Here is a 60,948-nt window from a genome sequence, read left to right on the forward strand (position 1 = left end):
ACTAATTGAAGCTTCAAATGTTGAATACAAATTGCCAAACTTTGAGAATAATTCTTGAATTTCACTAATACAATGATTTGATTTTGATGAAAACTAAGCTAAATTAATCCTAAGGAATGTTTCAAACTAAGAGAGGTTTCTGAAAACTAGGCTACTGTCCTCCTTCCCCTCTTTTTTAAACGATCTCAAAAAGGACCTTAAATAGTCCGTACAAAATTGGCTGAGATCGGGAAAAGGTCCGACCGAACTCTGGGTAGGTTCGGTCGGACTTAGGGTAGGTTCGGTCGAACCCTGTGTAGGTTCGGTCGAACCTCCCTGATCCTTGTTTGGTCGAACTTTTGAGGTTTGACCTCTCCTGCAAAATTGCTGAAAACTGGTTTGACACTGCCTTCACTGCACCCTGGAGGTTCGGTCAAACTTTTCAAAAGTTTGACCACACCAAGGTTCGACCGGACCTTTCAGAGGTTCGGCCAAACCTCCTCTTGCACTTCCTTTTCTTGCTTCCTCTCCTTCCCTTTTGCTCCTCTTGCCTTTGTCCATGGCTTCCATACTTGGCCAAGGGGCCTCCCACCGTGCATAGGACCGTCACGGAACCTGCAGAAGATACCAAAGTTCACGAGAGCATGGGGATGATAAAATAATGCATAAAGATTATCAAAATAAGCATTACTTTTCATCAACACAAAAAGAAGCCATAAGAGGTTAATGAGGTGGGAAAACCTAAGGAAAATAAGAGGAAAAATACCTAAATACTACCCCTAAGAGTGACATAAATGTCACTCATCATGGCCTTGGTTAGTTCTTGGTGAACGTAGGTGCTAAGTAAGAGGAGGGTAGCCGCCTGTTTAGGCACAGGGTCGGCCGGGCCCTGATCATTTTTAGCTAAGTATAAGGGGGTGGCTGTGTGCTTTGGAACTAGTCGGCCCTCTTCTATGGAGAGTAGCCGACTATATGTCCAAACGACATGCCCCTATGGTGATAGAGTAAAATATTCAATGGAGAGTAGCCGACTGTAAAGGTACAGGCGGCATGCCCCTCTGAAGATAGAGTAAAATACTCAATGGAGAGTAGCCGACTGTAAAGGTACAGACGGCATGCCCCTCTGAAGATAGAGTAAAATACTCAATGGATAGTAGCCGACTGTAAAGGTACAGACGGCATGTCCCTCTGATGATAAAGTGAAATACTCAATGGAGAGTAGGCGACTGTAAATGTATAGGCGGCCTGCCCCTCTTAAGTAAGAATAAAAATTAAACATGGAGAGTAGCCGACTGTTTGTCAGTAGGCATGCCCCTCTTAAGTAAAAATGAAAACTGAGTATGGAGAGTAGTCGACTGTTTGTTAGTAGGTGTGCCCCTCTTAGTACAAAATTGAATATTAAGTATGCAAACTTTTATTAAGTAGCTCTTGACTATTTATATCATTCAAAAGAAATATTTCTTAAGATTATCTACATTCCAAGTTCGAGGCAACGGTTGGCCGTCTGGTGTTTCCAGACGGTAGGTACCGTCCCTGACCTCTTCACAGATTCGGTAGGGTCCTTCCCAGTTGGGAGTTAGTTTTCCAGACTCATTAGCCCTTCCAACTGCTTCCATTTTTCTAAGTACAAAGTCCCCCACTTTGAGTGGACGCCTATGTACTTTTGTTGTATGATCTAGTCATTCTCAGGCGGTAAATCTCATGGCGCAAGACAGCATTGCCCCTCCTTTCAGGAAGTGAGTCTAATGTCAGGCGCATGGCTTCCCAGTTTGCCTCTTCGTCATATAGCATTACTCAAAGAGTCGGCTCGTAGTGTTCTATTGGAAGAACAGCTTCCGCACCATAAGTTAGGAGGAATGGAGTTTCTCCAGTCGCCCCCTTTTCAGTCGTCCTAATGGCCTAGAGAACATGTGGTAATTCATCCGCCCATAGGCCGCCTGCTCGTTCAATCTTTTTCTTGAGACTGTCTGAGATGATTTTATTAAAGGTTTCTACCTGGCCGTTTGCTTGTGGACGGCCGACAGATGCAAAGTAGTGTGCAATTCCTTGGTCACCCAACCAGCTTTTGAGAAAAGGCGTCTCAAATTGGGGACCATTATCAAAAACTATAGACATGGGAACCCCGAACCGAGTGATGACATTTTTCCAAATGAATGAAATTACATCCTTTGTCTTGATTCTCTTTACAGCCTCCGCCTCTACCCATTTAGTGAAGTAGTCGACGGCAACAAGTATGTACCTCCTTCCGCCTTTAGCAGGCGTATATGGACCCAGAATATCCATGCCCCACTTAGAAAACGGTAGTGGGCTATGAATGGTAGTGAGGTCAGTAGCCGGACGGTGAATTAGTTTGCCAAACCTTTGGCACTTGTCACATTTTTTCACCATCTCCATCGCATCTGCTTCTAAAGTAGGCCAAAAGTAGCCCTGCCGCCTTGCCCGTTGAGCAAGCGCCCTACCGCCTATATGGGAAGCACAGTAACCAGAGTGAAGATCATCTAGTATCTCTCGCCCCTTTTCTGGAGTAACACACTTTAAGAAGGGTTGAAGGTATCCCCTTTTGTGAAGTTCTCCCTTTATTATTTCAAAACTGGTTGCTCGTTTTTTCAGTGCTGCCGCCTGTTGATGATCATCCGGCAGGGTACCATTTGTCATATATGCCCTGATTGGATCCATCCAGGTTGAGCTTCTGTCTAAGATTCCAATAGGGTCTTCCTCAATGCTTCTCCTCTCCATTACTTCCCAAAAAACAGTTCGAGGAGTATCACAGGAGGCGGATGATGCTAATTTTGAAAGTGCATCCGCCTGGTTGTTTTCTGATCTCGGCACTTGGGTCAGATGGAAATCCTCAAGGGAGCCGACTGCTTGTCGGACCGCCTGTAAATACTTGATCATGGCCAGATGGGTTGCTTCGTATTCGCCATTGTACTGACTCACTATCAACTGTGAATCGGAACAGGCGTCTATTTTTCTTGCCCCTGCCGCCTTGCACATGCGGATTCCGGCTAGTAAAGTTTCATATTCTGCCTCATTGTTTGAGGCCTGAAAACTGAAGCGTAGAGCATACTCGTACCTGTCGCCTTCTGGCGACTGACATATGACGCCTGCTCCACAACCATTTGAAGTAGAGCTTCCATCCACATATACCTTCCAGACTTGGTCTGGAACTTGAGAGTCAGGAGGACGAGTCATCTCAACAATAAAGTCAGCAAAGGCTTGCCCCTTCACTGCTTTTCTAGGCTCGAAGGTAACTTCGAGGCTCTGTATTTCTATGGCCCATTTGATCATTCGGCCTGACGACTCCATGATGGTCAGTGGCCGCTTGATAGGTTGGTCTGTATACACGACGACTGCATGTGCCAAAAAGTAGGGCTTCAATTTATTAACAGCCATGAAGAGTGCAAGACCAAATTTCTCCACTAAGGGATACCTCAACTCGGCATTTTTCAGTACGTGACTGACAAAGTAGACCGGGAGCTGACAGCCGTCTCTTTCAGCAAGGAGAACAGCGCTTAACGCATGATCAGAGACGGCCAGGTACATGTAGAGTACTTCTTTGGGCAAAGGGCTGACCAGCCTCGGCAAGGAATGCAAGTGAACTTTCAATTTCTGGAAGGCCGCCTCAGCATCCGGCCCCCATTCAAACCTTGCCTTTTTCTTAATTGCCTAGAAAGTATAGGCATTTGTCGCCTGATCGGCTTAGAAATCTTCCCAAGGCCGCCAGACAACCTGTTAACTTCTGAACCTCTCGGATGGTACGAGGCGACTGCATGTCGATGACCGCCTGCACCTTCTCAGGGTTCGCCTGTATTCCTCTCTGATTGATAAGGAATCCGAGAAATTTCCCAGACTCAACTCCAAAGAAACATTTCCTGGGATTGAGCATGACATGGTGTCGCCTGAGTGTGGCGAAATTTTCTCGGAGGTCCGACAGATGATCTTTCTGAAGTTTAGACTTGACAATCATATCATCAATATATGCCTCGACATTTCTCCCAATCTGATCAAAGAACACAATGTTTATCATTCGCTGGAAAGTGGCCGGGGCATTCTTAAGACCAAACGGCATGACCGTGTAACAGTATAACCCCTGATCAGTGACGAAGGCCGTCTTCTCCTGATCTTTCTTCCATAAAGGAATTTGATGGAAACCAGAGTAGGCGTCCATAAAGCTCATCAAAGCATGGCCGGCTGTTGAGTCGACCAAGTTATCAATTTTAGGCAGAGGGTAACTGTCTTTGGGGCACGCCTTGTTTAAGTCTGTGTAGTCTACACACATTTGCCAGGTGTCATTCGGCTTTTTAACAAGCACCACATTTGCAACCCAGTCTGGGAAGTAACATTTCCGAATGAACCCTGCATCAAGTAATTTTTTAACTTCGGCGGCTGCCGCCAGACTTCTTTCTTCGCCATGGTTCCGCTTCTTCTGCCGTACCGGCTTCTTTTTCGGATCCACGACCAGTTTATGTACCGCCAGATCAGGACTAATGCCTGGCATTTCACGGACTTCGAATGCAAAGATGTCCTTGTATTCTTTCAATAGTTTGTGAAAGTCGTCACCCAGGTCCCTTAGAGCAGTCGTCCCAACTTTACCTTGATTGTTCTGTCAGGACGCGAGTCATATAAGATCAGGTCTGTATGCTCACCAGCTGGCTGAGGGCGGAATTCATCCGACCGCTCCTCTGCCAATGATTGCTATTTTCTGTCTTTTCTTGCGGCCCCTGTCTGGGATGCCTTTCTCTTCTTGCCGCCTGCTTCTTGAACATGCGCACTCTCCTTGACATTGTCAAGGTCTATTTTTCCACCGCTCGACATAGTGGCCATAACAGTGGGCTTGACATCCGAGAGATAGCACTCTCGGGCCATCCTCTGATCTCCCCTTAGGGACCCGACTGTTCCATTATCCCTCTCAAACTTGAGCAACATAAGAGATGGGATTATAACAGCCTTGGAATTATTCAGGGTTGGTCGTCCCAGAATCATGTTGTAGGCCGAGAGTTCTTCTACTACCAGGAACCGGACTACCATGTGTCGTCCTTCCCCTTTTTCACCCAGGAGGATGGGTAAATCCACTCGTCCAACTGGGTGGACGACTCCTCCTCCAAACCCTACTAAAGGGTGGGATGCCGGATGTATGCAATCAGTCTGATATTTTAGTTTCGACAGACATTTGCTACTGATGAGATCTGAGGAGCTTCCGGTATCTATGAGGATTCGGCCAACTCTCTGGTTGGCCACTTTACATTCAATAACGATAGGGTCGTCATGCGGCCCTCTTACCCTCCAAGATCTTCTTCAGTGATGACAATCTCAGGAAATGAATATTTGGAGGGTCGTTCTTGGTGAACGGAATTTATATCTAACCGTCTGATATTGTCTTTGTTGCCCCTAATAGTGGGGCCGCCTCCTGAGAAGCCGCCTGCAATGGTGTAGACGACTGCACCATCTGTATCGGAACTGTCGGCCTGTTGATTCTTTTTGGCCGACTGCTTTTTCGAGGAAGTGTTCCCCGTAGATTTCTTGACATAAGTGTCAAGATCACCTTGCTCAGCCAGGCGGTCCAGATACCGCATGAGACTGATGCATTCATTGGTGTGATGACCAACATCTTCATGATAATCACAGAATTTTTCTTGGTTCCGGTTGTTTGCAGAACCCTTCATGGGGATCGGCTTCTCAATTGAGATCCGTCCCTTGATTTCCTTTAGGATAAATTGGCTATCCTTGTTAAACGCATACTTTGGGGAGTATGGTTTGAATTCTTTTTTCTTCTTCTGGGCCGGCTGTTTAGAGGAATCAGCCGCCCAAACCTCTTTTCTCTTCTCATCTTTGTTTGACGACTGTTTCTGTCGTCCTTCTCTTTTGTCGGACCTTTTCCCGTCTGACTGTTTTACCGTACTACAAAGATCAGTCGCCTGTATATAGGCTTCCGCTTCAATCAAGGCCTCTTGAAGAGTCGCCACCCTCTTTCGGACCAAATCAAATTTGAAGGTCGACCCGTCTTTGAGACCTCTGAAAAAGTTAGTATAGGCTACTTCATCCGGTAACCCTTGAATCTGTATTCTCATCAGTTAAACCGCCTGATGTAAGAATGAAGCCCCTCCTTCTCGCCCTGGTGAATCGTTCCTAAATCAAGGGTTGTCTTCTTCGCAGGGATGTTCATGGCGAAGTTGGAGGTGAATAAGTAAGCAAGCGTCCTGAAGTTATTTACACAACCAGTCGGCAGGTTGCCGAACCATTGTTGTGAGATTCCTTTGAGAGTCGCTGGGAAACACTTGCACCAAGTGGGATCATCCAACCCTTGAAGGTACATCAGGTTGGTGAATGCCATCAGATGGTCTTCTGGGTTAGTAGTGCCGTCATAGGCGCCTACTAATACATTTTTCACTTTGGCCGGCTGAGCGGCTTCAGTAATTTCCTTGGAGAAGGCCGGTTGTTCGCCAAGTCTAAGCAACCGTAGCTGCCAGTCCATAGGTTGGACATTTTTTGCTGCATGCCCACCAAACGGAGGTGGCTGCAAAAAATACTGTTGTTGCGGTACAAACGGTAAGTTTGGTACCGCCTGGTCGCTATGAAAGCCGGACTGACGGGAGGTGCCTCCTGACTGACTCTCATGATACGACTGAGTATGCCTCATTGAGGTATTTCGCAGACTGTTTTGGAAGTTTGAAGTAGAGGCCGACTCTGACAATTGGTCACTCTTCTTCTGCTCTAGCAGTAGCCGAGCGTCTGTGTATGTTTTCCTCGACCCGTCCGCCTGAATATGACGAACAGGTTTCCTATTTCCCGGAGTAGGAAAACGGTATTTTGTGAAATCAAGGGCAGGTGGCTCCCACTTCCTAGATTTAGGATGAGGGTCGCCTCTCGCCCTTGAACTGGTTTCCTCTTCAGTGAAGTGGAGGGTTTCTTAGCCGACTGCTCCTTGTCCAGAGCAGGCGGCTTCTTGTTGATCAACTCTTGAATTTCTCCCTTGAAGTCCCTCATGAAGGTCATGAGTTCGTTCCTTGTGATGGGAGCAGACTCATCAGTCGGCTGCTGCCGAACAGGCGGTGCGCCTGCTGGCTCGCTTCCAGTTTGAAGATGTTCCCGTTCCCTCCTTTCGGTATGACGGGTACGTCGGGCCCTTAGGGTCCCGTCTGAAGCTGTGTGAGCTTCAACTTCAAATTCATTCTCAGTATCGTGGTCCGACTGAACTAGAGGATCGTCCAGGGGACGTCTCTCTTCAGGAGCCGGTACAAACGTGGGTGACATCTCAGAAGTACTCTCCCCACAGACGGCGCCAAAATGTTTTAGGGTTTTCTGATGTCCTGCGGGAGAGTTACAATTCCGAGACTGGAACCGGACGCATGTACCTGCAAAACAAACGGATGCTCCGGATGATTGGAGATTCGCCTCCGACGGTCAAGTTAGTACTTGATTAAGGAGTAATTAATGCGGAAATTAAAGTGATTGGGTCCCTCTAGGTGAGAGTGTTTAATGTGTGTAATCTGCGTTTTTTCCCTTAATGAGGATTAAGGGAGGTATTTATAACCTCGGGAAACGTGCCAATCTAGGTTTAGGTTAACCTTGGGCTGATTGGGCTTCCCTCGGAAGTTGGGCCTAGGTGACCGGCTTCTCCATTAGGCATGGAGTATGCCACGTGTCATGACATAATAAGTCCAGGGTAGACGAATAGGCGTGTGCTACGTGGCAAGCCCTGAGAGGTCCAACTGGGGGACACTTGGCAGGACCTGATTGGCCCACGTGGCGCATTCCGATTGGTGGGAGCAAAATCCCCTAATCACTTAGTAACCAGAAAATGCTACATGAGAGGAATAAGAACATTGTTAATCAATAGCTTATCTGGATGGGGAAGAATGTCCTTAAAAATAATCTCCTGCTTGTTCTTGCGAAAACAGTGCCATCGAGGGTAACTAGGTACGCAAATGGCTCGATAATAATTCTAATATCAATATACAATTGTCTACCCTCCCCATCGAGTCCGAAACAAAGAAGCCCATAGGGTATTGTCATAGGAAAACAATTGAATAAATGGGCAAGGGTATGGGCATTTAGGATACATGGACACTTCATCCAACTACCATGCCAGACACCAACACTCGTTGGACACACAACGATACGTCTGAGACCGTGTCCTACTATGAGACGGTTTGTTGTGCTTTAATTTTTAATACGTCCCCTTATCTTTTCAAAAAAAAAAAATTAATGAGAAAATTAAAGTAAGATAGATTAGGTAATAGTTAAATAATAAGGGTGCCTTTATATATCGCTCATTGTTATATGTGAACTATAAGAGTATTTTGATATTGTTAGGATGATATAGTGTGGTCTAATGAGAAGACCGAATGACAATATAGAACTAAAGAGGGAAAAGTAATCAATTAGGCAAGTACTTTATGTTGATTAATTTGATAATTTTGTGATATTTGCATTTATGATTTTAAGTATATGTTATGTATATGAATTTTTAAATCTCGTACCCATGTCCCCTATTTAGAGATTGACGTTTTTCCGTATCTGTATCGGACCCGTATCCGTGTCAGTACTGTTCTTGCGCAACTTGTTAAATTGGCATAAACATCGCAAACAAATCGCAAATAATCCACAACTTCGTAAAGGTTATAGGTTACTTTGTTTCTGATACCATCATAATGCACAACTGATATGTGTGAGTGGCCATCCTATACATTCTCCCACAAAAACTCAAAAATAGCCGAAAAAGAAGAACTGTCCGAAGGAGCGAAAGACAATTAGTATAGCTTATTCCCCTAGCTTTTAAAGATATTATAACCAAACATGTACAAGGCAAGTTTTTTTCTACCGAAGTAAAGGAGTGGGTGTTCATCATAATACATGTAGACATACCTAAACAACAATTTAAAAATTAATTAATAAAGCTATAAATATATAATTGAAATTAATTAATTAATTAAAAAGCTAAAACTTTATAAAGAATATAGACCATAAATTATAAGAAGGAATAAGTCGTACTTGATTGTATTAATAATAGCAATAACATCAACTTAAGTAATTTGTTAATTATTAATAAATAATTTTATGTAATTTGTTAATACATTAATAACTTTAATATTATTTGTTTTATCTAATTTCTCATATCTTATTATATAATTTTATTTCAAATACTAGGATGAGCATGACCATTGTTCAATAATAGTATAATATCTTGCAAAGATTGTCCGGCTAGAATGGTACCATCGGGAGAGACTAAATACACAACTAGCTCAATGATAAGGCTAATACCAACGTAAAGAGGTATACCTTGTCTGTCAAATCCGAAGCAAAGAAGCATCGGTACCGTCATAGGAAGACGGATAATTAGAAAAGAGGTGATGACCTTTGAATATGACCATTATTCCGTGATAGTAACAAAAGAAAAACACTCATTTGACGTTTCAATTACAAAATAATACTGACAGGCTAAAGTCGTATCACCTAATCAAAAGTAATTCCTAAAACCACTAACTAAAATAAATAGGGAAGTAGGGTCGAATCTACAGGGAAACAAGTCTTTCTATTCCTAATTAATTAATATAATCTAAATTATCAAGTAACCAAGTAAGAATTGTGAGATTATACTACAGGCTATAATTAAACTAAGAGAATAATCAATAATAAAAAACTTAGGGTATATGTTTACCAATAAATAATATTCCAGGGTAAAACACAACAATCAAGTATCAATGCATCAATTTATCAGATTATAAAGGGCTTTCGCTACATATTACAATCACAGAATTTACCGGTATTAAATCGCATCTCTCAAATCTTGAGTTAACCATTTATAAATTAACCTGCCTATTGAAACTAAGCCTAAACATCAATTCTCATCTCTCGAATCTCGAATCAATATTGCATAACTCATACAATTAAACCAGGTCTAATCTAATTGCATAGCATTAAATCAATCAATAGGAAATCAACCAAAGCATTAACAATAAATAATAATAATAAATTACCCCTTCATATTATTTATGGATCCCCATAACCCTAAAAAATAAACTACTCACACATATTAAAATCTACACTAAGCAAAGCAATTAAATTAAGCATGATTAAAAGCAATAATGATAATAGAAGAATAATAGTACTAAAAATAAAATAATAAATCTTGATATGATATGAAAAGTAGAAAAGAAACTAAACTAAAAGAAAAGAAAATTAAAACTAAGCTACCCCCCCAACCTACATAACTACTACTATCTTATATAAGAAAAGTCAAAGGATAGTTTTTGAGAAATCAAATTAAAACATCTACTCCCACTCAAACTCCTCCTAAAAACAAATCTCCAGCTAAATAAAAATAAGTCCATTGACTTTGCTTTAATCCGCTCAATTGAAGCCCAGCGACTAATATCTTGGGATTGGGCTTCAAATAGTAGCTCGTAACAATTTGGATTTCTTCATTACCCGAGTTTTTAATCACCAAATTAAATTCTCCTAACTTGATCTTGGGTTTTAAACATTTGGTCAAAAAATACGATCAAACTCCAATATCTTCGTAGTGGCTCAATAAGCTCGAGAATCATCATAAATCTGCAAATTCCTGCAAAATAATATTAACTCTACAAAAACACTAGAAAACGTATATTAATAATAAAAATAGCTCCGTAGAGCTCAAATAAGCACAAATATGACCATGAGACGAGGAATAAATATATATAAAATAGACTTATCAAATACTCAATAACAGCATGAGCATAGATAACAGTTTCCGACTATGCAACAAAGAAATGAGGAGTGGGAAGTATTCTCCATTGACCAATTTTTGAGTCAAACAAAAGCAATTTCAGGTTGTTCCATGAAACTTCCATTAATAAAACGTGAGTGAAGAACAAATAAATTACCTCCGATTTCTTCAATAATTGGAGATGCTTTACCGGATTCCATTATCGGAATATTAGCACCCGCTGATTCAATTTTGATATCCTTGAGATCACCGTTAGCAATTTCTTGAACTATCTTATATATCTCCTTGGAGGTATGCATTGAACAGTAGGGTGAAGAAGGATCTTGCAATTCTCTGCCAATCAGAAGAATATACGAACCAGAAGACAAAGAATTGAAGTAGAACACGAAACCAAAACCCTAGAACCAGAAGCAGCCGTGTTGAAATCAAAGCGGGTTGAAGACATATCAAAAGGAAGGTAGTCGGAAGTGGCACGAATGTTAGTATTCCACACCACCTCCGCTACAAGTGGATTATACGATAATTCAGAACACTTGACACCATACTTCTCTTCTGTCTTGTTCAGATCTATACAAAATAGATTGTAATTTGAACCCAAAAATAAAAATCTCTCTTCTTCAATTCCTCCCTCCATCACCCTCTTTCTCTTGTCACTTTCCTTCTCTATCTCCATAATTAATAAATAAAGTAAATTTACCATAATTAATTGAACGGAGGAAGTATAATTAATGATCAATTTGATAATTAGTTTTTTTTTTAATAACAAAATTCTACCTAGATTTGTTTTTGCATTATTTGTAACTCAAGTTGAGATGAAATTGCTTCCGGATGGTAAATTCTCAATTTAGGTTGATGATATGTATTATGGTGAACAACTGTAGACTAGACTAGTATTGCGCCTGTATTAAGGCTGTTGAACTCTTATTATGTTGCTATTTGAACTCTTATTATGTATTAAGGCTGCTGAACTCTTATTATGTTGTTATCTGTTGTAATCTAATGACTCTTTGTTATAAAATCTAATGACTCTTTGTTAGGGGAAAGGCTGTTAGTCATAATCTATTATGAGTAACTTGGGGAATAAGCTAGAGATTTGTTAGGAGGGATTTTCTATAAATAGGTCTCATTAGGAGGAAAGAAGATATGTTTAATATTGTGAGGTTTGTTATTGGGAGAGATTGAGACTCTCGAAAGCTCATACTTGGAGAGAATCCACCTCTCGAAAGTGTATGTTAGAGATACGAGATATCGGAAAATATATCACACATATATTTTCCGATATCTTTTATATGAGATATCGAAAAATATATGTGTGATATATTTTCCGTACATTAAGAGAATAGTATATCTAGGTTTATTTTATGTTAAGAAATTATTTAAGGAATATATCTTTAGGATTTATGGTTATGTTAGTATATCTTTTAGGAAGAATGTTTATATCTTTTAGGAAGAATGTTTATATCTTATAAGCTTAGGTTTTGTATAATACTCTACCTAATGATCAATAATGAACAAACCATTCTATTACCTCCTTCCCCAAATTTGTCATGGTATCAGAGCCAAATTAATTTTATTTTTCAAAGAAACATCCATGGTCGGTGGTGAGACACCATCTCCGTCCATTTCACTGGTATCAAGAGCAAGTTAGATCTTGGGAGTGTTCACAAAAATTTTCCCCCTACCAGTGGATAAGAAAATTAAACCCACCGGTGGGATTTATAGAACTTTAGTAAAAATTACAATTTTTTTTTCATAATTACTTCCGCTGTGCAAGTTTATTCCTGTGTTGGTGAAGAATTTGAGTTTGATGACTTGATATAATTATATAAATTATATCAGGAGTAGTTTATTGGTAGTGGTTTATGGTATCTTGAGGGGAAATAAAAAAAGAGAAAGAAAACAAAGGAATTGATTAAAAAAAATCGACTCTCTTGTGTCGTGAGACAAGATAATATATTTTGGCTCTCCTTGTGTCATGAGACAGAGTTTTATATATGGGTTCTCCTTGTGCCGTGAGACAGGGTTTTGTTCTCCTTGTACCTTGAGACGACAGGACATTATACCTTGAGACGACAAGCCAAGCATATGACAAGTTCGAGAAAAAGAGTAGACATCCTCGTAATTTTATTTTTGCAGGTTCGAAAAGAATGACGTTCTGATATGTTCATTTTATATAGTGTTTTACCCCCGTCCCTTGGTCATAGTTAGGAATATTTTTGGCTCTTTTGAGCCACTTTTATTACTAATATGTGTTTTCTAGTGTTTTCGTAGTTTTTGGTATTGCTTTATAGGAAATTGCAAATTCGAAGCATTTTCCTGGACTTATTTGAGCCACTACGAGCATTGGAGTGGGATCGCATTCTTATGACCATATTTCGTAGCCCAAGACCGCGTTGGAGCAATCAAACCGATGATTAAGGGCTCGGTGAAGAAGAAGAGTTTGTGGCAATGGACCGAGTCTTAAGGACCCAAAAAGGAAATGCGAATTGGGCTAAGAAACAACCTAATTGAAGAAGTCCATTGCGCCCGAGAGCTCGCCCGACCGGGTAGGTGTCTCGCCCTGAGGTGCGCCCGGCCGGGCGAGGCATACAGAAGAAAAGCATTGCTTCGCCCAGTCTCGCGCCCTACCGGGTGTGAGTGAAGAAGACATTAGCAAAAAGGCGGGCCCGGCCGGGCGAGATGCCGCCCAATCGGGCGCGTGTTTCTGAGGATGTTTAGAGACTTTTAATCTTTGTTTTAGCTTAGGTTTCCTAGCTTAAGTATAAATACGTGTTAAGCGGGTTAAGTACTCTCTCGACGTTTTATTCATTAGTTAATTCTCAGTTTTTAGCTTTAAGCTTTTAGTTAATACTCTTATTTTCTCTCTCTACACTTTGAGTTTTATGCAATTCATTATTTCCGTATATTTTGGTAACGATTTCTTCCCCTTTTATTTTCAGTAATTTAATTGCTTTGATTAATTATGCTTTGCTTAATTGCTTTGGTTAGTTTAGTTTTAATTATGTACGAGTAGTTTAATTCTAGGGTTTTGGGGATCCATAAATAATATGAAGGGGTAATTTATTATTGTTGATTGTTAATGCTTTGGTTGATTTCCTATTGATTAATTTAATGCTATGTAATTAAATTAGAGCTGGTTTAATTGTATGAGTTATGCAATATTGATTCACGATTCGAGATATGAGAATTGATGTTTAGTCTTAGTTTCAATAGGCAGATTGATTTATAAATGGTTAAGTCAAGATTCGAGAGATGCAATTTAATACCGGTAGATTAATTCTGTGATTATAATACGTAGTGAAAGCCTTTTATGATTTGATCAATTGATGCATTGATAATTGATTGTTGTATTTTACCCTGGAATATTATTTATTGGTGAACCTATACCCTAGCCTTTTTATTATTGATTATTCCCTTCGTTTAATTATAGCCTGTAGCATAATTTTCACAATTCTTACTTGTTTCGTTATAATTTAGATTATAATAATTAATTAGGAATAGGAAGACTTGTTTCCCTGTGGATTCGACCCTAATTTCCTATCTACTTTAATTAGATGAATTAGGTAATTCTTTTGATTAGGTGATATGACTTTAGCCTTTCACGTTCCCGCTTGGTTGATGATTGATGGGTTCGAAAAGCTAAACATTCTCATCATTCAAGAAAAAAAATTTTGAAGGCGACATCAACAGAGTAGTTCAACTCGATCGACTTCAACAAAGTGAAGAATTTCCAATTGCAACGTTCTCGTTACTGTCGTTACGATTGCAGGAGGGTGTTAGAGATACGAGATATTGGAAAATATATGTGTGATATATTTTTCGTAGATATCATTAAGAGAATAAGGGTCATTTAGTTCAGACGGGGTAAACAGAATGGAATCAAGAAAGGGATTGACGGGGAAAGGAAATGATACCCTTTGATGTAGTATGTTGTTTGGGTTACGTAAGTAATAAGTTACAGATCTTCCACCAACTTCTCAAAATTAGCTCTCCCTCATATTAATGGAGCACCACCCACTCCATCCTGAAGTCCTTCCCTGTTGTCACCGCCACCTTCACGCCGCTGCCTCTCTAAGGCCCCACAACCGACATTTTCTCTCTCATCTTATTCTAGTACCTCCACCATAAATTGTACTCGTAAAATTTAAGGTTTTAAAGGTCAAATTCACCCTTAAAAACTCTAGATCTGGAGTTTTTATGGGTGTATCTGACCATCTAAAGCCATATTTGATGATATAAAAAGGTAATTTTTTCACTTATAATTTTTTTAATTTCAAAATTAGTAGTAATTGGGAGGTTGTATGTGGTTTTTTCTGGTGGTGGTGGGGCTTCGGGGTGGTTGTGGTGGTATCATGATAGTTTCAAAGTGGTTTCGTGGAGCGTTGGAGTTTTAGGGGCGTTTGAAGGTGGGGTCGTCGGTGATGGTGACGGCTACGGTGGGGTCGTCGGTGGTGGTGACGCCTACGGTGGGGTCGTCGGTGGGGGTAGTGGGAGGTTGTTGGTAGACCAAGTCAGGTGGTGGTGTATGTTTTAATGGTGGTCAAAGTTGGTTATGGTTGTTAAGTGTAGAGGATTTTGGGGTAATGGATGATTCCCTTGGGGGGGGGGGGAATCACGATGGAAGAAAATTGGGTAATCAAAGGGGAAAGAGAATGATTAAATTAGACAAACAAACAACATTAAAGGGAATCATGGCAGTTGATTCCCATTCCGTTTCTTGAAACCCCTCAACCAAATGCCCCCTAATATATCTAGGTTTATTTTAATATATTATTTAGAGAATATGTGTTTAGGAATTATGGTTATGTTAGTATATCTTTTAGAAAAATTGTTTTTTCTATCTTATAAGCTTAGGTTTTGTATAATACTCTACCTAATGATCAATAATAAACAAGATTGCAAATTTGGGGAAGGTGAGAATAGAATGAGTGGGCTTGACCTCATTATTACTTTTTACATATTTCACATAAGTTTTTACAATCTAAATTAAAGTTTTTTTTAGGAAAAATTGCAAGGAAGAGCCTTTTAAAGAGACGACCTTGTGACAAAGGTCCTTATAAAAAAAAGGTGGCATCAAAGGTCCTTATAAGTCAGTTGGGTGGTGAGGAGGGGCCTTTGACCAAATTCCGACCAACTTCCGGCGTTGACTTCTATTTTCAGGCCAAAAAAAAAACACGTGCTTGGCACATGACTTTTTTTTTTTTTCTTTCCCTTTTTCCTTCTTCTTCCTCGATTTCCCCTTTTCCTCAACCATTTCCCCCTTATTGAACCACCTTTGTAGCCCACTGCCCAGCCATGGCAACACCAGTTGTAGCGGCAACCAACCCATCAAACACACTACTGGATACTGTATGTGGACTAACTTAATTATAACATTTATTTTGGTGTGTTATTGCAGATCACCCGGGATCCGTATGTACCGGAGTTGGTAGATGTCGTGCCTGCACATCTACTGGATCATCAGGCAGAGTGGCGTGCCAGGGTCCCCTGATTTGTTTCGAGGTCATGGAGAGTCACCTACCCGACCGCATCATGCGACAGTTCCAGCTATGCCAGCCTATTCCCCAGCACTGTGACACTAGTGTACGCCTTCACGACATTGACCGGTGGGGAAAGAGGGAGATAAACTGGTCACTGGAGCATTGGCAATTCCTTCAGCTATAGGAGCAACGGCTGGATTATGTCGTTCGAGGTGATCCGATGCAGGGCGATATGGATCCTCACGATCCATACATGGTGTGGTACAGGCGTATTACACGCCGTTTCATCAACCCCAGCTACACACTACCGTCCACACATTACCATCCAGCATATGACGTCATTAGCGGATATGTGAGTTTCTTTTATTCTACTTATCGTCCTCATTTTTTTTATTTTTTATATATCATGTAACTGATTGATCAATGATTACTGCAGGCGGCGGATATGGTGGGGATGTTTGATGCACTGTCATTCACCCTTGCAGACGGACCCACCAGAGCCCAGGTCGAGCGGATGCGAGATATGTCCTTGACTTCCTTACAGAGACATGGTCACAGTTATCTCGTCCACCTGCGGGATAGTCAAGATGGACACTCCTTCCATTCACAATTCGACCCCGGCCAGAGTAGCGGTGGAGGTGATCATACGACACCCATAGACGCAGAGGAATATGTCATCCACAGTACTGCGCCCACCGGGACCCAGGAGGACACATCGTCCAGCTAACTCACTCCCCCACCGCCCCGAGACCCATTCACCACCATTTCTCATTACAGTCGGCGTCGTAGACGGACAGACGACACTCAGGCTAAGGAACCTTTAGCCCGAATTGATGAGCCGGGATAGTATTGTATGATTTATTTGTTGTAGACAAACATTTTCTAGAATGATGTATATAACGATTACATTATTAATATAATACATGTTTGTTGAATGAATCTGTGTGTAGTTTGAAGTTTAGTTTCCTTATTTATCCAAATCGGACTTATGTCAGTCAAAATAGATTCTTCTAGACCGATATATAATCAAACAGCAGACATTTGGGATCCATAATCAGAAACGGGGTAGAAGCGATGGCCTTTGGTGGTTAATGTGGTGGTTCATGGTGGTTTTAGTGCTGTTGGTTGTGGTGGGTGGTGGTCGACGGTGGTGGAGAGGTTGGGGCTGGTGGTGGAGGTGGTTGAAGTGTTGTTGGGGGTAGTTGGACTGTTTTGAAGTGCATAATGGTAGTTAAAAGTGGCGGAAGGTGGTGGTCGACGGTGGGGGTTGGTGGTGGGGTGGTGGTTGACTTAGGTGGCTTAATCAAGGAAGGGGTGGTGTGCTGGGGCAGAAATTAGAGAACAAAGGCTGCTGGCTGCTGGTGCTGCAGACCAGCAGAGAAACACTGTCTCAGACAACGTTTTATGTTGAACATAAGACGCTGTCTCAGACAGCGTTTTATGTGTTTATTAATTTTTTTTTCTCTTTTTATTTTTAAAAAACAGAAATTACAAATTTTTTTTTAAAAAGTCAACAACTAAAAACGCTTTTTAGGTTAACTTTTTTTTAAAAAAAAAATTCAGGGCATAAAACGCTGTCCGCCCTGGAAGCTTAGTTTGGTAAATATTTTTACCACGCGACCATTTTGGTATTTATTTTGTCAATTGGGCTTAGATTGGAGAAAAGTCCGTAAATTTTCTTACTGTGTAAAAATAAAAAAAAAACGTCACGAATCATCTCCTTCCTACAATCCTACTACTCCCAAATCCCAATTCACCTCCAATACCCATCTTTTAACCCAATTCAATTTGAAAAACAAACAAGAAGATTGAAACAAAGGGATTCCGATCAAATTCAAACTGTTCCCAGAAATCGAATTGGGGCATATCAACTGAATCCCACCTGGATTTTCCAGTAATGTCCCAAATGGAGGTCCTTGATTTAGGGGCTTTTGTGGGAGATTTATCCATGGAGGACGATTGCGCCAGGTAACATTTCTCTTATAAATTCATCAAATTGTGCTATTATGCTATAAAAATTTGTAACCTTGATCGAGTTTAGGAAATGGGAATTGTGATTGAAACATGAATTTAGATATCTTTTGTGATTATCAAGCTAGTTTTTGGATCTCGGGTATGGTTAGATTTTGATTCTACTTTGTTGATCATACACCCAATAAGTTAACTTGTATAGTGTCTGTATAAACCCGAATGCACAAATTAGATCATACACCCCGAGAGCATGATGTGTTTCCGTAAGGAAGAACATATAGTACATAAGACCGGAAGCATAATGCACATCATGCTCTCGTGTGTACAAGATAAACAACTGCATCAAATGAATGGATAATGTTTTTTTTTGCTTTGTACTATAGTTGAACGGTTCCTCACGACAATTCATGTTAGTCGACATGAAATCATTTTGGGACTAAAGCTTTGTTGTACTGTAGTTGACATGATCCTTTTTTGTTGGCTTCCTGGCTATGAATGGTGACTGCATTTTGTAACACACTGTATGTAATTGTTGTGTGTTTTGCTAGTAGTGCGTGACACAAAATTTATTCTTATTTTCCAGTGATGATGTGTCACTTGAAGGGCTACAACAAGAGCTGGAAGAATGTATACATGATGATGTAAGGGCACTCTGTGTTTGGGAATTTTAATTCCGAGTTGACAGTTTAGCAAGTTTACCATGTTTGCTTTTCTGAGAAACAAGATCGATGTTAAGTATGGAACCTAGTTTTAGTTTTTTGATTACTGTTTATGATTGTCTCTGCTTTCCAATTGTAGTTTCTGGCATGACTTGATTATCAATGTTATCACGCATAAATCGATTTAATAGGCAATGGATTGAGCTAGGATTTCATAGCACTTAGTGAGTAAGTTTTTCTACACTACACCGAAGCCAGTTACCAGTCAATATGTCGTTTATGTGCTATATTGCTTGAATGCTGGTGTATATGTTCAAGGTGGACTCTTCAGTTTTGGTAGTTGTCGGAGCTTACTTTTGGAAGAATGTGAATGATGATGTATCTGTGTAGTTGCAAAGCATTTTTCAACCTTGCTAGGAGTATTATGTGTAGAGGGAAATGTAAGGTTCTCAATTGTGTCTTGTATTTTGTGTTTTGGTAGTTGTCCTGGCTTAGTTTTGGGAGTGTGGATGATGATGTATCTGTGTAGCTACTGGCTAGGCATTTCTTAAAATTGCTAGAAGTTATTGAAGATTTACTCTAATATCTGTTGATGGGTGGGGTTTTTTTCAAGGAGGTTGAATGTCTTACACTAATGAGCTGGAAACTTAAGTTATCTGTAGATTTTGATGCTGTTTTAGACACCTGTAACATTGATGAAATATAGGGAACTATTGAGGGCTCATGTTATCATCTAAAATCATTGTTGTAGAATTCCTTAACTTGATACTTTATGGAATATGTGGTGAGCTTGGAGCTGAATTGCCTACAATATTTTCTATGGGTGTAATCGTGATGTGAATCATGTGATTGGTGGTTTTGTGTGTGTTGATCCATCAAATAGGAAAAAGAAAATCATGTTATAGATAATAGGAGTTATTCTATCCCCTTCTAATCAAGCTGCTTTGGGACTATCAGTTGCAAGTTGCAATTCTGGACTCTCTCCCTGTGGTTAGAATGTGAAGAATATTATTATATCGCTGAACAGTTTTGTATCTGGCATATGGTTTTGATGCCATAAAATTTTCAAAGCACTCTTTCCTTAAATTTTCTTTTTAACCTAAAATTTTTGGCCTAAAAACCGTCTTGATCATATCCTACATTTGGAAGAATGAATAACCAGCTTGCATTTTGTTGATAATTATATCCTGGCATTTTCAAAGCAAACAGGTCTTATGAGTCAACGTGCTGATCTCTTCTCTTTTCAGCTCTTGATTTGTGTGGCTATATTTATTCTTAGCCTGGTTTAGTTTAATCCTTGTCTGTAAAAATCAGTGTAAATTTATTATTCCATGCAGGTTGTGGCTAACATCCTGTCAAAAGGTATTAAACTACGCGACTATACAAAGACTGTTGAGAAGAACTTACGTGAAGGTGAATTAGATTCTATACAGGTTTGTATCATTTTGATTGTATACTCAGGCAACCTTTTTGTTTCAATCATTCCTCTTTTTCATTGTAAGTGGTAAATAATTTACAATTTATTTGTTATTATTTTGTATGGGTTGGGTGTTATCATCCTAAAGGCTCTGTAACGATATTTATCATGCTGGAGTAAGGCTAAAGTTAACAAGAAAGATGGGTTTGCATGTTTCAAAGTCCCATTGAAGATGCCTGACTTTCTCTGCTTTTCAAAAGTTACCAGCAGATTCGATCGCTGAGTTGTTGGATGTATCATCTTTTGTTTTGATTCTCCATAGAGAATGTAGCGTTGGGATTGCTGAAGTGTAGAGTTTGGCTCCTGGTTTAATCTGGTGGTTCCTGATGGTTTTGCTCCATGACTAAAAAAAATGCTCCTGATAATGGGTGTTACACCTTGGAAAGAGACTGCATAGTGGAACTCACCTTCTTGTGTTTGCAGTTTTTGTGCTTCGAAGTGTATATTTTGGCCTTTAAGTTTACTGAATCTGAAATTTCTTAGAGTGGCTTGCCTAAAAATGGATGATGCGGGTCCATGGAATTATGGCTTATCCTTGTGACAAACATCTTCCTTTATTCTACCCCTGTCAGTCATATTTGAGAAATTATACATTGATTAAATGGTTAAATAGCTTTCTTGCTGTGCTTGTTAATTTAGGCCTTGTTTGGTAAAGAGCTTGAAAGCTCTTGTTGAAAAAGCTAAAAAAAAAGCTTTTTAAAATTAGCTTATTGGATATTTAGCTTTTTAGTTATTACATACACTTAAATAGTTAAACAGCTAATATTAACAACTATTTACCAAACACTTTTACATAACCAGTTATTTTCAAACAGGGCCTTAATTTAATTTTCTATCACAAGCTCTTTTCCTCAAATACTCTTGAAGTCTGTTTAATTGTTGAAGGTTACAAAGTTTTTTTGCTTCTTAACCATGCAGGATTATATTAAAGAAAGTGATAATCTTGTGTCACTTCATGATCAAATTCGTGACTGTGACACCATCTTGTCACAGATGGAGTCCCTTCTAAGCGGATTTCAGGTATGAAAGAACTTCTTTTATGAAGCTATTGTTTACAAACCATAAGTGAATTTTTGGAGAGGTCAGTAGAATATGTTTTAATTTGGTATCTTGTGTAAGTGACAGCTCGTGGTGATTTGTAATGTTTGCGGTTTGCCCTTACTTTTGTAACCTTCAATTTTTTTAAAAAAATTAACAAAATGTTGTTGATATGAGTAGGCTGAGATTGGTTCCATAAGTTCAGACATAAAAGTTCTCCAAGAGAAGTCAATGGACATGGGCTTGAAGCTGAAGAACCGCAAGGTATAACGGTTTAATTATTTACGAGTTCATCTTTCAAAAGTTAAACTGTAACTGTAAATTATCCTGAAATTGGTATATGCATTTATTACTCTTTACCCCAAGTACTTGCTCATGTCAAATCACAATTGTTTTGTGCATTGATTTTATCTTTTTTCTTCCATTCTTGTTTCTATCTTGTAATGTAGCTTGTGGGATCTTTAATTAACTTATTGTTTTGTTTCTCTGTCTATGTTATTCAACTCAACAGCAGGCTGCTAATATTATATGTTTGTTTTCCCTTTAATAGATGGCAGAATCAAAATTGGCCAAATTTGTTGAAGATATAATCGTTCCACCAAGGATGGTTGACATTATCGTCGATGGTGAGGTACATATTGCTAATACTTGTGGATTCATATCTGTTAATGAGTGAGGAATGAGGATAATATTTTTTTATATCATTGACTTTAGAGAAAGAGCAGTGATAATCTTTGCATATTTTGATATTTTAAAAGAGTTTTGAAACAACGAAATCAAAGGCTCATTCCCTAAAGGATAGGGGTTTGGCTGCCTTCTGAGTCTATCTCCTGTGGTCATCCTCTAAGATCCTCTTTTTCCTTTCACTTCTATCTTGCATTACATATTTTTGCAAAATTTTGAATTCTCTTTTGATGTAGAAAAAATCGATCACAAGGATATAATTTAAAGAATCTTTTGGTAGACCAGAGTCATTTAACAGATTATTATTTAATTTTTTTTAATTTCAACTTTTTCTTTAATGGTAGGGAAGAGCATACAAATCACATAAAATTTTAAGTGATCTTGATATATTTCTACTTTGGACTCTGGAGTATGTTTTTGACTAAGAAATTGCATGCCTTCTGAAGTTTATATGGATTAGTCTCTAGCCTAATTTTGTATATGACATATGTCTAAAGTAACATCAGGCCTAATTGTTTTTTATTTCTATTTTGTGCATGTCCTAAGACTCTAAACAGATCCACCATCAATCAGCCAGTTTATTACGTATTACAAAAAACTATTTTTCCTTTGTGATACTGACAAATTAGGCGTTGTGTGTGTAAATGGGGTTTCAAAAAGTCTTTTACCTACAGCTTCTCCCTTGCTTTATGGATAGCTATGTACGTGCAACTTCTGGTGCTTTGGGTGCTTCATGGTTGCAGTAGAGCTTATATTTTATTTTTGTCCAGGTCAATGAGGAGTACATGAGAACATTAGAGATACTCAGTAAAAAGTTGAAGTTTGTGACTACAGAATCAACGGTGAAGACATCAATGGCTTTAAAAGATGTTCAACCTGAGTTGGAAAGACTTCGGCAGAAGGCAGTTTCCAAGGTTTCTTTTTAATTGACCACTAGCATTAACGCAATATGCATTCCTCCTATTTCACTTAAGTTTATGAAGCTAAAATTTTCTGTTGCATCTTGTTATTCCACGATCTTATGTCATGCTTTGATATCTTGAATGGCACATCAATCTGCTAAAATGTTCTTACTGTCAAATTTGTATGTGGTAACCTTTTGTGGCACAAGGACTTGCAAAATCTTCTATTGGATTTATTTTGCTCACAGTGAAACTGTTAGCATTAACTGCACTTCTTCACATTTTAGCTATATAGTATAAATGTTTTATTTTTTGAAGCTCATCACTGCATTTGTGAGTGACTGAATGTGTTTGTGACTTTGTAGGTTTTTGATTTCATTGTTCAGAAGCTTTATGCGTTGAGAAAACCAAAAACAAACATACAGATCCTTCAACAAAGTGTCCTTTTGAAATATAAGTAAGTCTGTAAGTGGTGCCTGCCAAAATTACATATATACCTGATAAATTCAGAGATCATAAATTTCTACACCTTTTAGTGGAATAATTTTCATTGTTATAACTTATAAGTTTAATCTGTTTAATTTCTCCATGATGCACTACATTGCATTTTGTATGCTTAAGATCTGTGGCACAAATGGGATTTACATTCTCTTAATGTTCTTGACTACTTTACTGTCTTGAATGACAATTCTAAAATCTTTAAATGTATATTGTGAATATTTTCATCATTTCTAGGGCCTTGAGAAGTACTTTTAATCCTACAGGTTACTTGAAATAATCTTGTTGGGATGTGTGTAAAGTCCATGCAGAATAATTGATATTTGACTGTTAATATGCAGGTATGTTATTTCATTTCTTAAAGAACATGGCAAAGAATTGTATACAGAAGCCCGTGCAGCTTACCTTGACACAATGAACAAGGTGAATACTGACAAATAATACGTATCAACTATCAATTTGAGCCCTCAAAAGTTGGAAATATGTGACTATAAACAAGCCATTAATCTCAGGGTCTTTTTCCCAAAAATGAAATAATGTTCACGTTCTAGAATCGTAATTGTATCCTTCATAGATAGAATTGTTATGCGGTCTACATTTAAGATATAACCTTAACCTTAATCATAGTTAGAGTCTGATGATTTTGTCAAGCTCTGTTTGGAGAACAGATATGGCATTTTTTAGGTGCTGGGTGAGTGGAGGAGGGGAGGGGGGAGGGGGGGGAGGGGAAGGAGTGAAGGAATGGAAAAGAATGAAGCTTTTGCTTGAGCCTCTCAGAAGAATATGATCGGGTAGATCATTCTTTTTTTGTTTTCCTCTCTAATGAGCTAAGTGTTGATGCAGAACAATTCTCCTGTATTTATTGTTTATCTTTTATGTAAATTTGGCAGTAATTAAATTTGGCCAATGTTACAGGTTTTGAGTGCACATTTCCGTGCTTATATACAAGCCTTGGAGAAACTGCAACTTGATATAGCAACATCAAATGATTTGATTGGTGTTGAAGCCAGAGGCACCAGTCTTTTCTCAACCAGAAGAGAGCCTTTGAAGAACCGTTCTTCTGTTTTTTCTCTGGGGGATAGAATAAACATTTTAAAGGTATTTTTTTCTTTCCCATAAAGACTGTTCATGGTTAATCCTTGTCAGCTGGTTGGTGTTTGAACTTTCTGCTGCTGTCTCGTGCATGTTTTTTTTTTTTTTTTTTATTTTTTTTTTAATTTTTTTTTTATTTTTTTTTTACTGTACTGCATCTAACTTTGCAACCTGGATAATCCTGATCACTTGTTGTAAGTTTAGATCCCCACTACTTATTTTGTCATACTTGTAGCAGTTTATGGAAGAAGTACAAATTCTTAGATATTTTAAAGTAATTGTTATCACTTAAGTTAATCACTGTATTTCATTTCACTATAATTATCATCCTAATCTCTACTAAAATTTGCAAAAAGCGCATTTTAAAGGGTTTCTGGCGTTATAAAGATGATTGTATGCCTGATAAGTTTCTTTATTCATCCCAATAAAATGTGATGCACATATCTTGCAAAGAGTTTCTTATGTGTTTGGTAAATCTTTTTGGAAAAAAACAACTGTCGAATTTATACATAGAATTATTTTACAATAAATAAGCAGGGAAACAGTTAAATAGGCGGCAGTTGCATTTGCTACTCTGGTGTCAGAGTTATACAGTGTATTATTCTTCCCTGCATGTTACCTACAATGGAACTTTCTACTCGTATTTTGTTCTTATTATTGTTCTTTGCCTTTAATTTTTAAATTCGACGAATTAATGGAACACATAATAGTATGACTAAAAGTTCACAGCTTAATCTTTTCAGGAGAGGGCTAGCCCGTAGATTAGCTCCTTGTTCATTGTGGTTTAGCAAGGAATTTCTTGTTATTGCATTTGTCCACTCCTCTGGCTGTCCTTGTGTCTGGATTTTAATGTATAAAGCTCATTTTCTTTTGGCTTTTTGTGATGATTCATCATTTAATGCTATTTTTATATCCCTGCTGGAATGTGATGTTTGCTTGCTGTTGACCTTCATATTTGTAAACTGCATGTCGCCTTCAGGAAATTGATCAACCTGCATTGATTCCTCATATAGCAGAAGCGAGCTCTCAGAAATATCCTTATGAAGTTCTTTTCCGGAGCCTGCATAAGTTGCTGATGGACACTGCCAGTTCTGAGTATGCACTAGAATGCCATTTTGCATCGTTAAAATTCAATGACTATTAGGTTCTACTTTGAATTGTTTGTATGCAACCTGATCAAATCTGCTACCTTCCAGGTATCTTTTCTGTGATGAATTTTTTGGAGAAGAGTCCTTATTTACTGAAATATTTGCAGGTAATCATTCAGGCTATTCGTTTTATCTAAAGAATTCAAGTCAGTAATGTGGTATCTTGTAATGACTAATGAAAGGGAAAGGGGGGGGGGGGGAGGGGAGGATGAGGATGATATGCAAGTCACCTTGTGTGAGAAACCTCAACTTATAACACATTATAGTGATTGTCTTATTCTAGGAGAGTGAAATGCTGTATCAGCTAGTTTGCTGTGCCTTCTCAAGTGGCTGGGGTGTTGAAGACATTTAGAATCTATTTAGCTAGAGTCAATGCATGGTGTTTTTTCTAATTTTCTATCAGAGTACTGTTTTAGTGCAAGACCATGGTCCATGATGCCTCTTAACTTGGCATCTTGCACCCTGTGCTTGAAGTCTTGTGTATCACGATTAGAATGGGATTAGTTGGTAGAGATATGACATTCTATATCATTAGCATAATGAAAAGTTTCATGAGATGACATAATCTCATCCATATATGTTATTGGCCTTGAGGCTGAATTGTTTATTTTATCAAGCAATTAATTAATCAAGTTGTTATATCTCGAATGGGGTAGAAGTTGTCTCTTGGGGAGAATTTTGGAGTTCTGCTATGGGAAAATGTTGTATGATTATTTGATTGAAATATAGATTAAAAACAAGGAAATTGAAATAGGAATAAGCTACCCTGTTCAATCTCTCATCCTTTTCACAGTTTCACTAATGTGATACCCTATACTAGGTATTAGACCTAGTGGCTCTTCAGGGGCTGACAAGTATGTATTAGTAATACGAACCAAAGATGTTGATATGAGTTGCAAAAACTTAAGGTTGAATTACCAATAAAACATTCCTTATTATCATAAGGAAGTGATAGTTCTCAGGGAACTAAAATGTTTTCAATCATCAATTAGCAATGTGTGTTCATTATATGGAGAGCCAGTGCTTTTTTTGTAGGGGGGAACAAAACCTTAAAGAAACCCTGAAGTAGTTTATCCTAACCTTATATTGTTATCTTAATGCTTAAATTAAATGATAACCAAATCCAATACAAACTACTGAAGGGTATTATATTGTACACATAAGGCACTAGCACGTGCAAGACCAAATCATTGATATGGCTTTGTTGGTCATTGGAAGGCCTGGTGGGAGCTGCAAGGCTCACGGTCAAGCTCTGCCTGCAGCAGTTTTTGGCTCTCTAAATGGTTGAATATCAAAATGGCATTTCTATCCTTACCATATCATGTAATTCCATTGGAGATGAAAGTTAAAATGACATAAAGGCAAAGAGTTATTCAACATCTAGAACTTCTGGAACTTCCTTAATGATGCTTTAAAGCTTGATTCCCATGCTCCGATTCAATGAAAATGGTCCAAAAATCAAAGCCACTTTCCCCCTGTACCATGCCAAATATGGACTTTTGATTGTTCTTCATCTTAAGATAATTGATCTAACTAATCAATAACCCAAGTTTTATGCCAGCACTGTGATGATTTTATTGCTCCTTTTTGCTAGGTCCATTTGCAGTAATTGATGAGCACTTCAACACAATTTTGTCAAATTCTTTTGACGCTATTGGGCTAATGCTCATGATTCGCCTTACCCATCAGCACCAGGTACTTTTCTGTTATATTTATTTACCATTTTCTTGCTAACCTATGACTTATGTCATATCAATTGACTCTCTGTCTTTATTTCAGCTTATCATGTCAAGAAGAAGGATTCCTTGCTTGGACTCATACTTGGATAAGGTGCGTTTCTTTTAAGTAACTTCTATTGCCATGAATTGTGTAAAAAGACTCCTCCTTTAACTAGATGATTGATTTCCTTTTAATTGCTTTACATCAATACTTATGTGCAACTTGAACCTTCAAATCTTCCTGGTTTTATATACAACTGCAACATAATGGTTTCTTGGTACCTTTTATGTGACCAGGTGAACATTGCACTATGGCCCCGTTTTAAGATGGTCTTTGACATGCACATCAACAGTCTACGTAATGCAAATGTGAAAACGTTGTGGGAAGATGATGTTCGTCCTCACTATGTTATGAGGCGTTATGCTGAGTTTACTGCCTCCCTCATTCATCTCAATGTTGACTACGGAGATGGCCAGGTCTGCTAATTCATATCCTCATGCTCCAAGAATTATCACTCCTGTAACCTGAGCATATAATTACTTGACTACATTGGTTTCTGTTTCTTTTCAGCTGGAGATGAACTTGGAAAGACTTAGAATGGCAGTTGATGATTTGATTATGAAGCTGTCTACGCAGTTTCTTAAATCAAAACTGCAAAGTGTGTTTCTTATAAATAACTATGATATGACGATTGCAGTCTTAAAGGTAAAAGTGGTTATGTTGGTTAATGGACAACCTGCTTCAACTGAGAGCCTCATTTCATATTATTTTTTTTTTTTTTTTTCAAATTCAGGAAGCTGGTCCTGATGGTGGTAAGATTCAGATGCATTTTGAGGAGGTCCTGAAGAGCCAAACAACTATATATGTGGTAAGTGACCAGCATAAAATTTTCTATGAGGTCTTCTTCTGAAGTTAAGCATTGCCATGTTGGCTCTTCAATTTCTGTATTTGATTTTGTTAGTGACTTTGACTCTGTGGTTTTATGTGGCTGTATAAACATCGATTGGTACCTTGTTTATTCAGGAAGAACTACTGCTGGAGCACTTCAGTGATTTGATTAAGTTTGTGAAGACCAGGGCATGTGAGTACTCTGACATGCAGATGCGTATTTTCTTCCTCCAGTATATCAAACACCTTACAAGTTGTGAATGTTATTGCTTAAGCATTCCGATATCCTAAGAAAAAAAAATCAAATCACTTTAACTCCCTCTGTCCATATAATTATATCCCTGTATACTAATTTGGGGTGCCCCAAAACTATTCACCTGCCATCTACTTTAATTTAACAATTTACCCCAATATGAGATGAATTTTACTCTCAATCCACTTTCAAATTTAATCTTACATTTAACAGTTTTTGGCCTAGACCCCTACTAGTTTTCTTAATAGCTTTAAAACACCTAACAAGAGTTATATGGGATGGAAGGAGTACCTGAAAATATTTTCGATCTACCACGTACTAACTCTGAGTCTTGATATGATATGAGTGCAATGGTAGGTAAAATGTAGTCTCTTCTCAAAGCAACTTATTTTAAAAAATGAAAATTATAGATTTATACTGGTGATTTTGTGTAATATATCCTTTGCTTTTATTTCCATTTCTTCATGGATACTAATACATAATTTTGAATGCTGATTTGGTACTCATCGATTAGCCGAGGATCAAAGTTCAACTTCTGAGAAGGTCATATCAGTGAGTGAAGTTGAGCCACTTGTGAAGGACTTTGCTAGCAGATGGAAAGATGCAATTGAGCTGATGCACAAAGATGTGATAACATCCTTCAGCAATTTCTTGTGCGGCATGGAGATCTTGAGAACTTCACTAACCCAGTTGCTGCTTTACTACACACGGCTGTCAGAGTGTGTAAAGAAGGTGCAGGGAGGGTCTGCACTGAACAAGGATCTCGTCTCTATTCAATTAATTATTCATGAGATTAGGAAATTCTCAAGGACTTTCTAGGTTTGCTGTAATCTTTTTTACCCTGACATAAGACATAGCAAGTTTCGAGAAATGTTGATACTTTGAGTTGATTGTTATAAGAACAAAGTCGAGTTTTTTCCTCAAACCTCATCTTTAGCGAGGGCTGTAGAAGAAGTGATCCTTATAATTCAGCTGCTGTTATGAAACCCTCCAACGTCTGGATTGTTATGGAGGAAAGTGGACAAAATACATATTTCGGAACTGTTTTGTGTATTATGGTCTATCCCCAATTTTGGGTCTTTGATTTGTTCAACATTGGATGTAAAAAGTTGGATAATTGACTTGAAATTAATACAACTTATACAATATCTTGTTAATTTTTTGGAAAGTTGACATTAAAACAACTTATGAGATTGAGCAACAAAGTTTACAAAGTCGTGAGCAACATAATTTTTTGAGCTGTATGAACCAGCATAAATGCAGTTAGATTAAAGCAGAGAACAACAAAAAATACAGCCACATTAGTACAGGCATAAACGCTTAGTACTAGTTTAGAGTTATGGTGTTGCAGCAGAACATCCAAGTTAGACTAAAACAGAGAGCAACATAGAGTGGCGCGCCAGAATCTTTAATATGGGGGGATAATTTGAAATCGCAAAGAAAAATTATTCCTATATGGCTAAAGAGGATTTGTAAAATGTTCCATCGCATATTAAGAAAATTATTCAACAAAATTTGTTTGTAAGTTGTAACCCCCAATTTCAGGTTATATAATTCACTAATTGAAAAATATGAGTCAAAATTTTCTCTCAAAAATATAAATTATATGTAGTACATAGTAATTGAAAATTTTCAATAAGTACGCATTTTTTCATATTCAAATTGCAAAGAGGTAATTAGTTTGTCTCCTTAATTGAGGGAAATGATTTTGGCACACCATTATGAAAACGTAATTTTCTACTACTTCTATTTTATATTATTTACAACGATTTGACATAAAGTGTGAGTAAAACATGTCTAATCGTTGCAAAAAAAAAAAAAAAAATGAAACGAAGGTAGTATATTTTCTCACATAAAGATAAGCCAAAATTAATTTTTAATGTGTCGGAATCATTTTCAATTTCAACCCTTATTTGTATTGTCGTTGTGCTATATATATTTTTTGTTTAAGTTTAATTAATAACAACGAATTCCGATGTCGTCCAGCGGTTAGGATATCTGGCTTTCACCCAGGAGACCCGGGTTCGATTCCCGGCATCGGAATCTTTTTTTATTATCCACCTTCAATCTTCCTTTTTCTCCCACTATCCCTCTCATATAAATAAATTCTCAATTTTTTCATAGCAGCTTTTTTTTTTTCCCAAAAATTGAAAAAACCCAGATTCTCTTCCCAATTTGTAAAAGTAGAAATTTGACCTTAAATGTTATGTTGAAGTTAAACTGTTTATCAAAATCATTACTTTCTCTCTCCTCATTCTCAACAACAACAACAACAACTACAACAACAACAATTGTTTCCCGCTCTGCTACGCATTTTATCAAACAGTTGCCCTACATTAACACTGTCTGCCGCTTTTCCTACCCTTTTTGTACTTCTTCTTCTTCTTCAAATAGAGGGTTAAATTTGGAATTACATAAAAATATTGAAGAGAGAGAAAGAAAGATGAAGTATGTTTTGGTTACTGGTGGTGTTGTTAGTGGTTTGGGTAAAGGTGTTACGGCTAGTAGTATAGGTGTTGTGCTCAAAGCTTGTGGTCTTCGTGTCACTTCCATTAAGATTGGTTAGTTTTTTCTTATTTTTTTTCATGTAATTTAAGTAAATTTACATTAAATTTTGATGGGTTTATGATTTTTTTGGTTTTTTTTTAATTGTGAATTGATTTGTGGGTATAGCTAAAGATGTCAACTTTAACTTTACCTTGTAATGGGTTGATTGTGAATTGATTTGTGGGTATTGCTAAAGATGTCACCTTTTATTTTATCTTAATTTGTGTTGGGATGATTGCATGTGTTGGGAGTTAATTTGTAATGGGTTGATTGTATTGGTTGATATTCTTATAAATTAATTTGTGGGTATTGCTTAAGTTGTCATCACTTACTTTAACTGGTGTCTGGTAATTGATTTGTTGCTTTTCTGATTAAGTAGTTTGTATTGTCATTTGTAGATTTTGCTTAAGCTGTCACCACTTTATATGATTAGTAATTGGTTTATTTGATTAGTTGTTTCACTTGTTTGTATTGTAGTGTGTGGTAGAGGGTCTTTGTGATGAACACACGAGATAATTCTTAGTCCATGCAGTCGACCCCATCCTTGTTAATTTGCAAACCCATGGATTTTGTTGGAAATTTGGAATTTGGTGCTGGTTGTAATCAAGACTTTTTTAAAATTAGTGTTTTATTATGTATACTTATAGTTATCTCGAGGTAAAATATTACTATTACTTGGTACTCCCAAGATTTTTTTAGAAAAATTATATTGTGTTAATTGCATGTTTGCTGTTAATGTAAGGTTATTATATTATCAATTTATTGCTTGTTGGTTTGTTACATAGTTTTTGCTAATAAGGTTTATTATTTTCTCTATGCTTGAGTTTATATGTTTTTATATTAGTTTTTTTTTTTTTCATGATGTAATCGTGGGTTTCTAAGGAAAGAATTTGTACCCTATATGAATTTATATAGTGTTAATTATCATATTGAAGTGTTCCTTTTGTTGTGAGTGATATTTCTTGTAATCTTGTTAATGTTTATCCATTTATATTCTTTTGTCTTTGAGCTATTTGAATGTATGGGACGATTGTTTATGGCCACAATTTCTTTACATTGCAGATCCTTACTTGAATACCGATGCCGGCACTATGTCTCCTTTTGAGCATGGAGAAGTATTTGTACTTGATGATGGTGGAGAGGTTTGGTTTTGTTTCTATTATCTTCTGCATGTTTAGTTTAGGATTTATAACAAATAAATGTCCATTCATGGATGGCATGCTCATTTGTTTGTTTTAGTGCGTTTGTTTATGATTTACTCTGTAACTTGCATATTAACTTCTGTTTCATCTTTCACTCGGAAATCTATGCATATAACTGGCTATAATCAATTCTTGAAAGAATTCATAGAAACAAACAGTCAATGTTTTGTTAGCACACTGTCTGTCTGTGTTATATTATGAGACATAGGAAAAAATGTTTAATAATTTTTAGTATTTTGTTTTAGCATTGACTTTCAAGTTTACTGGTATCTAGCTTCACGCCTTTAAAAGTCTTTTAAGTTTATCTGGCACAACTATTATGTTTGACAGATGTATTATGCGCAAGCAATAGGTAAAATGAATATCAAAGATATCCAAGTAAGACAAGAAATAGATACATTACTACACTAGGATACCAATAAACTTAAAAGTAAACACTAATGCAAAATAATTGAAGATTTGATTTACTTCACTTGCCCCTAAATTATATAGTTGTACTTTTGCATCCCAAGATATGCTCTTCATTCTGGTTTCTAGCTTAATCTTGGCTGAACATGATTTTAATCTGACCTTTTTACATAGGATTCTAATTTACCCCTTGTTTCATAAAAGGTTGACTTAGACTTGGGCAACTATGAGAGATTTCTTGATGTGACTCTTACAAGAGACAATAATATTACCACTGGGAAGATATATCAGGTAAGAAATGATTTGTATTAATGTCAGTCTAAGTTTGTCCTTTAGCTTTCTCAAATAATCAACTTTTTATACCTTATTGCAGTCTGTCCTTGAAAGGGAGCGAAAAGGCGATTATCTTGGAAAAACTGTGCAGGTGGTTTCATAGTTTTAGTTTACGAGTCCCTGGTGTCTTGCAATTTTAAGCAGTTTGTCATGCATAATGACTAAACTATTTTTCCTACAGGTTGTTCCACACATAACTGATGCCATTAAAGAATGGATTCAAAGAGTTGCAAACATCCCTGTCGATGGAAATAATGAGCCTGCTGATGTTTGTGTTATAGAGTTGGGAGGGACTGTAGGTAGGGTTTCCCCACTTCTAATACTCTTTCTGCAACTGCTTTACTATATTTTAAAAACCAGATGTAGGAACCTCTTTCGGTGTCTTTTGTAGGTGACATTGAGTCAATGCCATTTATCGAAGCTCTACGACAATTATCTTTTACAGTTGGTATGTCTAAATTTTTTTTTGCAATTTTACCATCTTTGAAGTGAATATTGTGACTCTTTTCATTTATAGAATATCAATCCACTTGTTTCTTAAACATATTTGTTTCTCTATATCACAGTTGGTATGTCTAAATATATTAGCAAATTTTCCATCTCTGAAGTTAATATTGTGACTGTTTTGATTTGTAGAATATCAACCCTTCTGTTTTATTCTTGCTTTTGTTTCCGTAAGTCTTATCTAGTAACTTTAAGGCTCTCTCTCTCTTTCTCTCTCTCTCTCTCTCTCTCTCTCTGTTCTTGTTAAGAAGATATTATTCAATAGTCAGTCAACTAACTGGATTTGCAGCTTAATAGTCTTGATACTTCATCGTCCTTTCCATCACATACTTATTTTTGTATGAATTTCCAGGAAAAGAAAATTTCTGCCTCATTCATGTCAGCCTGATTCCTGTTCTGGGTGTTGTTGGTGAGCAGGTACTTTTTGATGCCTAAAATGATTTATGGACACTTGTAATTTGTTTTATATTGATTTTGCTTTGTTCAAAGATCAAAACTCACATGTTTCTTTAGTCTATTTTCTTAGGTGCATATTCTTTCTTTGTCTTTTGTGACCTTTGTGTTTTCTTTCTTTCTTCTTTTTAGAAAACGAAGCCTACTCAACATAGTGTGAGAGAACTGAGGGCATTAGGCTTGACTCCTCATTTACTTGCATGCCGATCTGCACAGGTTGATCTTTTTCTTAATTTAGCAGCCATTACGTGTGAGACTAACTTATTAAACTTTGCAGATTTCGATTGTTTATTTCCTAACAACGTTTTGGTTCCTGGCAGTCTGAATGTAGCCTTTTCTCATTAGATTTTGAAGAGTTTTAGCCTTTTAGATGCTTAATTGGCTACTGTGTTATTGTTTTTTCTTTTTTGAGCAGCCTTTGCTTGAAAATACCAAGGAGAAGCTTTCACAATTTTGCCATGTTCCGGTAATTGACTGCTTCTTTGGAAGGCTCCATGTGATAGTTTTTGGTGACTCCATCCTTAACTTCCCTTTTTTGACTCTGCAGGCAGAAAATATTCTTAATGTTCATGATGTCCCCAATATCTGGCATGTCCCACTTCTACTGCGGGTCGGTTTATTTTTCATATTCATGATGTTTCAAACTTCTAAATTTCACATGCTCCATTACAACTACACCTCCTCATGACAGGGTCTTATTGAATTTTTTATGCTCTATTTTTCAGAATCAAAATGCTCACTCTGCTATATTGAGACAGCTGAATTTACTCGAGTAAGATATTCTTTCTCATACCCCTGCTTTGTATGTATTGGCTCAACTACAAGATATATTTCATGTTAACTTTGGTCTTTGAGGTTTCGCTTGCAAATGATTGGTCCCAAATGCCTAGGTTTGGTGCAATGAAGGCATATATATTTAAAATGATTTATTTATTTATCTATTATTTATTTATTTTTTTAATCGTCCTGTGTCATCTGAGCCTAAGAACAATATATAAGGACTTTGTGGGATCAAGGGATTGAGTTCTTGAGAGATTCTTTTTCGCTAACCAGATTGAATTGATTTCAGTGTTGCTGAAACTCCCAATTTACAAGAGTGGACAACTCGGGCTGAGACATATGATAACCTTTCCAACTCTGTTAGTTCCTAATTGCTTCATCTTCTCACTTCTGGTGTACCTTTTCTAGTGTATTAACTAAAGTTTGGTGGTGGCAGGTTAGGATTGCTATGGTTGGAAAGTATGTTGGTTTAACAGATTCTTATTTGTCCGTAGTAAAGGTAATGCTTAATTTCCATAGCTTTAACAATTCTTCTATCTAAATCGTGCTTCCTGGTTGTCAAATTATCTCTATTATGACCATCAATGTGTTACACTTAGATAAAGATATCTTCTAATTTTTAATATGGTGACAATTACTTACTCTTTACTGTATGTTTGGATTCCATCTCTGTTAGAACAAAGGAGAAGCTCGGTTTAGACTATTGAGGGATTAAGCTTATGAGGCATACCATGAAATTGTGGAAGAGTGATAGAACATAGATTAAGGAAATGTACTAGTACATTGGACATTCAGTTTGGGTTTATGTTGGGATAATCTACCAAATAAGCTAATAATCTTATGAGGTTGAAATGGATTGTTGTAGGGTGAGAAAGAAGAAGTTGATCATGGTTTTTATTAGGGAGTAATTTAGAGAAGGCACGTGATAAGGTACCGAAATAGGTGCCTTGGTGGCAATTATGACAAGGAAGAGTAATCAATGCAAGTATATTGACCTAAGTAAGTATATGTATTAAGAAGTGAAAACAAAGATCAGGATTTGTGGAGAACGTAGTATTTTCTTATCATGGTTGGGTTACACCAAAGATCTGCTTTTAGCCTCTAAGTCCTTTCCTCTTTGTCTATCCAAGATGAGATATTTGCTGTTTACGAATGATATCATGATGGTTGATGAGACTAAAAGTGGTGTTAGTTTAGACTTTAGAGTACATGAGCATTGGGAGGGGGCTAAGTGAAAATTTTGTGACTTTAGATTGTAAGAACTAAGAAGTTACTTGTTAGTGAATGTTTTAATTATCTCATTTGATTTTACTGAGAAATAGGGATATCATATAATTGTAAAATATAGAACTAAATCATGGATAGGTGGCTCAAATGGAGAGCAGCGATTGGGTTATTGTGCAACATATGTGCACCTTTAAGGCTAAAAGGAACTTCTATAGGACGACAATCAGACCAGCCGTACTATACAGGTCAAAATGTTGTGCACTTAGGAAGGAGCATATTAAGTAAATTGAGTGTAGAAGAGGTGTATGTTCAGATGAATGTGTGGGAATACCTTTTTAGATTTAATTAGGAAAATAGATATGTGGAACAAAGTTAAGAGTTCTGGATTTTGAGGATAAAATAAGGACTCTGTTGATTTTCCTAGGGAGGCCAAAATAGAGAGATTTATGAATGACACGAAGAAAGTGGGTTTGTAGGACTATATGTAACACTAGATAAGCGAATGGATGAAAAGGATCTTTCTGAATGACTGCGAGAGAAAATTTCGGTTCATGTAGTCAATCCCATCCTTTTGGGAAATGGGAATAATGATTTGGTTTTGATGCTGTTGTTATGTCTATTAGACATGAAGGTTGTATGGTTTTTAGGAAAACAGTTTGAATGGAATTTCATTTTCTTTGATTGACTTTTTTATAGAAATGTTAGAGAGAAAGGGAAACAGAAAATTAGGGGAAAGGGTTTTAACTTTGAAAGGAGGAGAGGAGGAAGAAGTATTGGGATATGAAGAAACTTGTGGTAGTGTAGCATCCCTTCTTCACTAGAGGAAAACATTTTTCACCCTGGATAAACTTTTTTCTAAAGAAAACTTATTTTCTTCCCTTCACAAACCAAATGAAGGAAAAGAAGGAAAACCAGCTTTCCTATAAAATGGTTTCTGCCCTACCAAACACATCCAAAGAGGTACTATTATATTGATATCTGAGTGATCAACTGCATGGTATTGTTCTGAAAATGTTTTCCCTCTCGTTTCATGAGGTCTTAAATCCCTCTAGCAGCTTTTATTCATGAATGGAATGTGGAAATTTATCAGACTGTCACCATATATTTTCTAAATGCGTCTCGTGATCTCGCAAAGTCCCTCACCTTTGTGTGGTGGTCAGATCACTCTGATGTGTGGAGTCTTACTCTCGCAATTGCAAAGAATATGCTTCTTCTAGAAACAATTCAGCTTACCACAATTCAAAAATGAGAATGGAGGAATGCTTAGTGAGACATCTGATTCTTTTTTTTTTCACTACCACATGAATCTCAATATTTTCTCAATGACTTGTCATCAATATTATACAATGTTTACACGGATTCTATGCCACTGCCTATTAAGCTCTAATGACAATTTTATTATAATTTTACTTACATGATGGTGATCTCGTTTATAGGCGCTTTTACATGCCTGCATTGCGTGTTCCATGAAGCCAGCTATTGACTGGATTGCAGCTTCAGACCTTGAAGATGAAAGTGCCAAATCGGTAGCTAGCCCCCTATACCAAGATCTCTTATGTTATCTTCTGTTGTATTTCTGCAGAAGGTTGTTGCAAGTGTTGTATTGCAAATGGAACTTTGGCTAAATTTCTGAACATTTATTTGACAGTTTGTTTTATTTGCAGACACCAGAAGCCCATGCTTCTGCATGGAAGACTCTTAAGGTTTGGATTTGTGTTTTACCTTTGCTTCGCTCCCTAAAAGCATTACTTTATATTATCTGATTTTTCTTCCACTGTGGGATGAAATACGGGGTTTTAGATGTACCACTAATTTTTCTGGAAAGTCTTCAAATTATAATATAAAACAATGTAATGGGTTATTTATTTATTTATTTATTTTTCTCCTGCTTTAAAGGCTATCATGTGCTTTGTGCAAAATTTCTTGTTTTCCTAAGTTTCCTTATAGTTCCACAAAATGATGATTATTACATTTTAATTACTAGAGGACTACTTTTTGGGCTGGCAAATGTATTCCTTAAGATGAATTCAATTCCTATAAATAAAATAAACCACATGAATTATCTGTACAGAGTGCTTCATGTGTGCTGGTCCCGGGTGGATTTGGTGATCGTGGAATCGGAGGAATGATATTAGCTGCGAAGTATGCTAGAGAAAATAATGTTCCATATTTGGGAATCTGCTTGGGCATGCAGATTTCTGTCATAGAATTTGCGAGATCCGTGAGTTAATTTATTCCAAAGAAACTTAAAAACTCAATTTTCTATTTCTTGATATTGGTTGAATATGAGATTTGTTTACTATCTGTTGCAGGTTTTGGGTTGGGAAGATGCTAATAGTGAAGAGTTTGACGAGAAAGCTTCCAATCTTGTGATCAAGTTTATGCCAGAGGTATGCCATGAGAATATCTAGTTGAGAATCTTAGTGAAGAACGAGATTATTATGTGGTAGTTACCAATTTACTTGTGCACGCAGGGTTCCAGAACACATATGGGAAACACAATGAGATTAGGTTCTCGGAAAACATTGTTTAAGACCCCCCATTGTGTGACCTCTAAATTGTAAGTTCGGCTTTTTTTGTTTTATTCTTGGCACCTTATAGAGGTTTTTGTTTTTATATCTGAATTTGAGATAAGGGCGCTGCTCAAATGAAATGAATTCCTTTTTAATGATAGTTTATTTTGCTCGGATGTTTCCCTTGATTAGGTATCATAATTCAAGGTTTGTGGACGAACGCCATCGCCACAGATATGAGGTCCATTTCCTGATGCTTGATTTCTGTGTTTTACCATATTTTTTGTATACAGATTTGTATACCCAACTTTTGAAATGTATGTTGCAGGTAAATCCAAATCTAGTAAATGCTTTAGAAGATGGTGGTCTAAAATTTGTGGGAAGGGATGAAAGTGGAGAACGAATGGAGGTAAATTTTCTCCCAGTTTTTATAAGATGATTTTTGTTGTAAAAATGTGGCATCAAGTGTGGTTTTTATGTGTTCTGATTCTGTGGAGATTGTCTGTATTCAATGATACATGAGAAAAATCTCCATGGGAAAAAGACGCTAAGTTGAGATTCGGTTGCTTTTTAGTAAATACTTTCAAATATGTCAATCTTTACCGCCTTTTGTGCAGATCTTGGAACTGCCTGGTCACCCATATTATGTAGGGGTGCAGTTTCATCCAGAATTCAAATCAAGGCCTGGGAGAGCTTCTGCTCCGTTCTTAGGTAAATTCTGCTGTACCATTTAATCCTTAGATCTGCATGCTAAAATATTAGGGAAAACATAGTAGGCTTGTTCAATGGTTAATTCATTTTCTTGCCTTTCATACTACTCTTTGGTCAAGTTTTGTCTTTGGAAATTCAATACTTCGTATAATTTTAGCATTTAAGTTGGATTTTTGCTTGAGGAGCTTGTTTCTAGTTTTTATCCACTGGGGAGTAGTTGAGATAGATTGAACCCGATATGGAGAACCTTTCAGTATCAACGAATCTAGAATTGCACTAGACATACGGTTTAGTTGAGTAGTGTAATAGATCAACCTAAGGAAGGGTAGTATGGGTATTCTACTAATATTAGCTCACTAGGTTAATAGTCCTTAGTATAAATAGAGAGGGAAGGAAAGGAAATAGGTAGGCAGAAATTGGATTGAGAGTTGTGACCTCAAGTCACTCATGGGAGAGTGGTGACCTCAAGTCACTAATATGAGCTTTGTAGGCTAAATCTACTACTACCATTTGTAAGAAACCATTAATCTTTAATCAAGTCCTCTCCTTTATTTTACTGTTATTAGCACGAGTATAATCAGTTCATTACAAGTAGTAACATGCATGCCATGATTGCTTGAATAAAAACCATGTATGCACTTAGCAACACATTAAATGATTGAGCACAAGCAGTTGAGGCCTAGTTTTGACCTGTTTTTTGCAATTATAGGTCTGATTTTGGCAGCAACCAATCAATTAGAGGGTTATTTGAAGACTGATCAGAATGGTAGCTAGTGTGGAAATTTACGTTGGCGCATCTTATAGGTTTAATTCTTACAGCGGTAAGCATCTATTATCTGTAAAAAGTTGTTGGATTATCTGTTGTTTACTTGAAGGGTTGGAGCAAGCTAACGCAGTGGTTGCCCCTTTTTTTTCAGGGAATGATAGACATAGCGTAAGGGTTGCTGCATGATTTTTGTGCCTATTATGATCAAGAGGTGCGTTTGTAGCTCTAAGCAGCATCGTTTTTTGTATCCATGGGTATCAGAACAGAAGTCAGTAATTTCTTTTCTGTGCTCAATAGGAAGTTTTGGATAGAAAATATTGGTGTTGGTTATAGTAGCTCTGGAATAACCACTCCATTGGACTCCAGAAAATCTACACAATCGCTTTAAAAAAATTCAATCTTGTTTGGAGAGTATTATATCAATTGAATTTCTTTTGCATAACTATGTTTCTTTCCAAAATTCATAGATTATTGAATAGAATATCTATTTTCATTAATGAAATCACTGCAAAACCCTCTAAATGAGGCCTCGGGTATTTACAAAATGCCGTAATGCCTCAGTGTACAAAAACTCCTAACAAGAAGAAAGAACAAATCAAATCTTCGAACTGTATTATTTAGGTTCTTTCAATGTGCTTTAATGGTATTATACCTCTGTTGATAGGAAATCTGTCTTTGCAGCTTCATTTGCTCATAGAACTGAGCAATGAATTCATCTGCCTTGTCGTCAATCCTCGAGTCTCCACAAACTACTGCTTCTTCACATACTTCATTCTCATCCTCTTGACAATCCTCTACATTGCTCCCTAGGAAACTCCTCCTTGCACCATAAGCATTATACTTCACATCATCATAATCATTACCATCATTACTAAAATCGTAGTCGAAATCAGTAACCTCAGGGGAGATACATGGGATCTTGAACCTTAACGACGACGGTCGGCTCATCCTAAATTGTATCATTGGTGTCTCGTCAAAAGAAAGCTGACGCTCACCATACTGAATCATATCCTTAGACTTCTTGTAATGTCCCTTGAGCTGCTTAGGCATGTGCCGTAACTCGGCCATTAGCCTACATTTTAGCAAACCCCCTTCCTGAGCCCATAACAATATAATTCGAAGGCGTCGCCATGCTCGGCGAGCCGCTGCTTCACATGAACTCTTCTTCTTGCCCATTTTGTTTTGCTTTCTTGGTGCTCTAAAAGATGGATGAAGTTTTTTTTTCTTTTGTGCAATTCTTTTTTGGTACAAAAATGTTATTGCTTTATTGGTTATTGGTAGTTTGAGATGATGAAAAGAGTTGAAGTTTGAGTGTGTATTTATATGTGAGGCAGAATTGTTTAATTTACGAGTTAAGGAATTTACGCGTCGTGATTGGAGTGAGAAAGTGTGAAGGGTGGGAACACGGCTGTATTGTGGGGCCATACAGCCCTATGTTTTCTTTTATTTTATTTTTGTTCTAGCATTAGGTTGTTTTTTCATAAGTTTTTTGGACCCACCACTAAGTTTACGGAGAATTGCTTGTGTTTTTTCTGTAAATTGTTACATATATTTCGTAATATTCTTACGTATTAAGGCAACTTAACCTTTAATATCATACAGTTAATATAAGATGTGAGAAGGTTATATATTGAAATATATATCGAGTCAAATCTAATAAGATTGTTATTTATGCACTTTGTTTGACTGTATGTATGATGGTTAAAATGAAGTACTCTGTATGTAAAAAGTGTCAAAAGTATAATATACTGAGTCACTGTAAAATCATAGCATGTCAAGTGACTACAAATTGCAACCTTAGATTTTTTTGGAACTAAACTATGGGTGATACAAATTGCATTGTGATTAACCCCCCACCCCCAAGTACAATTATTTTAGTACGACTACAGAATTAGTTTAGTACTCCGTAATAATCTCAACATAATTAAGAAAATGTGATTAATATCTCCATAGATTTAATGCTGGATTCAATTTAAATCATTTTTCAATTTATTGCCGAATTCAATTTAAATCAATTTTAGTATTCCCTCTATTCCTTATTTACATGCCAATTTTTAATATTTAACTCACATAATAAAGAGAAATAGACATGTAAATAAGTGACGAAAGGAGTATAAATATACCTTTTTCTAAATTTATATTTTTAATATTTGACTCTATAACCTAATCTTAAGTCTTCATAGATTAGCTGATTAAGGTTCTACACAAATTCTTATATGCACATGGTGTAGCTAGCCATCCTAGGGTTACTTCGTTAGTGTTATAGGAGTTACTCGTTCAGTGTTAAAGAGGTTATTTTGTCAGCATTATAGAAGTTACTCGGTTAGTGTTAAAGGAGTTACTCAATCAGGGTTATAGGGGTTACTTTGTTATTTTACAAACCGTCAAACGGTGTGGCCTGCCGCACACAAGACGGGCATTCAAATTTGTGTCCAAACAATATTGATTGTGGTTTAAGTACTTTAGCATTTCATAACCCTTATTTGTGGCACAAAACTCCTTTTTTTCTTTGGACCTTACTATTACAAATAGTATGATACTTCACCTTAATGATAAAAAGAAAGCATCTGGAAATCCTAGGCAAGTCGAATGAATGAAAGGACAAAAAGGACATAAATAGATATACAGAAAAAATGAGTTGGATAATAATAGGACCCCCCAAATTAAAAGTTGAGTAACCTGAATTTCAAACATCTTGGTTGGAATTTTGTTTGGCAGCTGCTTGCGATGTTTCCCTCTATCATTCTTCAAAATTAATACATTTTTGTCCTTTTACAAAACATAAAGGTCTCCAGCTTCATCTAATCAATTAAAGCGAAATGTATTTTCAAAATTTGCAAGGCGGATTTACTATAATTTATGGCATTTGTGACGGACTGCTTAATGTCTTAATCACCTTAATTGAATTTGCCTTGCACTTATAAGAAGTACGGATTGTATTTTAGATCTTATCTTAATTTCTATTTAATAAGTACATAAAACTTATCTATAAAGGCTATCTTATTTGCATTTTATTCCGCTAGTTTCATTTATATGAATTTGTCTTAATCGTACCTTGTTAGAAGTTATTTAAACTTATTAAATACTATTAGAACTTATTTTGGTTGTAAATTGAACTTAGAAACAAGACCTTAATGAATAAAGATGATCTTTAAAGTAGTTATATGTTACTCTCGATCCTAATATGTGTCTTTATGTGCATTAAGAATTTGTGTATTTCTTGTTTTTCATGAAAGGTCTTGCTTGTAGGAAAATGTTCAAAGTTGAACATTTTTGCGTTTAGAACTCTAGGATAAGTTTAAATAAGTTCAGCTAAAATAAGTTTTTTTTTTTTTTTTTTTTTTTTTTTGTCTTAAAAAAGTGTTTTCCCGACAAAATAATCTAAAGTGGGAAATAAATTTTTTAAAAAAAAAACAAAAAAATTTGAGGAGAATTTAGTACACAAGATTTTTTAATTTTTATTTTTAACTTTGTGTTGTGTGAACATGATATAGGAACTAACATAGGATTAATAAGTAAAATATCATGGGTAGTTGTCAGGTTATGGATGATGGCATCTCAGTTTGATGGAATTGAGTGATTAAACCGTAACACGTAATGTACTTGTTTAATTGTGGTTAACCAAATCTATGACTTATGTATTAAGCCTTTGCTACATTCAATGTCTATTGATTAAGACGTTCATCATTGTGCCCCATTAATCAATTATTCATTGATTCTATTTTCTATGTCAATGATTACAACGTTGCTTCGTTGAGTTATTATTTTTTTTTTTCTTTTGTTACGAATTTAGAACGTTGCTTCGTGACTGTTATGTTTGGCCTTATGTTGTAGAAGTATCCAAGTAATTGAACCTCAAGCCGTGAGCAAACAAGTTTTTGGTATGAACCCGAAAACCAACCACCTTGGCACTCGGATTCCAAGTAAATCAGTTTGAATTGGGTCGTTTTCTTAAGTTGGTCCCGAGTATTGGGTTGGGTTGTATACTTGATCAGTTGATTGTATTATATGCTTAAGCCAATATCCTAACCATTGGCGGACCTGCCCTTGTGCATGGTGAGTCAAATGACTCACCAGGGCCCAAAAAAAATTTCTAAGTTTTTTTTTAAAAAAAAAAAAAAAAAAAATTATTTTCTTTGGTTGATTTTGTTGTTGTTTGTTTGGTAAACTTTGAACCTTTTGTTAATGTTGTTGGGTTTTTGATGAAATTTGAACCTTTTTGACCGTGTGAATTGTAATCAGTGTTTATTTAGGGTGTTTATTGATGTTAATTATGTCTGTCAAATTGTCAATACACCATTGACTTTGGTAGATTTATATGGGGTTTTGCATATGTGCTGATTTGATTGGCGATTCGGACGATTGCTTATGATATAGTCGACCCACCCTAATGATATAGTCAATTATGTCTGTCAAATCGTGAATACACCCTAATGCTTGTACAGATTTTAATCTTGTCAATTATTAGAGAGCTAAGCTTGTCATGTTGTCAAATTTTTTTTTTACATATTTGGTTATCGATTGTGACTCATCAGTCGGAAATTCCTGGGTCCGCCACTGATCCTAACCTGGATCCTTAGCCAACTTACGTTCGGCAAGGCTATGCCGATTTTAATCGGCCTTTGTAGCTTCTAAATTGGTCGACTTAAATTTCATTTACTCAATGACAAAATTTCAAGTCGTTAAAAAAAATAAAAAATCTCAAGACATTCCTCTTAAACCCGAGTGTACACATTATATATGAATACATGTGAACATTTTACGTAGGAAAATGAATTATTGTACATTATGTGTAATGAACCTGCAAAGAAATCCTTATTTCGTCTATAAGAAATCCTTTTTTGATCTCTATAAAACAAATTTAGATTTTTCAACACAACTCGAGAAACAAATTCAGATTTTTTTTTTTTAACACAACTTGGAGAGTTGGAGATATTAACTGTCATTAGCTAGAAAATGGACCAACAATATGGGCTTGACTTAACTGTCCATGTTTTCGGCCTAAAATCATCTACTGGTTCATCTTGCATGTGAATCAATTGACAAATATTTTGATCATAAAAGTCCTTATATTATATTATAGCTAAATATTTTCTCCCCACTCCCATTAATTTTAATATATATAATCCGTAAATGCTTCTAACTACATCTTAGCTTCTTTGTCTCATTTATTCATCACATTATTCATTAATTTCTTATTACAAAACTAAAAATATATGAGGTCACTCCAATTCGGCTATTAGAGCAACTTCAATAATTGTAGCTAGAGACTTGCTTGTAATTTAGAAAATATCTTAGATATTAGCTTGACCATTGGATCTAAACAATTAAATTAACTTAATCAAGCAAATTAGCTTGGCCAAGCTAATCTGCTTGCCAAAAAGATAGGTTGATACATTAATAAAATTAAATGTAAAAGGCTAATTAATAAATTAAGGCTCAATTAAATGACAAGCTAATAGCTAACCATTGGAGCACAAATTAGCTACAAAAGAGATTAGCATAAAATCTTATATGGCATGACAAGCTAATTTGCTAATTAGCTTACCATTGGAGTTGCTCTATGTTCTCAATATAATATTTACTAATTCTTACAGTATACAAGTACGAGTATATCACTAATTTTTACTGTGTATTTTTCTTATTAGGTAATCATATTGCAAGTTCAGGTATAAGAAGAATGATGATATATGTTTACTTAAAATGGAAATAGGGTGAAAATAAAATTAAAAAATCCTTTCATGCATGGACAATTGGACACGTACCCAACCCCTATTGATTAGGGGATTTTTCCCCACCAATCACCATCTGACAAGTGGACCAATCAGGTTCCGCCATGTGTCCGTCACATGGGCCAATAGGAGCCTGCCACGTTTCAAGCAATGATCCGTCCACTATGGACCAATTACGACACGACACGTGTCCTTCCCATGACACCTGGGATAACCGGTCGCCTAGGCCCAACTTCCGAGGGAAGCCCAATCAGCCCAAGGTTAACCTAAACCTAGATTGACACGTTTCCCGAGGTTATAAATACCTCCCTTAATCCTCATTAAGGGGGATTACACACTAAAAACGCAGATTACACACATTAAACACTCTCACCTAGAGAGACCCAATCACTTTAATTTCCGCATTAATTACTCCTTAATCAAGTACTAACTTGACCGTCGGAGGCGGATCTCCAATCATCCGGAGCATCCGTTTGTTTTGCAGGTACAGGCGTCCGGTTCCAGTCTCGGAATTGTAACTCTCCCGCAGGACATCAGAAAACCCCGAAACATCTTGGCGCCGTCTGTGGGGAGAGTACTTCTGAGATGGCATCCACGTTTGTACCGGCTCCTGAAGAGAGACGTCCCCTGGACGACCCTCGAGTTCAGTCGGACCACGATACTGAGAATGAATTTGAAGTTGAAGCTCACACAGCTTCAGACGGGACCTTAAGGGCCCGACGTACCCGTCATACCGAAAGGAGGGAACGGGAACATCTTCAAACTGGAAGCGAGCCAGCAGGCGCACTGCCTGTTCGGCAGCAGCCGACTGATGGGTCTGCTCCCATCACAAGGAACGAACTCATGACCTTCATGAGGGACTTCAAGGGAGAAATTCAAGAGTTGATCAACAAGAAGCCGCCTGCTCTGGACAAGGAGCAGTCGGCTAAGAAACCCTCCACTTCACTGAAGAGGAAACCAGTTCAAGGGCGAGAGGCGACCCTCATCCTAAATCTAGGAAGTGGGAGCCACCTGCCCTTGATTTCACAAAATACCGTTTTCCTACTCCGGGAAATAGGAAACCTGTTCGTCATATTCAGGCGGACGGGTCGAGGAAAACATACACAGACGCTCGGCTACTGCTAGAGCAGAAGAAGAGTGACCAATTGTCAGAGTCGGCCTCTACTTCAAACTTCCAAAACAGTCTGCGAAATACCTCAATGAGGCATACTCAGTCGTATCATGAGAGTCAGTCAGGAGGCACCTCCCGTCAGTCCGGCTTTCATAGCGACCAGGCGGTACCAAACTTACCGTTTGTACCGCAACAACAGTATTTTTTACAGCCACCTCCGTTTGGTGGACATGCAGCAAAAAATGTCCAACCTATGGACTGGCAGCTACGGTTGCTTAGACTTGGTGAACAGCCGTCGGCCTTCTCCAAGGAAATTACTGAAGCCGCTCAGCCGGCCAAAGTGAAAAATGTATTAGTAGGCGCCTATGACGGCACTACTAACCCAGAAGACCATCTGATGGCATTCACCAACCTGATGTACCTTCAAGGGTTGGATGATCCCACTTGGTGCAAGTGTTTCCCAGCGACTCTCAAAGGAATCGCACAACAATGGTTCGGCAACCTGCCGACTGGTTGTGTAAATAACTTCAAGACGCTTGCTTACTTATTCACCTCCAACTTTGCCATGAACATCCCTGAGAAGAAGACGACCCTTGATTTAGGAACAATTCAGCAGGGCGAGAAGGAGGGGCTTCGTTCTTACATCAGGCGGTTTAACCTGATGAGAATACAGATTCAAGGGTTACCGGATGAAGTAGCCTATACTGACTTTTTCAGAGGTCTCAAAGACGGGTCGACCTTCAAATTTGATTTGGTCCGAAAGAGGGTGGCGACTCTTCAAGAGGCCTTGATTGAAGCGGAAGCCTATATACAGGCGACTGATCTTTGTAGTACGGTAAAACAGTCAGACGGGAAAAGGTCCGACAAAAGAGAAGGACGACAGAAACAGTCGTCAAACAAAGATGAGAAGAGAAAAGAGGTCTGGGCGGCTGATTCCTCTAAACAGCCACCCCAGAAGAAGAAAACAGAATTCAAACCATACTCCCCAAAGTATGTGTTTAACAAGGATAGCCAATTTATCCTAAAGGAAATCAAGGGACGGATCTCAATTGAGAAGCCGGTCCCCATGAAGGGTTCTGCAAACTATCGGAACCAAGAAAAATTCTGTGATTATCATGAAGATGTTGGTCATCACACCAATGACTGCATCAGTCTCATGCGGTATCTGGACCGCCTGGCTGATCAAGGTGATCTTGACACTTATGTCAAGAAATCTACGGGGAACACTTCCTCAAAAAAGCAGTCGACAAAAAAGAATCAACAGGCCGACAGCTCCGATACAGATGATGCAGTCGTCTACACCATTGCAGGCAGCTTCTCAGGAGGCGGCCCCACTATTAGGGGCAACAAAGACAATATCAGACGGTTAGATGTAAATTCCGTTCACCAAGAACGGCCCTCCAAATATTCATTTCCTGAGATTGTCATCACTGAAGAAGATCTAGGAGGGGTAAGAGGGCCGCATGACGACCCTATCGTTATTGAATGTAAAGTGGCCAACCAGAGAGTTGGCTGAATCCTCATAGATACCGGAAGCTCCTCAGATCTCATCAGTAGCAAATGTCTGTCGAAACTAAAATATCAGACTGATTGCATACATCCGGCATCCCACCCTTTAGTAGGGTTTGGAGGAGGAGTCGTCCACCCAGTGGGACGAGTGGATTTACCCATCCGCCTGGGCGAAAAAGGGGAAGGACGATACATGGTAGTCCGGTTCCTGGTAGTAGAAGAACTCTCGGCCTACAACCTGATTCTGGGACGACCAACCCTGAATAGTTCCAAGGCTGTTATAATCCCATCTCTTATGTTGCTCAAGTTTGACAGGGATAATGGAACAGTCGGGTCCCTAAGGGGAGATCAGAAGATGGCCCGAGAGTGCTATCTCTCGGATGTCAAGCCCACTGTTATGGCCACTGGGTCGAGTGGTGGAAAAATAGACCTTGACAATGTCAAGGAGAGTGCGCCTGTTCAAAAAGCAGGCGGCAAGAAGAGAAAGGCATCCCAGACAGGGGCCGCAAGAAAAGACAGAAAATAGCAATCATTGGCAGAGGAGCGGTCGAGTGAATTCCGCCCTCAGCCAGCTGGTGAGCATACGGACCTGATCTTAGACGACTCGCGTCCTGACCGAACATTCAAAGTTGGGACGAATGCTCTAAGGGACCTGGGTGATGACTTTCACAAACTATTGAAAGAATACAAGGACATCTTTGCATTCGAAGTCCATGAAATGCCAGGCATTAGTCCTGATCTGGCGGTACATAAACTGGCCGTGGATCCGAAAAAGAAGCCGGTACGGCAGAAGAAGCGGAACCATGGCGAAGAAAGAAGTCAGGCGGCAGCCGCCGAAGTTAAAAAATTACTTGATGCAGGGTTCATTCGACAATGTTACTTCCCAGACTGGGTTGCAAATGTGGTGCTTGTCAAAAAGCCGAATGGCACCTGGCGAATGTGTGTAGACTACACAGACTTAAACAAGGCGTGCCCCAAAGACAGTTATCCTCTGCCTAAAATTGATGACCTGGTCGACTCAACAGCCGGCCATGCTTTGATGAGCTTTATGGACGCCTACTCTGGTTTCCATCAAATTCCTTTATGGAAGAAAGATCAGGAGAAGACGGCCTTCGTCACTGATCAGGGGTTATACTGTTACACGGTCATGCCGTTTGGTCTTAAGAATGCCCCGGCCACTTTCCAGCGAATGATAAACACTGTGTTCTTTGATCAAATTGGGAGAAATGCCGAGGCATATATTGATGATATGATTGTCAAGTCTAAACTTCAGAAAGATCATCTGTCGGACCTCCGAGAAACTTTCGCCACACTCAGGCGGCACCATGTCATGCTCAATCCCAAGAAATGTGTCTTTGGAGTTGAGTCTGGGAAATTTCTCGGATTCCTTATCAATCAAAGAGGAATAGAGGCGAACCCTGAGAAGGTGCAGGCGGTCATTGACATGCAGTCGCCTCGTACCATCCGAGAGGTTCAGAAGTTAACAGGTTGTCTGGCGGCCTTGGGAAGATTTCTAAGCCGATCAGGCGACAAATGCCTATACTTTTTCCAGGCAATTAAGAAAAAGGCAAGGTTTGAATGGGGGCCGGATGCTGAGGCGGCCTTCCAGAAATTGAAAGTTCACTTGCATTCCTTGCCGAGGCTGGTCAGCCCTTTGCCCAAAGAAGTACTCTACATGTACCTGGCCGTCTCTGATCATGTGTTAAGCGCTGTTCTCCTTGCTGAAAGAGACGGCTGTCAGCTCCCGGTCTACTTTGTCAGTCATGTACTGAAAAATGCCGAGTTGAGGTATCCCTTAGTGGAGAAATTTGGTCTTGCACTCTTCATGGCTGTTAAAAAATTGAAGCCCTACTTTTTGGCACATGCAGGCGTCATGTATACAGACCAACCTATCAAGCGGCCACTGACCATCATGGAGTCGTCAGGCCGAATGATCAAATGGGCCATAGAAATACAAAGCCTCGAAGTTACTTTCGAGCCTAGAAAAGCAGTGAAGGGGCAAGCCTTTGCTGACTTTATTGTTGAGATGACTCGTCCTCCTGACTCTCAAGTTACATACCAAGTCTGGAAGGTATATGTGGATGGAAGCTCTACTTCAAATGGTTGTGGAGCAGGAGTCATATGTCAGTCGCCAGAGGGCGACAGGTACGAGTATGCTTTACGCTTCAGTTTTCAGGCCTCAAACAATGAGGCAGAATATGAAGCTTTACTAGCCGGAATCCGCATGTGCAAGGCGGCAGGAGCAAGAAAAATAGACGCCTGTTCCGATTCACAATTGATAGTGAGTCAGTACAATGGCGAATACGAAGCAACCCATCCGGCCATGATCAAGTATTTACAGGCGGTCCGACTAGCAGTCGGCTCCCTTGAGGATTTCCATCTGACCCAAGTGCCGAGATCAGAAAACAATCAGGCGGATGCACTTTCAAAATTAGCATCATCCGCCTCCTGTGATACTCCTCGAACTGTTTTTTGGGAAGTAATGGAGAGGAGAAGCATTGAGGAAGAACCTATTGGAATCTTAGACAGAAGCTCAACCTGGATGGATCCAATCAGGGCATATCTGACAAATGGTACCCTGCCGGATGATCATCAACAGGCGGCAGCACTGAAAAAACGAGCAACCAGTTTTGAAATAATAAAGGGAGAACTTCACAAAAGGGGGTACCTTCAACCCTTCTTAAAGTGTGTTACTCCAGAAAAGGGGCGAGAGATACTGGACGATCTTCACTCTAGTTACTGTGCTTCCCATATAGGCGGTAGGACGCTTGCTCAACGGGCAAGGCGGCAGGGCTACTTTTGGCCTACTTTAGAAGCAGATGCGATGGTGATGGTGAAAAAATGTGACAAGTGCCAAAGGTTTGGCAAACTAATTCACCGTCCGGCTACTGACCTCACTACCATTCATAGCCCACTACCGTTTGCTAAGTGGGGCATGGATATTCTGGGTCCATATACGCCTGCTACAGGCGGAAGGAGGTACATACTTGTTGCCGTCGACTACTTCACTAAATGGGTAGAGGCGGAGGCTGTAAAGGGAATCAAGACGAAGGATGTAATTTCATTCATTTGGAAAAATGTCATCACTCGGTTCGGGGTTCCCATGTCTATGGTTTTTGATAATGGTCCCCAATTTGACACGTCTGTTCTCAAAAGCTGGTTGGGTGACCAAGGAATTGCACACTACTTTGCATCTGTCGGCCGTCCACAAGAAAACGGCCAGGTAAAAGCCTTTAATAAAATCATCTCAGACGGTCTCAAGAAAAAGATTGAACGAGCAGGCGGCCTATGGGCGGATGAATTACCACATGTTCTCTGGGCCATTAGGACGACTGAAAAAGGGGCGACTGGAGAAACTCCATTCCTCCTAACTTATGGTGCGGAAGCTGTTCTTCCAATAGAACACTACGAGCCGACTCTTCGAGTAATGCTATATGACGAAGAGGCAAACTGGGAAGCCATGTGCCTGACATTAGACTCACTTCCTGAAAGGAGGGGCAATGCTGTCTTGCGCCATGAAATTTACCGCCTGAGAATGACTAGATCATACAACAAAAAAGTACACAGGCGTCCACTAAAAGTGGGGGACTTTGTACTTAGAAAAATGGAAGCAGTTGGTAGGGCTAATGAGTCTGGCAAACTAACTCCCAACTGGGAAGGACCCTACCGAATCTGTGAAGAGGTCAGGGACGGTACCTACCGTCTGGGAACACCAGACGGACAACCGTTGCCTCGAACTTGGAATGTAGATAATCTTAAGAAATATTTCTTTTGAATGATGTAAATAGTCAAGGGCTACTTAATAAAAGTTTGCATACTTAATATTCAATTTTGTACTAAGAGGGGCACGCCTACTAACAAACAGTCGACTACTCTCCATACTCAGTTCTTATTCTTACTTAAGAGGGGCATGCCTGCTGACAAACAGTCGGCTACTCTCCATTGAGTATTTTATTCTATCTTCAGAGGGGCATGTCGTCTGTACCTTTACAGTCGACTACTCTCCATTGAGTATTTTACTCTATCTTCAGAGGGGCATGCCGTCTGTACCTTTACAGTCGGCTACTCTCCATTGAATATTTTACTCTATCACCATAGGGGCACGCCGTCTGGACATATAGTCGGCTACTCTCCATAGAAGAGGGCCGACTGGTTCCAAACACACAGCCACCCCCCTTATACTTAACTAAAAATGATCAGGGCCTGGCCGACCCTGTGCCTAAACAGGCGGCTACCCTCCTTTTACTTAGCACCTACGTTCACCAAGAACTAACCAAGGCCACAGGCCGAATGATTAGACCAGGCTCCAAGCCAACTGATCCAATCTTCAAAACTAATACGACCTGTCCCAACATCATAGCAGGCGTCCGGCGGCATCCCTCCGGATGAAATTCGTCGCAGAGAGCAGCTCCCTTTTGGGTGGAACATTGCTCTATAAACTAATTACACGGCACCTATACGACTGTCCCCAAGGGCAACCACGTAGCCGTTTTTGAGACAAGGATAACTCTATCACTAACCAAACCAGTGGTAGCAGTTGACATCTGAGTCAGATGACCGCCTGTATTACTTGGGATAAATGCAGGGGGTATCTCTTGAGTTAATAGCAACCAAACATTGGCGAATCAAAAGGTTCAGCCGGCCTCCGCCGCCTGGTACCTTTACTACTCAAGCAGGAATGACGGCGACTGAGTAACACCAAAGTTAACTCATAGTCACTCTCTCAAACTTAGTATGGAGCCTAAAAGGTATGAGTCGTCCGCCTGTTTTTAGCAAACAGGGGCTCTCAACCACTACTCCTGCTAGGTTAACAACCTATGAGTTAAAAGCCAACAAACATTGGCGAATAAAGGGGAACAACCGGTACCCACCGCTTGATACCTCTACTACTCAGTTACTTGGCGACTAGGTAACAATCATGTTTACTTGGTCACTCCTTAAAAATTTAGTATGAAACTAAAAAGGTGTTCATACAGCACCGGCTCACACTAGATTAAATATGGCGGGGAACAGTCGGCCTAGACGGCCTAAAGTCTCTAGCCTAAAAACATGACAAGTAGGAAACCACTTTCCTACTTGGTTAATTTTATATGACAGAATCGCCTGCAAGAAGGGGCGGATTCCTGTTCCACCTGTTGAAGCGCTTGTTCAGCTCTGTGTCTGAACTCTCAATGATGAGGAAGGTGCTCCGCCAGTCCTTCCATTTGTTTGCTTTACCTCTCTTCATGAGGTAGCCCCTGTGGCTCGGCAATTGATACCAGCCGGTACCGCCTGCCTTAGGGGTCCGGCTGAGGTAGTTCATGTGGGCGAAAGCCTCGAAACTCGGCTCCACCCCGTGCAGTTCGCACCCGGCCACATAGCCGAGTACGTTGACCCAGGAGTTCGGGGCTAACTGCCATAACCCCAACTCATACCCATCCAAGATCCGCTGAACAGCTGGATGTAGTGGGAAGCGCAGCCCAGCCTTGATGGCCGCCTCGTAGCAGCCAAAACAGGCGCCATCATAACTGGTACCAGCCGGCCATACGACTGTGTCTTCTGGATCCGGCACGAACACTAAAAAGCCGGGGCCCATTGTGTGGTTTGCGATAAAGCTCTCCACTTTCTCTTGCATGGCCGTGATCCGGACCCGAGGTACCGTGCAGTAGTAGGGGGTATTTTGCTCTCGGTGAGAGGCGGATGGCTCCGCCCAATCGTCCCCCTTCTCAACTGCGTGAGAAAGCCTCACCTCTTGTAGGCGACTGTTTTTCTCTTCTGTGTCCAGGGAAGCATGGCCAGAAGAGCTAGACTCGGAATCGTCCTCTGACGAGTCCGAAGAGGACGACTCTTCCCCTCTCCCGGAGGGGCCCGCCTCCTCTCCTTTAAAAGGAGCAGGAGAGAATGTAGAATTGTCAACTGTAAAATGGGAAGGGGTCACTTTGACTCCTCCCTCAGAACTGCCGGCTTTCAAGCCGCTTTGTTTCACTTCCACATCTGGCGCCTGGTCAGATGTTTCACTAATCGGCACCCTGTGGGAGGAGCCGTCTGAGTTTGAGATCCTGGCAGTCTTTTTTGTTCTGGCCATCATGCTCTGCATAGACACAGATACAGTCAGACTTTGTATAAAGGGCAAAGATGGGTCCAGAAAAGGGCAGGCGGCACTCCTAGTCCTAGATTCAGCCGTCCCCGGTGACCGGCTGATCACTAACCTAGGTCGTGTCGTGTGCTTCCGTGGTGCCATTTCAAAAAAGAATAAAGTAAAGAGAAAATTAAGAGTAAGAGAACCGACGGTTACCTGAACGAGTGACGATTGATGAAGTTCTGAAAATCCTTTGCAGTCGGCTTGTCAGAGCAGGCGGTAGGCAGAAAGGGTCCAAAATGTCAGAGCAAGTTCAGGGGTCCGAATGTTCTCTCACAAAGTTTTCAAGTGTGAAAATGACCGAAGTCAACACTCCTTTATATAGGCGAAGTGAGAAGGCGAAGGGTCACTTCCAGAATTCAAAATTTTGGCGGGAGAATCTCTCGGCCTCTCGCCGAGTGACACATGTAGCAGGTTGTCGCCTGTTACAGGGCGATACCTGTCACAGGTAACACGTGACCAGTCACGTGCCACCTGTGAGGGGCAAATGATTAGGGGATTTTTCCCCACCAATCACCATCTGACAAGTGGACCAATCAGGTTCCGCCATGTGTCCGTCACATGGGCCAATAGGAGCCTGCCACGTTTCAAGCAATGATACGTCCACTATGGACCAATTACGACACGACACGTGTCCTTCCCATGACACCTGGGATAACCGGTCGCCTAGGCCCAACTTCCGAGGGAAGCCCAATCAGCCCAAGGTTAACCTAAACCTAGATTGACACGTTTCCCGAGGTTATAAATACCTCCCTTAATCCTCATTAAGGGGGATTACACACTAAAAACGCAGATTACACACATTAAACACTCTCACCTAGAGAGACCCAATCACTTTAATTTCCGCATTAATTACTCCTTAATCAAGTACTAACTTGACCGTCGGAGGCGGATCTCCAATCATCCGGAGCATCCGTTTGTTTTGCAGGTACAGGCGTCCGGTTCCAGTCTCGGAATTGTAACTCTCCCGCAGGACATCAGAAAACCCCGAAACACCTATCATATATTTCCGGCTCAAAAAAAGTTTAAATGTTTGTACATACGTTGCATATATGTGTTATACCACTAGTATCTTGCCGGCCGAGCGTGGTTGCAATTAGTAGAGACTAGTAGAGGTCGTAATCTATGGAGACTTACATAATCGTGTAGGACCCATGCACTCCTATATACCGCGGTTTTCAATCAAATGGACGTGATATAATGTTAGTTTTAAGAGTACATGTTTCATGGTAGCATGTTCTCAGGTGATCAATAATCTGTTATTCTGTTATTACATTCATAATAATTGTTGATGATGCAGAATTTATTAGATGGTATTTACTGTATATTAATTCATTCATTGTTGATGATGCATGCAAAAAACTGTTTCATAAAATTATGTTGAAACTTGAAAGGGGTTGCCAATAATTTATGTTCTTTAACCATTTAAACAACATATGTATACATTCGAGTGTATGATAGCATTTTGAGTGAACGTACAATCTCTTAAATATGTAGTCTGTATAATTTTTTTATTGCCCGTCCTCGCATAACAAAAAATAAATAAATAAAAATTCGAGACTATAATAAGTTTAATAGTTTTGTGTCCTAATATACGGGGAGATTGTCCCGTTTAATAAAAAAAATGTGTGCTGTGAAATTTGTATGTATATACCATAATTTATACATATTTAAGTTGAGCATGACACTAAAATTTTGGAGTATATATACCATAGTACTATACTCTTCTGAAATCTCCTTACAACTACTCTCCTTGCCTTAACTCCCTCAACAATTTATTATCTATTTATTATTTCTATTAAATCCTTCAATTTTCTTAGCCAGCAATTTTATTTTTTTTCATTTCTGTTAACCTACAAAAGAACCAAAAGTCACGCATCTACATATTACCCCTACAAATTGTTTTTCTAGAGATGATTCTCCCAAAAAGTATATCATAGATAGATTATCGCCTAAATTTTCCTCTCATCCTGCTTTTTGCGGGGTGAGGAGAAAAAAAAAACACGTCTAATTTATTGTTATGGAAGAGGGTGAGGCTACAATAACCAATAATTCCAACGTTGGATCTCCAAATAAGAACAATGATCATTATTACAACCGTCACAAGAAACCCCCAACTTCCAAGAACAAAAAAAAAATGTTCAAGGGGAGTCTTATGAACGTTATCAAGGTGGTATTGTACATGTTGAGGAGGAAGGGCGACAAGACTGGTAAAAAGTTGTCGCCCTCCCTCTCAACAGCCACCAACACCTCTCTAACGAATTTTGTGGGGGCATTTCGGCCCTTTCATCTTCAGAGGGACAATGGTGACATGACTTCAACACCACATCCCCAACTTCTTTTCTCTAGGCATGATGATGAGGTAATTGAGGCATCCCCTTATCATTCCAAGTATGATGCCTCCTCCTCGCCCTCATCCATGCGCTCATCATCCTCTAGAGGAGATATGAGTAGGTATGCCTCAGCTCAAAGTTTAAATGATCTTGATAATGTTGAAGAAGACGAGGATTCAGACGAGGAGGAGGGTATGATGATTGATGGAGATGCTTTCTACGACGGGCTTGAAGGGGATGAGATGATCGATCACAAGGCTGATAAGTTCATTGCTAAGTTTTACCAACAAATGAGGCTCCAAAACTTTTAATAGAATTATACAACAAAATATTGAGAATTTAGGAATCCATGATCATAATTCATGCATGTTTAACATTGAATATTGATGGTCTCATGGTTAATTTTTTGAGGGAAATAAATATGAAGGAAATTATAATTTTGCCATTGATTGGGAAAATATAATAAAAGAGAATAGGTTTACGTATTAGTGATGACTACGTGCAATTTAAATGGATTGCACGCTTTGATCATCATCTATATTGGTCAATTGATTTAATTTCTTGATGCCATTTTATATTATTTTAGTAGTATACTTGTAATTTCCCAATTATAATTTTCTTCTTTAATTCCTCTCACATTGTGTAGGAACTTTTTGGGGTGGGATTACCATGTATTATTTATTTAATTGGTCTTGTGTGAAATAAAAGTTTAGAGTATGTCATTTTTTATGTTTGGATATGATTTTTCCTTTTATTTCGGCCCGAATTTGGAGGACATTTGGTTCCCTTATTTCCACTAAACGCCATTATTATATATGGTAGTTCTCTCTAGATATATTTTTACACTTTCCTATGAAGTATTATGCAAAATATAATGCTATTGAAGATAATACCTTCTCGGTTTTTTAATTGTAATTGTATTAAGTGTTGATTATTTAGAGTGTCGGAGTGGAGCGCCCGCTCTACTGATTGATCGCGCTCGCGCTAGATAGGCGCGACCCGCGATGAAACCGTGCCAAAACCGCGTTGAGTTTCTGGAAATCTGGCAAAACTTTGGAGGAGCGCCCGCTCTTCCTGGTGGCGCGCCCACGCCAATATTAGGCGCGGCCCGCGTCTAAGTCGCGACAAAATCGCGCCAGGTTTCTGGAAAATCAGAAGTTTGGGAAGATCAGAGGTGGCGCGCCCGCGCCCCTCGGTGGAGCGCCCGCGCTGCTGTGGTGGCGCGCCCGCACTTCTTTCCGTTTTAGCAGTTTTTGCGTCGATTGAGTCTATGATTATAAGACTTGTTTTCAATCAGAAAAAAGATACAGAACATTATTCTCTCTATCTCTCCCTAAGAATTCTCCATAATTTCTCTCAAACTTCTTGCAAACTTTTGTAAGAAATCCTCTTGATTTTTAGCCTTCTTTGTGAATCATTCATCTTTATTTCGATTCTTTGAGCTAAGAACAAAAGGGTTGTCTTTTGTATCTCAAAGAGAATTTCCAGATCAAACCCAAGCACCGTTGTGGGGGAAATTAAACTCTTTAGGAAAGTGTTTACACGCCTAAAACAATGTATCAAGGATTGAGACTCAAGTGGTCATTGTATTTCTCATGTTCATGTGCGTTTGTTAAGGCTTGGAGTAGAGGCAAGTATATTATCTTTCACACTAGTGTTTTCCGTTGTAATTTCTGGAATATTGTGATATTTTGGTGTTTGGTTGTAATACATTGGTTTGTATTTGGATTATTGTATAATTTGATATTGATTATACACAGTTAGGTTTTGTTCTCACAATTATTAAAGTAGTTCTTGCTCTAGAATTACTTGAAAACCTAACATTAGGCTATAACGCGCTTTTATACGGTTACGATATATGTACAATGCATGTTAGCATGTATGTGTTACTTATTAACGGCATGCATGTTAGCATTTATACGTTAATTTACTTGTAGAATTTAGTACTTCTTAGTGTTAATCTACTACACTATATATGAAAAATCCGAGAGTGAAGGATACCTTAGTTGGTTAGAATTTCTTACCCGATTTCAGGAGGTTGATGATCTGATAAAATCATATTATCTCTGAAAAAGGCTGCGGTAGCCCTAGCTCAAAACTCCAAGGGTGAGGTTGCCCAAGCGAAGACATTTGTACCAGCAATGTAAGATTGTAGGGCCGAGTTTGGTCCAGGAGCCAACGGTATTTGTCAAAATGCTATAGTTCTCAATAAACTGGCTTTGACATATGCATTAAGACAGGTAAAAAGATTTACCTTAAACTCACAAGAGATACAAATCTCTGTGTTGAAAAGGACATAATCGAGGCCGAGCACTGCATGGCTCGAATCACGTCATGAGTGTCATGACCAGTGCGCCTTGCAATGGTCTCTTTATGTTGTCAAAGTTAGGTTTACTCGAATGCATTTGTTAGACATCTATCCTACCACAATGTAATTGTGCCATTTGTGTGTAAAATAAATTATTACTTGGTGTTTGGGTCCAATTTAGTCCAATTGGGCTTAGGCATTAAATGATCCAATTAAAAGCCCAATGTCAAGGTTCAACTCTCCAATTGTGCTAAAGTCAAAGATCAGCCCTCAAGGCAAGCCAATTGGGCTAGGCCCAACTTCTCCATGTATGAAGAGGTATAAAAGCCATCAATATTACATTTTTATGGAGATTCTCATAGATTCTGATATATTCTCATTAATTCAAGCAAAGCCTCAGGCAACAAATTCTCTTGCATAGTGTTCTCTTTCTACACATTGTACTGACTTTAGCATCGGAGGGGCCTTCCTCGGCAACACCCCCGAGGCTAGTTTACGTTTGTTTACTGTGCAGGAAACCTTCTACCCAACATTACTTGGACCGAATCTAGTCTTCTCCGTTTCATCGGACCTTCGGCAAGGTCCCATTGTTTTCACCCGAAACAATTTGGCGCCGTCTGTGGGGAAGACTTTCAAAAATCTTTAAGCCAAATTTCTAACCAAGATCATCTTGCAATTATCTTAGTAGCAATGGCTAAGAACCGCAAGAGCAAAGGCCTCCGTCAAGGAGCGGGCGAAAAGCCTAAAACCCCTACACCATCACCCTCGCGGGACCGGAACTCTCCCAAGGGTGCCAGCTCGGGGGGAGGATCATACAAGGAGGATTCCCTTTCTCCCGTAATTCATGACTTTCATCATAGGCCGAGTCACTCTCGGTCTAGCAGGGGTGAGTCCGATCATAGGACACATGCGGTGCCCCAAAGCCAACCATCGAATGTGCCTCCTCATTCCCATACTCGGCCGAGGACCCCTTTGATGGGGCCCAGCTCGGAGGAGGTGGCAAGAGCGCTGGCAGTTCTCATGGAGGCGATGAGGGCACAAAATATGCCACCACCTCGTGATCGAACTCCTCCGCATACCCGGCATCAGCGGAGGAAGCTAGACCATGATGGTGGGAAGCTTCCTTCCTTCCGGGAACTGGAAGAGTGGGAAGAGGATACCTGGAAAAATGAAAAAGAGAGGAAAAAGAACCCTCAATTTTTAAAAGGATCCTCATCCTCCCGACCAGAGACGCATAAGAGCAGCAGCTCAGCTTCTCGGCCAGAATCTACTCACCGAGAACCTGAGACTATTCGCCAAAGCGTCCTCGACCGACTCGGCGGCAAGGAACCGAGCGTGCGCAGTCGCCTCTCGTTCCCTGCGGCCGAGGCCCAGACTTCCCATCCAGGGACGAAAACCACTCCTACCTCTCTAAGAGGGCGGAGCGCGGTCCCTTCGGCTAGGAACAAGGGCAAGCTCGTTATGCTACCCGCCAGTTCGCCATTCGAGCAATGGATACTGGAAGAGCACGTGCCCACGGTTAAAATACCATCGCACATCACATATGACGGGACCTCGGATCCGAAGGACCACGTGGCCTCGTATGAGACTCATATGCATCTTTGCCCCAGATCCGAAGCGACTTGGTGCAAATATTTCCCAACCACTCTCAAGGGGGTCGCGCAAGCGTGGATCTCCAAGGGAGTAAAGCAAGGCTCCATAACAGGGTGGGATGATCTGTCCTCCAAATTTAGGAGCAAGTTTTCCACGGCAAACCGCCGAGAGAAGACTACTGCAGAACTCATGAGTCTACAACAAGGGGAAACCGAAAGCCTCCGAGACTATCTGACCCGTTTCAGTAACGAGTCATCCAGCGTCTCTCAGCTAGACCAGGGGCTAGCCGTTTTTGCAATGCAGA

At 39.0% G+C, this 60,948-nt stretch overlaps 4 protein-coding genes and 1 non-coding gene across 7 annotated transcripts; 4 read left to right on the top strand and 1 right to left on the bottom strand.

Moving 5' to 3' along the window:
* Nucleotides 1–17,367: 17,367 nt before the first annotated feature.
* LOC110734327 (vacuolar protein sorting-associated protein 52 A-like) lies at nt 17,368–29,637 on the top strand. 3 transcript variants are annotated; one of them, XM_021914436.1, is made up of 19 exons: nt 17,389–18,135; nt 18,722–18,779; nt 20,135–20,230; nt 21,193–21,294; nt 21,493–21,576; nt 21,863–21,943; nt 22,767–22,910; nt 23,264–23,355; nt 23,738–23,819; nt 24,312–24,494; nt 25,468–25,583; nt 25,685–25,743; nt 27,231–27,331; nt 27,416–27,466; nt 27,652–27,831; nt 27,926–28,060; nt 28,149–28,223; nt 28,379–28,436; nt 29,011–29,637. In XM_021914436.1, the coding sequence occupies exons 1-19, from the start codon at nt 18,065–18,067 to the stop codon at nt 29,313–29,315; spliced, it is 2,073 nt and encodes a 690-aa protein (XP_021770128.1). In that variant the 5' UTR covers nt 17,389–18,064; the 3' UTR covers nt 29,316–29,637. The 3 variants fall into 3 exon arrangements, with proteins under 3 accessions (XP_021770129.1, XP_021770128.1, XP_021770130.1); XM_021914438.1 differs by having other exon boundaries at nt 17,391–18,135; nt 20,135–20,210; XM_021914437.1 differs by lacking the exon at nt 18,722–18,779 and having other exon boundaries at nt 17,368–18,135; nt 20,135–20,210.
* Nucleotides 29,638–30,467: 830 nt separating this feature from the next.
* Nucleotides 30,468–30,539, top strand: TRNAE-UUC. Its single transcript has one exon. It is a non-coding gene; the product is annotated as a tRNA-Glu (tRNA).
* A 62-nt stretch (nt 30,540–30,601) lies between these two features.
* LOC110734328 (CTP synthase-like) lies at nt 30,602–40,385 on the top strand. The gene is made up of 23 exons (XM_021914439.1): nt 30,602–31,057; nt 32,106–32,185; nt 32,858–32,944; nt 33,027–33,077; nt 33,168–33,285; nt 33,378–33,434; nt 33,843–33,907; nt 34,076–34,159; nt 34,359–34,409; nt 34,491–34,553; nt 34,669–34,715; nt 35,013–35,082; nt 35,160–35,222; nt 37,387–37,476; nt 37,615–37,653; nt 38,022–38,171; nt 38,263–38,340; nt 38,425–38,510; nt 38,656–38,704; nt 38,792–38,872; nt 39,081–39,174; nt 39,884–39,995; nt 40,092–40,385. The coding sequence occupies exons 1-22, from the start codon at nt 30,703–30,705 to the stop codon at nt 39,946–39,948; spliced, it is 1,923 nt and encodes a 640-aa protein (XP_021770131.1). The 5' UTR covers nt 30,602–30,702; the 3' UTR covers nt 39,949–39,995; nt 40,092–40,385.
* Nucleotides 40,386–40,411: 26 nt separating this feature from the next.
* LOC110734329 lies at nt 40,412–41,549 on the bottom strand. Its single transcript, XM_021914440.1, has one exon. It carries the CDS (start codon nt 41,363–41,365, stop codon nt 40,568–40,570), a length of 798 nt encoding a protein of 265 aa, XP_021770132.1. The 5' UTR covers nt 41,366–41,549; the 3' UTR covers nt 40,412–40,567.
* A 14,881-nt stretch (nt 41,550–56,430) lies between these two features.
* On the top strand, nt 56,431–57,054 carry LOC110734600. Its single transcript, XM_021914763.1, has one exon. The coding sequence runs from the start codon at nt 56,431–56,433 to the stop codon at nt 57,052–57,054; it is 624 nt and encodes a 207-aa protein (XP_021770455.1).
* Nucleotides 57,055–60,948: the final 3,894 nt, after the last annotated feature.

Source organism: Chenopodium quinoa, unplaced genomic scaffold, assembly GCF_001683475.1.
Source record: "Chenopodium quinoa cultivar QQ74 unplaced genomic scaffold, ASM168347v1, whole genome shotgun sequence".
Taxonomy (NCBI): Eukaryota; Viridiplantae; Streptophyta; class Magnoliopsida; order Caryophyllales; family Amaranthaceae; genus Chenopodium; species Chenopodium quinoa.

Excerpts from the sequence above, each read along its gene's own strand:
- LOC110734328 (XM_021914439.1), top strand. The coding sequence starts at position 30,703 with ATGTTGAAGTTAAACTGTTTATCAAAATCATTACTTTCTCTCTCCTCA. Across the intron at positions 33,078-33,167 it reads ATCTTGGAAAAACTGTGCAG|GTTGTTCCACACATAACTGA; the intron begins GTGGTTTCATAG and ends TTTTTCCTACAG. Across the intron at positions 38,511-38,655 it reads CATTGTGTGACCTCTAAATT|GTATCATAATTCAAGGTTTG; the intron begins GTAAGTTCGGCT and ends TCCCTTGATTAG.
- LOC110734600 (XM_021914763.1), top strand. The coding sequence starts at position 56,431 with ATGGAAGAGGGTGAGGCTACAATAACCAATAATTCCAACGTTGGATCT.
- LOC110734329 (XM_021914440.1), bottom strand. The coding sequence starts at position 41,365 with ATGGCCCCACAATACAGCCGTGTTCCCACCCTTCACACTTTCTCACTC.
- LOC110734327 (XM_021914436.1), top strand. The coding sequence starts at position 18,065 with ATGTCCCAAATGGAGGTCCTTGATTTAGGGGCTTTTGTGGGAGATTTA. Across the intron at positions 23,356-23,737 it reads AGTGTCCTTTTGAAATATAA|GTATGTTATTTCATTTCTTA; the intron begins GTAAGTCTGTAA and ends GTTAATATGCAG. Across the intron at positions 28,224-28,378 it reads GCCAAACAACTATATATGTG|GAAGAACTACTGCTGGAGCA; the intron begins GTAAGTGACCAG and ends TTGTTTATTCAG.